The sequence below is a fragment of the Phoenix dactylifera genome, chromosome 15 (assembly GCF_009389715.1).
Source record: "Phoenix dactylifera cultivar Barhee BC4 chromosome 15, palm_55x_up_171113_PBpolish2nd_filt_p, whole genome shotgun sequence".
NCBI classification, from domain to species: domain Eukaryota; kingdom Viridiplantae; phylum Streptophyta; class Magnoliopsida; order Arecales; family Arecaceae; genus Phoenix; species Phoenix dactylifera.
In genome coordinates this window covers 843,154-915,242 of record NC_052406.1, presented here as the reverse complement: position 1 = coordinate 915,242, position 72,089 = coordinate 843,154, and the positions used below count along the sequence as shown (strand labels likewise).

General features: G+C 41.4%; 1 protein-coding gene and 2 pseudogenes across 1 annotated transcript; 2 read left to right on the top strand and 1 right to left on the bottom strand.

Moving 5' to 3' along the window:
* Window positions 1-33,048: 33,048 nt before the first annotated feature.
* LOC120113232 lies at window positions 33,049-48,083 on the top strand (annotated as a pseudogene).
* A 7,049-nt stretch (window positions 48,084-55,132) lies between these two features.
* On the top strand, window positions 55,133-57,324 carry LOC120113231 (probable indole-3-acetic acid-amido synthetase GH3.8). Its single transcript, XM_039134029.1, has 3 exons — window positions 55,133-55,527; window positions 55,656-55,757; window positions 55,868-57,324. Exons 1-3 carry the CDS (start codon window positions 55,196-55,198, stop codon window positions 57,243-57,245), a joined length of 1,812 nt encoding a protein of 603 aa, XP_038989957.1. The 5' UTR covers window positions 55,133-55,195; the 3' UTR covers window positions 57,246-57,324.
* A 7,144-nt stretch (window positions 57,325-64,468) lies between these two features.
* LOC120113230 lies at window positions 64,469-66,916 on the bottom strand (annotated as a pseudogene).
* Window positions 66,917-72,089: the final 5,173 nt, after the last annotated feature.

The window sequence follows — 72,089 nt, the reverse complement described above, 5'->3', positions numbered from 1 at the left end:
GACGCCTCGCCAGATGCCGGGGACGTCTCCAAACGTGCCAGTTCTTCCTGTTTGTGCCAGAGACGTCTCTGGAACAAACCGGAGATGTCTCGGCTGTCCCTGATCTGTTTTCTTCATCTCAAAAATTCTTCAATAAATTCATAAAAATTATGGGAACTTGCCTAGACATTTCTTAACAATATTCTTAATTAAACACATGAAATCCTCAAGTAAATTGTTAAGATAAATGGAATTATACTCTAGTGTTTTGTATTCATCAAAATCCATTAGGGGGTCAACAATCTCCCCCTTTTTGATGATGACAAAACACTGAGTATATGCAAAATTCGAAATTTAAACATATACACAGTATTTGATCAGATGTACAAGTATAATGTTTTGATTAGAGTTAGATACAGTGTGCATAATTCAAAATAGTCAATTTTCAGTTCTATCCTTATGCATAAGATTGATCTTAATAGCTCTTAAGCAATTTTAGCATATCAACTGAATTTGAATCAAGTTAAAATGAAATATTGATGCTAAAGATAATTGAAAGCTAAGTTCTTTTTGACTCCCCCTTTCTTTTCCAGAAGGGCAATTATCTTAAAGCCAATATTCTTCAATTTTATCTTTTCTAATTCAACTTTAAGTATGAGTGTAAAATTTTGCATTCCATATTCAGGTTCTACTCCATATATAAATTCTATATATCTACTCCCCCTTTTTGTCATCAACAATGAAGGGGACAAATTATACGTAGGTACTTAAAGCACAATTCCTAGGAGAATTCAGCATATTACAATGAACCACTCAAGGATATTCAAGTTTGCTCCCTCTGTCTATTGTTTTATTAATGAATTCAGATTGTGCTCCCCCTGTTTCATATGCATTGATAAGTTGTGTCAAATTTACATACACAAGGTTTCAAAAGGGATTGTATGTCATTCATTGTAAACATTTGAAGTCATTACAAGGTTAAAATGGAAATCATTACAAGTATTGATTCCTAATACAAAAAAAGTTTCAAAATGAGCCTAGGGTTTTACAAAAACAGATGAACTCTAGATGTCTACAAAATGTCCCTCATCGGCGACGTTGCTCATAAGCCCTAGCAGCTGCATCTATAAATGCATTAATTGAGTCCAGTAGAGTTTTGAACTGCTCTCCTTGAGATTGATGGAAGGCTGCCACTAGTGCTTTAAATTCAATGCTTGCCCTTTCAATTCTTCCTCTAAGTTGGGCAGCCACGGTGCCCACATTGCCTCCAGGGCTTGTCAACTCTCGAAGACCATCTGAAATGTTCCTCAAGCTGTCTTGTAGCTCAATTGATCTGAAGGTTTGGGTGGCACTCACACTAACTAGTTCTTGCGCTGTAGCTTCTATCTGAGTTCTGATTTCCTTCAACTCTTGTAGAAGCCCTTCATGTGAGGCCCTGATGGGGGCCAACTCAGTAGAGATCATCGATCTCATTTCCTCCCTCATTTGCTGGCATATCACAGATGCTAAAGTGCACATCTGTTCTTCTGATAGGGAGAAGGGCCCAGTGACTGTAGGAGGAGGTGGCATAGAGGTGGAAGGTCCAGCTGAGCTGGAGGGTATATCAGGAAAGTCCATGTGGCTGAGTGGAGGAGAGTGGTGGTCAGGCTCCTGATGTGGGATCTCAGGGTCTAAGGTTTGAGCTTTTCTTTCTGGTACCTTAACCCATGACCCATCTACCTTGTGAAACTCCATTCTACGCATTGTGCTCTCATTATAATAGTCGGTGTTTCTCAAGGGTTTTGCAGGTTCATTTTCTGGAATGTGAACCTTAAAATGTTTGAATACTAGGGTAAAGATCATCCCATAGGGTATGCTAAACCTAGAATACCTATGACATATAGCAATGTAGTTCAACATAAGTCTAGGGAGGTTTAGGGGAATCCCTAGTAGGATGTGGTGCATGATAACTAGGTCTCGCTCCGAAACAAAATCGAAGCGACCGGTTTTTGGAAACAAGACTCGGTTGACAATACTCAAAAGTAGTCTCATTTCGGCATTTAGGTCTTGTGAGTTCACTACATCAAGGAGGCCCGCAGTCCTCTCGTCCTAAAAGCAAGTTTAGGGCTATTTCCCTTTGGGGATGTGAGGTCGGAGCCTCACCATCTTTAGGGATTTGCAAGACGCTAGATAGGACATCCTCATTAATCTCTACCAACGTCCCCCGGACATGTGCAGTGTACCCTAAGTCCCCTAAGGCCATATTACTAAACATCTCTCTAACTAGGCCGGGGTAGGTCGATGTATTGAGGGTACAAAGGTATTCCCATCCTTGGGCACGGAGTTTCTCTCCAATAGAGAACTCCTCACTATCTAGAAAATGGAAATCTATGTACCTACCGGTGGTTACTGTGCGATTCACACAGGAAATGGTCGTGGTTGGCGGAGCAACCGGAGGGGACGGCGCGGATGGCTCTTCCCTCCGTTCCTCACCGTCGGTTGCTACCCTAGGACGCCTCCCACCGGTTCGTCTAGCCCTCTTAGGTGCCATGGATGCTAGGGTTTGTGATGGAGAGCAAATGGAGGCTAGGGTTTGTGGTGGAGAGCAAATGGAGGCTAGGGTTTTTGTTTTTGTCGGGGATGGAAGAGAATAGCTCGGGTCGGCTCGAGCTGTTTCACCTATTTAAAAATCCTCGTTCGGTCCCCGAGACGTCTCCGCGACTGATGCGAGACGTCTCGCCGGGGGGACGTCTCTGCGATTTGCCAGAGACGTCTCCGGCACTGAAAAATTTCAGACTAATTTCTATCTTTTCCCAATTTATTTTACTCAATCACACTAATCAACATGATTTCTTTTGGTGAATACAGAGTGAGTTTGTTTGTGATCCTCCCCCTTAATAATATATCCTATAAAAGTTTGATAATAATTTTTTTTTGAATTATTAACATTGAAATGAGGAATGTTTGACCAAATTTCGAATACCTATGAAATAGGCTCTGAAAATATCTCCATGAAGAGTCCAAGGGAGGGTAACCATCCTCCGGAAAGTCGAACAATTCGTCATTTAACTTAGATAGATTCATGCTTTCACTTATGTTGACCTTGAGGTGGATTACTAGTTTGAGTAGCAAAGCATTGCAATGCAAGTTCAATTTAATTGCTAGGATCATACAAGCTCAATGCATTCCTTAAGAAGTTGAACCTATCTTTACAAAGGGGCTTTATAAAGATATCGGCCAATTGATTTTCAGTACATACATACTCAATCATCATATCATTTTTCAGCACATGATCCCTAATAAAGTGATGCCTAATCTCTATATGTTTTGATTTTGAGTGTTGGACAGGATTTTTTGTTAAATTAATTGCACTTGTGTTATCACATTTAATTGGTATATTGTCCATTTTGATACCGAAGTCTTCAAGTTGTTGCTTAATCCATAGAACTTGGGCATAACAGCTTCCAGCTGCAATGTACTCAGCCTCAGCTGTGGATAAGGCAACTGAATTCTGTTTCTTGCTAAACCAAGAAACCAAATTAGCACCCAAGAATTGACATGTGCCACTTGTGCTTTTTCTGTCGAGTTTGCACCCGGCAAAATCAGCATCGGAATAAGCAATTAAATTTATGTCAGATTGTTTAGAATACCATAAGCCTACATTAGATGTCCCTACTAGATATCTAAAAATTCTTTTAACAGCTTGCAAGTGTGATTCCTTAGGACATGCTTGGTATCTAGCACATATACAAACACTGAATAATATATCTGGTCTACTAGCAGTAAGGTAAAGTAAAGAGCCTATCATATCTCTGTACAATTTGCAGTCTATACTTTTACCTTTTTCATCTTTGTCAAGCTTGCAACTTGAGCCCATGGGTGTGCTGATTTCCTTTGCATCCTTCATCTTGAATTTTTCCAACATCTCCTTGATATATTTGGACTGACTGATGAAGATGCCTTCCTCTGATTGTTTTATTTATAGCCCAAGGAAGAAGTTGAGCTCATCCATTATGCTCATTTCAAATTCTCCCTGCATAAGCTTGGCAAACTCTTGACAAGGACTATCATTAGTAGCACCAAAAATTATATCATCCACATAAATTTGCACAAGCAATAAGTCATTTCCTTTTCTTTTAATGAAGAGGGTTTTGTCCACATTTCTTCTTTTAAATTTATTTTTGTTGCCCAGTAGATACAACCCAAGAGGGGGGGTGAATTGGGTCTTTTAAAACTTTTATGCTACTTCTAAAACTTTTTGATTAACTATGCTAAGTTATATAGATGCACAGTGGAATTTAAACTTAGCAACAGTATGATTTATTAAATGGGACTTGATTAAGTAAATTGAGTATGCTTGCAACTAAGGGATGCGTAGATACGAGTTAAGCAAGCAATATATCTAAGTAAGCAAGTTAGACAATGACAAAAAGCATCACAAACACAATAAACATATAGTGGTTCGGTGCACCCCAGCACCTACATCCACTCCCCAAGACCTCTTGGGAATTTCACTATAATCCTACCGATTACAGCCGGTTGTTTTACAAGCTCACAACCCAACTTGTTGTTTTACGAGCGCACAACGAACTCGGTCGGTTTTCCCAGGCTCACCGACTAGAACCAACCCCGATTGTTTTCCCGGGCTCACAATCAAACCCTTACACGTTGGTTTTACCCTCGGCTCACCAACAAACCTAAACCCCGTTGGTTTTCCCTTTGGCTCACCAACAAACCTTAATCCCGTTGGTTTTCCCTTTGGCTCACCAACAAACCTTTACCCCTTGATTCAATCCCGTGATTGAATCAAGTTACAAGATATTATAACAAAGTTTAAGATAAATCAAAGCTTCTTAAACAAGCAAATATAACACTATAAGCAAATAGAGTAAAGTGAAGTCCTCAAACGAGTTTGGAAGATGAAGGAGCTCGACTTCTTCTTTACTTGACCCTCTTCTGATTTGGCACGAAGTGGAGGATCACTGAGGCAGCACACGGATGGAGAGGAAGCTTTGGGATTCACTTGGATGCTCTTCTTCCCTCTATTTCACTTTGAATGGCCCTTTTGTGCTTTTGGGAGATTTCCCTTGTAATCTGTTTGGAATCTCTTCCCTAAAAGTTCTCTCCCACTTCCATACCTTCTCCCCTAGCTCTTCTCTTGATTTTATAGCTTTAGATGGCGTGGAAACAAGAATATAGCCGTTAGAGACAAGAAAAAGAGCCGTTGGACACAGTCTGCATTTCCTGACAATGTTACCGTTGGGATCGGAGTCGACTCGCGCGATCAGGAGTCGACTCGCCTGTTGCAGGAGTCGGCTCGTGCTTTACTGGAGACGACTCGGCTACTGTTCCAAATTTGAATTAAAGTGCATGCCTTGACTGGGAGTCGACTCGACTTAACCCGGAGTCGACTCGCCAACATCTGGAGCTGACTTGGCATCTTCGGAGTCGGCTCATCCCATGAATCCAGAGGACATACTTTCTGATTTTCTTCCTCGAGTCGACTCGGATTCTCTTGGAGTCGACTCGGCTCTCAGAGCCCGAAAACTGATCCTCTGCATTTTTGGGGTCGCGCTGCCTTGGAGTCGACTCGAACTGTCTGGGAGTCGACTCGAATCTCAGAGGCAGTAACTTGGTTTTCTGTCTGTTGATGGTCGCGGAGTCTCGGAGTCGACTCGTGCAATGCGGGAGTCGACTCGAATCTCAGAGTCCCAAAAATGCTCTCTGACTTTTTCCTTGTGTTCCGCTGAGAGTCGACTCTTGCTTTCTTTGGAGTCGACCTACCAACCATCGGAGTCGACTCGCGTTCCACTGGAGTCGACTCGAATCTCAGACCCGAAAACTGCTCTCTGACTTTTCTGCCTGTGACTCCTAGGAGTCGACTCATACTTCTCCGGAGTCGACTCATACTTCTCCGGAGTCGACTCGAATTCCACTGGAGTCGACTCGAAGACTGTTCTTTTGAATTTTTCTTTTGATTTTACTCCTCCAATTTGAATCCTTTGAACTTTAAACTTTGGGCCAATAAATTGTAGCTTTCTTCCAACTTGAGAGCTTTGGAGGCCTTCTTGTGTTCTCCCAACTTGCTATGTTCCTTGCAAAATAAATATCTTTCTCCTTGCAACATAAGCATTAGTATCTATACTTCAAGGTTTTGTGATCATCAAAATCAATTTATGAATCAATCTTTGGGTCATCAATCTCCCCCTTTTTGATGATGACAAAACTTGGAGTATATGCAATATAAAAGATATTGATTTCTAGAAGTAATACATAGCTAAGTTGCATGAAGTAGAAAACATATATATTTAAAAACATACTTCATGATAATGCTTTAGATTTAATCAGCTTAACACAATCAACATATTTAAATTTTAAGCTGATTTGTATTCAATTCAAAGTAATAAAGCATTCTGAGTATATAGCATATACTTAGATATTTCTCCCCCTTTTTGACAACATCAAAAAGATAGTGAAACATTAAGTACACAGATCAGAGCAGAACACATCGAGTGTGAATTCAAGAGGTTTTTTAATTTGATACCACAGATAGTTTTCTAATCAAGTGTAGGTGGAATCTTCCTTAGGTTAATTCAAGAAGTACCACAAATGATAGTCAAGGAAAAATATGAGTGGAAATCTAACCTCTCTTCACTAAGTATGAAAGCTTGTTCATTTAAGACCTTTTGCCCAATCTATTAAGTATTTTATCAACATGAGAGCAATTTAATTAATTTTCAGAGTAAAAGATCAAAACTTATATATTTGGAAAAAACATATCATCATGTTGGATCATTAATTCTTAATGACTTCAAAGTTCTTTTATGATAATAAGAGCATTGGGGGCACAAACACCAAAATATGAAATCATGCAACATGATTTCTTTAGAGACTTTCTTTTATCTCTGTGGAAAGTAAGCACAATTTGATACATAACAATATGAATTGGCACACAATTTAAGTTCTAAAGTTCAAGTCAATTACACGTTATTCTCCCCCTTTTTCATTAAGTTAGAGGCTCTCAAGATTTGTAATTTGGTTCATGAGTGATGCATAAGATATACTAACCAAATAACACGCCTCAAGGTGTATCATAAAGATTTTCAGATTTAAATTTCAGATGATACATATTGGAGAGTATTAGGATCACTTTTCATTTAGTATTCTTTCCCTCTCCTATAGATTCATGTAATTAAGTTCCATAAGACCTCTCCTTCTGAAATTTTCTTTCTCCCCCTCAATTGATCATTCCATTTAAGAGTTTAGAATCCTAAGATAATGTTCAACAAAATTGTCAATCTCAAAAATATATTTTCTATAAGTTTCAGCTTATTTTCATAAGACTCAAGGTTTGAGATAAGACAACCTTTATAGAACTCATCTCAAGGTAATTAAAGCATGTCTTGCAATATAAGGAGGTTCATCAAAATCAATCCATAAAATTCAAGGTATGCATCAAATTAAAGTTTCTTTAGGATAAGATACTGAATATCTAAAGCTCCCCCTCAAAAGATGCATTCTTCTTTAATCATTCTTTTCTTTGGTTGAATTTCAGAATTTAATAATAAACGTGAATAAAACTGAAATTCTATGTTATCGAGAATGTAGAGTGATCTAGAATTATTCAAAATTTATAGTATTCACTCTATATATATATATTCTGATGATAGTTTCTAAGAATGTAGGAGAGAAAAACATATAGATGATCATTGAGGTATGTGTATTTATAGAACTCAATTTCTTAATCACAGTTCTTCAGCAATGTATACATGAAGCTCAAAAAATTTTTTAAATATTAAAATAAAGTCATATATTTTAAAAATATTTACTTGCAATCAAGATCATCGTAAGACACATCATTTGAATCAAAATTAGTATACTTTGAAGATAAGAAATGATATGTTTCGGATGCGTATCGGAGCAATCAAAATAAATTCTGTTTTTCTTACATTAACATTTTATTTAGTAATCATATGGAGTTTAAACTTTTATACAAAATCGGATTCTGAATTACATAGGATTTTCAATAGAAGCTTTCTAAGTCATAATATGAGATATGTATCTTTCACAATGTAGCTCATCTTAAATTGTTACGATTGAAAAATACATATTTCAATAACATTAAAGCACTTTCAGAATCTTTGTGTTTAATTTTGAGTTTCGATACAAAATAAAGGATATTTTAACAAGTATTAGGACATTATGTATCAAAGTTAGGCAAGTAGAAAGATAGATCAATATCAGTTTATTTTTCCTAAATAGAGATGTTCTTCTCTTCTCCTTTCTGCAATTTTATTTAGCTTTCAGATTTTAACAATGATTGTGAATGACAAATCTGAAATTTCTTTTCAATAAAACTAAACAAAAGATGTTATGTAGCAATTCAAACATTCAATCAAATTGTCCAAGTATGAAACATTACAAAATATTGAGAATCCATAAATCAAGACATCATACCATATGCAAAATATACCATGTGTTAAGTCATGCATTAAAATACTAAGTACAAGAATGTCAAGGATCAAAATCAATTCTTTTCAAATAAACTCCCCCTATTTAAATATAATCTTGCAATGATTTCATCCTTAAAGTGTGTTTTCAAGTGATTAAAAATTTGACTTAATTCTACTTTCATTTACTTTGTTTTTCATTTATAACTTTCTTATGCTCTATACTCTATTTGCTCCCTATCCGGTGGAGTTGGGAAGGGGCACGAGGTACTACCACTAGCCTCCCTCTTGTGCCGTCCCTAATATGCCCTACACCGAATAGTTGGGTCAAATAGTGCCGGGTACTACCACTAGCCTCCCCATTGGCACCATCCCTATGATAAGCAATATAGAAAGGTTAAAATGTTTACTTCAAAAACTCCCTGTTTAAGTGTAATTAATTATGGATTTTATTCCTTCCAAAAGAATGCTCACACAAGTCTCACAAATGTGTCGAATATATTAAGTTTGTTTTGCTTTTCCTTAAGGTTGAAGTGTTTGCCTCTACTTGGATTTTACTTCTCTTGAATAATATCCATTTTCTTTTCTTTATCTCTCTCTCTTTTTGTTATTCTCAAGTAATCTACATGAAAGAGCAGAATAAAGAAATAATGAAATGTATCGTATAGAGGTATATCATGCAAACACTATTTTCATTATGCCCAAGAATTCGTAGCTTCTCACAAGTCATTCTAAATCAGAGTTTTAATCATATACTTGTGTATTTCATGGTTATGATACAGCCATAGAAATATTTTAGATTGAGCAAACCATGAAACAATTTCTAAAAGTATAAGTCAGTCAATACACATATAGACATGATATCAAAAATTAATAATTAAAGAATTTAATCATGCCATAATAGGATTTAAGTTATTGACTTTGCTCAATTAATTTGTGAGAAAGGTATCTAAAATTACCTATTCATTATATGTTCTTCAAGCCAAATTAGATTTCTTATGTGTGAACTTTTGGCTGAAGAAGATCCTCTCTCTTGTTTGCATGTGAATGTTTAGTGTATCTTACATGAAGATATCCTTCAAGTTGAAATTTCTCATTTTTCTTTCTTGAAGGAAGGTCATTAGTTTCTTTAAGATACAAAGCATTCATCCAATATATATATATTTTTTAATTAGATGACTCAATATGAGATATGACAATAGTTGCATGTTGAGTCACTTTATTCAAGAGATTGCCTAAATATAAGCAAGCACATATCACTTGAACTAAAGAGATAGATTCATTAACCAAGATAGTTCAAGGACAAGCATGTGAGGCAATAGACAGATTTATCAAGGTCAAATCAATTTAGTTTAGATTCTATTTGCTTAAGATAATTATCAATAAGATGTGTTAACTAATTTTTAATCAACTTATCTTAAACGTTTGTTTCTATCAAAATTCAGATTATGACGTATTTGTTATCAATAAAATATGATTAATTAAAGTTAGATTGAAGTCTTGCACAAGGTCACATAATGAGCATACAATCTGGTCTACTAGCTGTATGATAAAATAATTATTCTATCATGCTTCAATACAGCTTTAAACAATAGATCTACTTTGCTCATCCTTTACAATTTCTACAAGATGGGGTCATAGATATACCTTCTTCACGCCAATCTTCTATAAGAGTTTTCTTATGGACTAACGTTGGTCAATGAAGATCCCCTTTCTTGTTTGTCTTAATTTGGAGTTTGAGAGAAGATGTTAATTCATTCATCATATTTCAAACTCACTTTGCAATATAACTCTTCATTAGTAGAACCAAAAATGATGTCATCAATGTGTGCTATGAGCAAGCAAGATATCATAGATTCTTCTTGTTGATGCATAGATTTATCACTATTACTTTCTATCAACAAGGTTACCTAAGCTTTTATATATCAAGCTTTTGATGCTTGTTTTAAATCACATATTGCTTTATCATATATGTAATGTGTAATTTTTAAATATGGTGGTTATTTAACATAGATCTACTTTTTAATGAAATAACCACATAGGAGTGAATTCTACACATTCATTTGACAGAATATAAAGCTCATGAGTCAAGCAAATGATAGTGGTGATCTTTACTTTTAATCATGCAAGAATCAAGATCTATTTCATCTTTTCTTGATTCAGTCTTTTAGTAGTTATCAATTTTTCTTCATTAAGTGCATTTCTGAAAAACTCAATTTTGTTATAATTATTAACAAGTTTTCAGATTGTTATATGTAAAAGATTAACCATATATAATTTGATCTTAGTATCTTGACAGTAAATCATTAGTCTCATAGAGAATAAGACGACTTGATATTTTTGCAACTAAAATCTTTTCATTGAATATTCTATATACATTGCTTGATGAATGATATCCAAGGATAGACATATCTCTATCAGATTTGGCATTATTTTTCATAAGAACATATCAAGCATAACATGTACGACTGAAAAATATGAAAGATATGCAATGGTTCATTTTCCATTTTTCAGAAGATCAAAAGGAGTTTTCATCAAAAATAGATCTAATAGAAATCATATATATGACAAGCAGTGATGATAGCTTTTTAAAAATCATTTAAGTAGATGACTATCATACACAGTTGTCTTTTTCATTTCTTCAAGAATTCTATTACCCCTATTTTACTTAAGATGTCCTTGGTGCTGAAATAGTTAATTTCTGCATAAACTTTATCAGGATTTTGGTTTTCAACACTGTGCCATGATACTCTTTATCTTCACAGTTAGGAAACCTTTATCATTTGAAACACTTTTACAAGATTCAGCAAATACAGAAATATTTTCAAGTTTATTTTCCAAGAACAAATCCAATGTAAGCTTTTGAAAACTTAGAGATGGAAACAACATCTTTAGATTTAGAAATGATTTTTGGTTGTTTCCTTAGTTAGCATACATAGCAAAACTTTGACCTTTAAGAAGATAATTTAAGTAAGCCAATGGCAAGGTCTTTTGAGATTAAGTATATACTAGCATGAGTTGATTTTGTATGCTAAAGATGGTTTCTTTAATCTTGGTATTCATAGTGCATATATTTAAAAACATACCAAGTACACATTATCATATCTATGATCAATAAACAATAATGCCATGGATAAAAACTCTCAATCAAGCATATAGAGAATTCATAGAATTATTCTTAATAAATTAATCATTTTGCAACTTATCCAATAGTGAGTAAAGTACACTATGAAGTGATTTGATCATATTTCCAAAAGTATTTTCTATATCACAAAATTGATCACTATTAGCAATTCATATCAAATACTAAGCAAAAATAATGATGAGATGCAAGGATTACTGATTTTTGTTAATAACTTTTCATAAGTATATTTTAAGTTTCTTTTGTTCCATGGGTATCTTGGTACACCTATGTGTACATCCTCATTTTCTCATTTTGGGTACCCAAGCTTGCTTGAGTCCTTGAGAGTTAGGACATATGGTTCCTTTTGGAACCCATATCTGTTTAATAGTAATAACTTTACCATTTGATTTAATTATACTAGAACGATAGGTAAAGTTGTTATTCCCATCCTTTTCATTTTTGAAATAACTTATCTTATTTAATGGTTTGCTTGATGAATTGATAACCTTTTTCTCTAGAGATTTATTGTTAAGTAAAGGAATCAAGCCAAGTTTTGATTTATCACAAGCAACATATTGGCTTTCAAACATCATTTTTAATCGTTCTGAACTTACGGTGAATTTGTTAATAAAAGATTTTAATTGATTAATTTCTTTACTTAAGTTTTGATTTTCTTTAATTAAGCTATGATTTTTCTGAATCAATTCTTCTGAAAATGACCTTAAACTTTTATTTTCAGAATTTAGTTTGTCTTGTATTTCAGTAATAGAATTTCTTTCTTTTGAAATTTCCAAATTTAGCTTTTTAAGATTTTATTTTTCCTAGCTAATTTTCTACATTCACTATACAAATCATGAAAAGCATTAAAAGTTCATCATAAGAATATTTTTCATGAAAGTCATTTGGTGTAAGATTAGATTCAGATTCTACTTTATCTTCTTGTACCATAAGACATAAGTTAGTTACCTCTTGTAGTTCATTGTTGCTCCTAACTTTCAATTCCTTGTCTGACTTTCTCTTGGTCAAGGCTTTCTTGCGCTTTACCTCTTTCTTCCTTTCTTCTTGCTTCCTCTTCTTCTTTGTCTTTAGGAAGCTGATTTGCCTCGGAGTCGACTCGGACCTTATTGGAGTCGACTCGACTAACTTGGGAGTCGACTCTGAGCTTCTTGGAGTCGACTCGACTGAGGGAGATTCATCACCCTTTTCTGCAGTCTCATTGTTAGTATATAATTGAAGCATATGAGAGCTAATCTGAGATTTATCATAAATATTTTCTAAAGTATCCCAGATCTCCTTAGCAGATAAGCATGCAGAAATTTCATTAAACTTTGTTTCTTGAATAGCACAATATAATATGTTCATAGCATTAGCATTTAATTGTGCTAAGTCCTTCTCATTAATATGAGAGAGTGTGTGAAGGTCATTTATTATGATTTTCCATAGATAATAGTTTTGTGATTGAATGAAAATGCGCATGCGTATTTTCCCAATGTGGGTAGTTTTATACCATTAAACAGTGGAGGTGTATCAATTGATTGTCCTTCTCCTAGAAAACTATCTATTTGAGTTGTCATGATCTTTGGCTCTAGTCGGTTAAGACTACAAATAATATTTGAGCACCTGCTCTGATACCACTTGTTGCCCCAGTAGATACAACCCAAGAGGGGGGTGAATTGGGTCTTTTAAAACTTTTATGCTACTTCTAAAACTTTTTGATTAACTATGCTAAGTTATATAGATGCACAGTGGAATTTAAACTTAGCAACAGTATGATTTATTAAATGGGACTTGATTAAGTAAATTGAGTATGCTTGCAACTAAGGGATGCGTAGATACGAGTTAAGCAAGCAATATATCTAAGTAAGCAAGTTAGACAATGACAAAAAGCATCACAAACACAATAAACATATAGTGGTTCGGTGCACCCCAGCACCTACATCCACTCCCCAAGACCTCTTGGGAATTTCACTATAATCCTACCGATTACAGCCGGTTGTTTTACAAGCTCACAACCCAACTTGTTGTTTTAACGAGCGCACAACGAACTCGGTCGGTTTTCCCAGGCTCACCGACTAGAACCAACCCCGATTGTTTTCCCGGGCTCACAATCAAACCCTTACACGTTGGTTTTACCCTCGGCTCACCAACAAACCTAACCCCGTTGGTTTTCCCTTTGGCTCACCAACAAACCTTAATCCCGTTGGTTTTCCCTTTGGCTCACCAACAAACCTTTACCCCTTGATTCAATCCCGTGATTGAATCAAGTTACAAGATATTATAACAAAGTTTAAGATAAATCAAAGCTCTTAAACAAGCAAATATAACACTATAAGCAAATAGAGTAAAGTGAAGTCCTCAAACGAGTTTGGAAGATGAAGGAGCTCGACTTCTTCTTTACTTGACCCTCTTCTGATTTGGCACGAAGTGGAGGATCACTGAGGCAGCACACGGATGGAGAGGAAGCTTTGGGATTCACTTGGATGCTCTTCTTCCCTCTATTTCACTTTGAATGGCCCTTTTGTGCTTTTGGGAGATTTCCCTTGTAATCTGTTTGGAATCTCTTCCCTAAAAGTTCTCTCCCACTTCCATACCTTCTCCCCTAGCTCTTCTCTTGATTTATAGCTTTAGATGGCGTGGAAACAAGAATATAGCCGTTAGAGACAAGAAAAAGAGCCGTTGGACACAGTCTGCATTTCCTGACAATGTTACCGTTGGGATCGGAGTCGACTCGCGCGATCAGGAGTCGACTCGCCTGTTGCAGGAGTCGGCTCGTGCTTTACTGGAGACGACTCGGCTACTGTTCCAAATTTGAATTAAAGTGCATGCCTTGACTGGGAGTCGACTCGACTTAACCCGGAGTCGACTCGCCAACATCTGGAGCTGACTTGGCATCTTCGGAGTCGGCTCATCCCATGAATCCAGAGGACATACTTTCTGATTTTCTTCCTCGAGTCGACTCGGATTCTCTTGGAGTCGACTCGGCTCTCAGAGCCCGAAAACTGATCCTCTGCATTTTTGGGGTCGCGCTGCCTTGGAGTCGACTCGAACTGTCTGGGAGTCGACTCGAATCTCAGAGGCAGTAACTTGGTTTTCTGTCTGTTGATGGTCGCGGAGTCTCGGAGTCGACTCGTGCAATGCGGGAGTCGACTCGAATCTCAGAGTCCCAAAAATGCTCTCTGACTTTTTCCTTGTGTTCCGCTGAGAGTCGACTCTTGCTTTCTTTGGAGTCGACCCTACCAACCATCGGAGTCGACTCGCGTTCCACTGGAGTCGACTCGAATCTCAGACCCGAAAACTGCTCTCTGACTTTTCTGCCTGTGACTCCTAGGAGTCGACTCATACTTCTCCGGAGTCGACTCATACTTCTCCGGAGTCGACTCGAATTCCACTGGAGTCGACTCGAAGACTGTTCTTTTGAATTTTTTCTTTTGATTTTACTCCTCCAATTTGAATCCTTTGAACTTTAAACTTTGGGCCAATAAATTGTAGCTTTCTTCCAACTTGAGAGCTTTGGAGGCCTTCTTGTGTTCTCCCAACTTGCTATGTTCCTTGCAAAATAAATATCTTTCTCCTTGCAACATAAGCATTAGTATCTATACTTCAAGGTTTTGTGATCATCAAAATCAATTTATGAATCAATCTTTGGGTCATCAATTTTCAATTAGGAAATTACTTAATCTTTCATACCATGCCCTAGGGGCTTGCTTAAGTCCATATAATGCTTTATGCAATTTAAAAACATAATCTGGATGTAAGTGGTTCTCAAAACCTGAAGGTTGTCCTACATAAACTTCCTCCATTATATAACCATTTAAAAAGGCGCTTTTTACATCCATTTGATAGAGTTTGAACTCCATAAAGCATGCATATGCCAAAAGTAGTCTAATAGCCTCTAATCTAGCAATAGGAGCAAAAGTTTCATCAAAGTCTATTCCTTCCTCCTGATTATATCCTTTGGCCACTAGCCTAGCTTTGTTTCTTATTACTATTCCATCTTCATCTAGTTTATTTCTATATACCCATTTGGTGCCTATAATTGAAACATTAGGGGGTCTTTTCATTAGAGTCCAAACTTCATTTCTTTCAAATTGGTTTAATTCCTCTTGCATAGCATTCATCCAATTTTCATCTTTTTCAGCTTCTTCTAGTGATTTAGGCTCGATTTGTGAAACGAATGCAAGATAATTACTAGTGTTTCTTAAAGAGGATCTAGTTCTTATTCCTTGTGAAGGATCACCAAGGATTAGATCCCTTGGATGACCATGTGCATACCTCCATTCCTTAGGAAGATCTTGATTTCTCGATGGAGGTTGATCTTCTTCATCTTGCTGAATTGTATCTTTTTTGATCTCATCCTCATGTTGTTTGTCTTGTATGGAGAATTCCTTCATTCGGTCTTCAAGTATACCTGCATCACCATCTTCTTCTTTTCTAGAAGAATCTCCATTAGCTTCATCAAAAACAACATGAATGGATTCTTCAACAACGAGAGTTCTCTTGTTGAAGACCCTGTATGCTCTACTAGATGAGGAATAACCTAAGAAGATCCCCTCATCTGATTTAGCACTAAATTTACTTAGATTGTCCTTTCCATTGTTTAAAATAAAGCATCGACAACCGAAAACATGAAAATAGCTTATATTTGGTTTCTTACTTTTTATCAACTCATAAGGTGTTTTCTTTAAAATGGATCTAACTAAAGCACGGTTTAAATATGATATGAAGTATTTATTGCTTCAGCCCAAAAGTACTTTGGTAAATCCGATTCACACAATATGGTACGAGCCATATCTGCTAGTGTGCGATTCTTCCTTTCTACCACCCCATTTTGTTGGGGTGTCCTAGGTGCCGAGAAATTGTGATTGATACCATTTTCTTCACAAAATTTTTCAAAATACTGATTTTCAAACTCGGTACCATGATCACTCCTAATTGCTTTTAGTTTAAGATTGAGTTCATTCGAAACCCTATTATGAAACTTGATAAAAGCGGAAAAGGACTCATCTTTGTGTGCAAGAAATGAAACCCATGTAAAACGTGAAAAATCATCAACGATTACAAGACCAAATTTCTTACCCCCTAGACTAGCAGTTCTAGTGGGTCCAAATAAATCCATGTGAATTAGTTCTAAGGGTTTTGATGTTGAGACTATGTTTTTAGACTTGAAAGAGCTTCTCGTTTGTTTCCCTAATTGACATGCAGCACAAATTTTGTTCTTTTCAAAATCTATTTTTGGTAGTCCTTTGACTAGATCTTTTGTAATCAATTTAGAGATTAAATCCATGCTAGCATGCCCTAATCTACGATGCCATAACCAACTAGTCTCATTGACTTTGGGATCCATGGCTACAAGACATTGGCCATCCTTCATGGTGAGATCATCAAGATCTACCATGTAAACATTTTCATGCCTATGTCCTGTAAGTATGATCTCATTGTCAACTGGACTACTAATTATGCAAAGTGAAGATTCAAATGACACTTTAAAGCCCTTGTCACAAAATTGACTTATACTTAATAAATTATGTTTGAGTCCATTAACTAACAATACATTGTCAATAAATGAGGAGGGTGATATGGAGATTTTACCAACACCAATGATTTGACCTTTAGCATTGTCTCCAAATGTGACTACTCCTTCTTTTGATTTTAAAGTGACGAAGAGACTCTTGTCACCGGTCATATGCCTTGAGCAACCACTATCAATATACCACATTCTCTTTTTATCCCCGGCTGCAAGGCATACCTGCAAAATGTTCATGTGAAGCTCTTAGGTACCCAAGTTTTCTTGGGTCCTTCATGGTTAGTGTAGTTGGTTCCCTTAGGCACCCATACTTTAGTTATGTTTTTAGCTTTTACAAATGTACTCTTATTAGTTTGGATCTTTCTTTGAATACAAGAGTAGGCTTTATGTCCACTTTTTCCACAATGAAAGCATGTAGGTTTTTCAGTTTTGACATCTTTTGCTTTCACAAAGAAATTCTTTAGATACTTTTGTTGCTTGTTAGTTTTATATCCTAATTCGGCTTTATTAAAAACAGCTTTTTGATTTGAAAGAATAAGATTTAATTTTTCAGAGCTTTGTGTAAATTTTTCAACAATTGGTTTGTACTTATGTACCTCATTCTTAAGATCCAAATTTTCTTTAACTAGTTCTTCCTTATCCTTTTAAGGGATTCAACATTTTGTGCAAGTGAGGTATTATTATTGAGTAGAGATTTAACTTTTAGATTCAATTCCTTAATTAGTGTTTTTGCCGTTTCATTTTCAATGCTAAGTTTTGAATTTTTATTTTTCTAGATCAATGGTATTAACATTTTCAACACTCTCTTTCTCATCAATAGTTTTTTAATATCATCCTTTAGTTTTTGATTGGAGGCCTTTAGTTCTTTATTCTTTGCTCCTAACATACTACAATCACTCATAAGTTCTTGAAAAGCTTCATATAATTCTTCTAAAGTAAAATTTATAGTTGAGCTTTGACATACCTCGTCGTTTTCAAATGCCATGAAGCACAAATTTGCGGTCTCTTCCTTCTCTTCCTCGGAGGAGGATGTGTCACTATCGTCCCACGTTGCCTTCAACGCCTTCTTCTTCTTCTTTCCAAAGTGCTTCTTTTGTTGAGGGCATTCGGACGAATGTGTCCCGGTCTCTTGCAATCATAGCATATGATTGGGTCTCTTTCTTTTTCCTTTTCTTTTTCCCAATCATTTCTCCCTCCAAATTTCTTTCTTGGGAAGGGTTTCTTTCTTCTCATGAATTTCTTAAACTTTCTTACTATTAAACCCAAGTCCTCATCTTCGCTTTCTTCTTCACTCTCACTACTTTCTTCTTCACACACACTCGAAGTAGCCTTAAGTGCAATTGTCTTCTTCTTTGGCAACTCTTCTTCATGTTGCTTCATTGTGAGCTCATGCGTCATCAATGAGCCCAATAGTTGTTCTAGTCCCAAAGTGTTGAGATCTTTGGCTTCTATGATCGCCGTGACCTTTGCTTCCCATGCTTTCGGCAAAGACCTGAGAATTTTACTCACAAGTTCCGGATTAGTATAGGATTTACCCAAACTCTTTAGACCATTAATTATATCGGTGAAGCGTGTAAACATGCATGTGATGGTTTCATTGGGTTCTGTTACGGGGGAACTTAGCCACCATGCCCCACGTGATCGGCACGCGCGCCCAGGGAGACTACGGCAGCCCCTTGATCCAGCAATCCGACCCCGAGTCGGACATCTTCGGCTCCGCAGCCCGACCCCAAGTCGGCAGCCCCTTGATCCAGCAATCCGACCCCAAGTCGGATATCTTCGGCTCCGCAGCCCGACCCCGAGTCGGCTGCCCCTTGATCCAGCAATCCGACCCCGAGTCGGACATCTTCGTCTCCGCAGCCCGACCCCGAGTCGGACATCTCTCGACAACGACAGGCTATTCCCCAGAGGCACGCCGCAGCCTCCTGCTCCACTACTCCCTGCAACGGTTGTATCTGGCGCTGCTCCACGATCCCCTGTAACAGCCGTACAAGGCGGGGCTCCACTACGCCCTGTCATGGCCGTACCCAGCGCTGCCCCACGACGCCCTGTAACGGCCGTGTCAGTGGCAGCTCCATCGTGCCCCACGATGACGAACCCTCCTGAAAGACCCCCCAGCCTGGTATATATGCGGCTGGGAGGAGGAGGGGGGGTAAGCGAGAACTTCCAGAGCATTCTCTTACTTGCTACTATTATCTCTCCTTCTCCTCCAATCTCCTCTGACTTGATCGTCGGAGGGCCCCCACTACCCCAGTGGTGGTGCGAGGCTTGCTTGCAGGTTTTCCGGTGGAAGGTGGAGCGCAATCAACACCAACCAAGGCAACTCAAACGGAACCCCGTTCACACCGCTGTGCCAATCGTTCTCGGTTTGGACCACCAGCAACAGTTGGCGCTAGAGGAAGGGTCAGGCTCCTCTCTCCATTGACTACCCTCCAGGACTGTGGGGGCCCGTTGGGGTAAAACCTGGCCGGAACCTTCCCGCTGGGGGGGCTATGTTGTGGGGGGGGAGGGGGCCTTGAATTTAGTCCCACATCGGCTAGAGCGGAAAGGTTCCGTGCCTTATAATGAGGAGGGCGAAGCCTTTTCCTCACGAGGGCCCTTTTGTGGGACAAAACCGTGAGGGCAATTCCCCCGTCAGCGCTGGACGCGCGGGCCGGAAACGTCTCCCTCCGTCAGCGCTGGACGCGCGGACCGGAGCGCCCAAAGCGGACAATACCTCGTGGGGGACGCGGTCTCTTTCTGCTCGGCTCGGTTGGGACTAAGGCTGTTGCCGGGGTGAAAATCCCGCAACAGGTTCCATCTTAAACAACTCATATTTGTGAACTAGAATATTCACTTTAGACTCTTTGACTTGATTCGTACCCTCGTGGGTAACTTCAAGCCTATCCCATATTTCCTTGGCGGAACTACAGGTGGAGACTCTATTGAACTCATTTACATCTAGAGCACAGAATAATGAGTTCATGGCTCTAGAATTGAGTTGAACCATCTTACTGTTATTCTCATCCCAATCCTCCTCAGGTTTGGGAACTTGAATGCCATTAACCATGTGAGATGGTTCGTGTGGTCCCTTGATTATGACCCTCCACAAGGCATAATCTTGTGCTTGAATAAAAATCCTCATTCTAGTCTTCCAATAGGTATAATTTGTCCCCATTGAAGAGTGGAGGTCTATTGGTTGCCTGCCCCTCAGCAGGAACATTGTTAAAGGGTGTTGCCATCTAGATCTTTGGCTAAGACGGTTAGGTCTTTCAAGAAATACACAGAGCACCTGTTCTGATACCACTTGTTGCCCAGAGATGGTCACCCAAGAGGGGGGTGAATTGGGTGTTTTAAAACTTTTTGCCTAATTAAAAATAAAACACACAAATGTATGAACTAAAGTAAAGATAGAGGTATGAGAACAATCAATCGCAAACACAAGGTTTTATAGTGGTTCGGAGCTTCCACTGCTCCTACATCCACTCCCCAAAGCACCTTTGGGAATTTCCACTATAATCCAAGATTACAGTCCGGTAGTTTTGCGAGTGCACTACCCAACTCGTTGTTTACACCGGGCCAACAACGAACCCTATAACCCCCAATTTCACCTAGGCTTGGGACGCCTTTTCCTTGTTCCAAGTCCCTTGACTGGAACAAGCACAATATTGAGAAAGTTTTACAAGGATTTAAAAGCTCTCAAGAAGCAAATAAAACAGTGAGAAATAATAGAACCCGGAAGAACCCTTTTAGCCGTTGGAAGCGTGGGAAATGGTGGTTCTTCCGATGTGGATCGCGTTGGCTTGAATGTGAGCTTTGAATGCCTAGCGGAAGAGAGTAGTTGAGCACGAAATCACTTGGGAAGCTTGAAGGCACTTGATTTCTTCACTTAAATGCACTAACTCCCTTGAACCTCTTTTTCTTTCTTCTCTCTTGAATGATTTTGTGTTGGGTTTGTAAGAAGTTGTTGGAAAGCACTTAAGAGCTCCCTTTTATAGCCCAAAAAGCAAATATAGCCGTTAGAGATAAAGTTAAGGGAGTTTGAAATTCAAACCAAACCTGAAAAAGTTGTCAGTCGCGTCCCAGGCGCTTCGGAGACGTCTCCGCTTCAACGCGAGACGTCTCGGCTGTAAGATTTTACTTTTGACGTTGTTTGGGGTCGACTCGGCGCTTTACGGGGACGACTCCGATGATGAACGGTTTGAATCCTTATTTTCCTGTTTTTCTGAGAGGGTCGCCTCGGCACTTTACGGGGACGTCTCGACTTGTTTGCGCTTTTTTGCATGGGGACGACTCCGCTGCCTTGGGGATGACTCCGCCATTATATCTCCGAAAAACAAGTCTTCTGGAATTCTCTGAGAGAGTCGACTCCACTCTTTCAGGAGACGTCTCCGCTGCCTTATCACCGAAAAAGACATCCTCTGGAATACCCAGAGAGAGTCGACTCCGCACTCTCTGGGGACGACTCGGAAACTCAGCTTTTACTTGCGGGGACGACTCCGCGTACTGTGGAGACGGCTCGCGCGCATCTCTTGAAATCGGCCTTTCTGCCGCCACTGAGAGAGTCGACTCCGCTTCTGAGAGAGTCGACTCCGACCCTGCGAGACGCCTCGCCAGGTGCCGGGGACGTCTCCAAACGTGCCAGCTCTTCCTGTTTGTGCCAGAGACGTCTCTGGAACAAACCGGAGACGTCTCGGCTGTCCCTGATCTGTTTTCTTCATCTCAAAAAATCTTCAATAAATTCATAAAAATTATGGGAACTTGCCTAGACATTTCTTAACAATATTCTTAATTAAACACATGAAATTCTCAAGTAAATTGTTAAGATAAATGAAATTATACTCTAGTGTTTTGTATTCATCAAAATCTATTAGGGGGTCAACACAATGACTGGAAATATTTAAGATTAGGATTTTAGGATTTTAAGTCTCACTAGTATGATCTCATCATAGTCTTAAAACCATTGCCCTAATCTAAGGAGTTTATCATAAATATAATCAACAGCATATGATAAAACATAATGCCTTTATTCATATTTAAATGTCATGTACATGATTTGGACAAATCAAAAGAAAAAAACTTTCGCAATACATATTGCGATTGGCTTGTAGGGCATCTACTCTTTCAGCAGCAGCTTTGGTAGGGACCGAGAAGGATTCTCCCCTCAACTTCTTTCTCTAAGAAGTTTCACCCTCCAACGCCGCAGCTGACCTATTACGCATCTTCTTCCAAATCAGTGTAAGGTCAATCTTCATAGTTGCAACAGCTGCAAGGCCAAAGATAAAGTTAGATATGAACATGATCCCAAAGAGAAAAGAAAGAAAAAAATTAGTGTCTCCTCATACAACAATTCTTGCGAAGTAGGAATCTTGGCTTTAAGAAGAGTGTCCAAGAATCTTTGATCATCACTAGACAATCTCGGGGTCGGTTCAAAGATCTCTGAGGTGTCCTCCATAGGGTTTCAAACCGCTATGGCTGCTTAAAGAAAATAAAAAAGAATCTCCCTTTCCATTCATGAATGGAAGAGGGAGTACTTCGGATCAACTAACGACCTTTCTGAGGATAAAAATACTATTTAGTGTAAAGCATCCTCGAAAAAGGAAAACCGAGGCCTAAATATTCAAAATAAAACAAAGAGAAAAAAAACCTATGATGACTTGCTAGAAGTTTGGAACCAATTGGGTCGGAATGAGGCTATAAACCTTCATCAATTGAACGAAGAAAGGGTAAAGAGGTAATCTCAGCTCGACCTTGATAGTTTCCTCATATTGGCCAAGCCGAGTTGGAGAAGAATTTATTACCTGATCATTGGGATCGGCGAGCTTAAAAGTGAACTCGGAAGGTATGAGGTGTTGAGTTCAAATGAAATCCATTTCTTCTTAAGTGAGGACGAACATTTCATAGTCCAGCCCGAAACGGACCTCAAGCTCATCCTCTCCTGGAGGTGAGGACTGCTGAGCTCGAGGAGATTGTCGAATGACCAACTCCCCATCAAGGTGTTGATTTTGACATCATTCAAGGTGGTAGAAAAAGTGAAGAAAAGAGGCGAAGGAGAAAGAAAAAAGAAAATCTAAGCAGCCAAGAGCAGACACCCACCAAAAAATAGAAGGAGGAGGATGCTTGAGCCGAAAAAAGGGAGCTTCGCCGGAGTACCACTCGAGAGAGTGCTTAAGCACTTGGAAAGATTTGCAGGAGAAGCAACAGTGCGAAATGAGGGAGGGGGTTACCTTTATATAGAGGTATGGACAACTTTGATCAAAGCAATGGTTCAACTACTCGAGCTGATTCATCTATGTGTCAGCTCGAGATATGGCATGAGTGATTCACCAAGATCACTGCAATAATAGTGCCTCGGAATAGCCTAGATATGGTGATGCTTCGAGAAGATCAACCGATGCATTAATGCTCCCTTCTAGAAGCCTTATCCTTAATCGAGATAATGATATGACTTCCATCACCCGAACTAAGATGCAGCTTGGCCTTGAAAGTGGGGGGCAAGTGATGGATGAATATTGGATATCTCAGCCTCGGATTAGACCAACCTCCTTCACCTTAGTATTAACCAAGGTGAACAACTTTGGCAAAAGCCGAGGAGCCAATTTGCATACCCTAATAAAGACTGGAAATTATGGCAACACTGCTATTAATGCACGATCAATGTGATTAGCGTCGTACGCTGCATACGCAGAACGTTTTCTATGTTGTAAATGTGGAGCTGGACATTGCTTGGCCATTAAAGATACGTTGCACTAAATCAGGTAACGGATCGATTGACTACCCTATATAAAGAGGTAGTCCGAGGGTCTTCAAGTAAGCTCATTCAGAGACTCTTTTTTGTAAAAATTCCTTTTTTTTCACATTGTTGCCTACTATTCTGACTTAGGCATCGGAGGGTCTCCTATCGAAAACTTTCCGACAAGCGGACTTTTTGCGGGTCATCTCCGAAGGAGACCGATTCTTCCACACCTCGGCTGGCCCGTGCAGTTCGGTTCTCACTGACCTTAGAGCTATCCGACCTGAGATCCGACCTCGATCTGAGATTCTGTGGCAACAGTTATGAACGGTGTGCTGATGAATACCATATTCTAAAGACTTTGTATTGATTTGCTTGGATGTATATATTAGGCTGCCGAATGACTAATTTCTCATGTACATATTAGGTGGCCATGGACTGTATAACCACATTTTAGAAATTATGTATCGATTGCTAAAAACTTTATATTGGATCAATTGATAATTTATTTTCCAAATGTATATCACGTAGCTATGGACAGAGAGAGACGTATAGTTTCACTAGGAAAAAGATTATGAGATGCTAGAGGAGTGGTGTAGAACCAAGTCCGGGAAGGCAGTCTTCAGTGGATACGATGTACTCACGTTGCAATTTTAAATCAGGAACAGAAGAAGAGGGAGAAGAAAAGGGGGAAGAGGAAGAAAAGAAGGAGAAGAGAAGGAGAAAGAGAGGAGGAGGAGACGTGGGGAAGAAAATTGTTAATCTTTTATTAACCCTAATCAACATAAAAGTTCCCTATAAATAGGGCCCAATAAGAACAATTAAAATAAAACCCCTTACACAAAAATAATGCCCAATAAACCCATAAATAAGTCCTAAAATGCAAATAAGCCCAGAAATAAAATAAACCACAAATAAACCCTAAAATGCAAATAAATCCAGAAATAAAAATAAACAAATATGCAAATAAAATGGAGACCTAGCTGATGTCCCCATCAACTCCTTCCGGGTGGGAAAAACTCGACCCAGTCGAGTGTAGATCTAGCCGGCTATCGTACTGCTCCAGAAGATCAGGGTCAAGGCGCTGCAACTCAGCTCGCGAAATCCACGTTACATCTGATTCGGGTCGACCTTTCCACCGAACAAGATAACGTTGGTAGCTTCCTCTCCTGGTAGATATAACCTGCTCATTTAATATATGTTCTATGTGTTCTCTGCGTGCATGAAATTGTGGAGGTGGAGGCTCAATAGCAGGTGCGGGATCAGGGTGATCAACAACAGTGGATGTATCAACAAAAGGGTCAGAAGGAATGAATGTTGATTTCTTGTATGGGACTAAATCTTCAATATTAAATGTCGCACTAATCCCATAATCTTCAGGAAGATCTACAATATAAACATTCGAACTGATTTTCTTTAGGACTTTAAACGGTCCCGCACTACGAGATTGCAACTTTTTGAACGTCCCCGAAGGAAGTCGTTCAGGTCTAATTCTTACCATGACAGAATCGCCTACATTCAATTCTTTATAACATCTGTGCAAATCAGCAAGGAATTTATATTTTAAGTGATTAGAGTGAATATGTTTGCTGATCTCCTGATGCAATGAATGCAGGTGTGAAGCAAATGATTGTGCAGACTCAGAGACTCTAATGTTGATGAGACATGGGAATCAAGTCTATGGGTTGCCTAGGTTTATATCCATTCACCACTTCGAAAGGACTCATGCCTAAGGTCCTATTGACCGAACTATTATATGCAAACTCGGCAGTTGGTAACACGAGATCCCAAGTCCTAGCATGCTCACCTACCAGACATCTTAAAAGATTCCCTAGACTTCGGTTGACAACTTTGGTCTGGCCATCAGTTTGGGGATGATAGGCAGAGAAAAATTTTAATTTGGTACCCATCATGTGCCAAAGAGTTTTTCAAAAATCATAAATTTAACATCCCTATCGGACACAATAGATTTTGAGAGGCCATGGAGTTTAACGACTTCGTCAAAATAGAGTTTTACAATCCTAGAAGCATCGGAAGTCTTAGAACATGGGAGAAAATGAGCTATTTTAGAGAACCGGTCCACCACTACAAAAATGGAATCGTGTTTGGTCGAGGTACGTGGAAGCCCTAACACAAAATCCATGCTAACATCTTGCCACGGACAATCAGGAACAGGTAGTGGAGTGTAAAGCCCAGTGTTCTGTTTACGTTGTTTGGCTAGTTGACATGTGCGACACTGAGCGATAATTTTGGCCACGTCTCTCTTGAGACTCGGCCAGAAGAAACGTCTTTCCACCATTTCAATGGTTTTGTCTCTCCCGAAATGCCCAGACAGTCCTCCAGCGTGTACTTCCCATACTAGAAAATCTCTCAATGAGGTTCGAGGAATACACAACGGTCGAAGCGAAAGAGATAATCATCTTGTAAAAAAAAATCATCTTGCTCTCTCTCTACTCCATCTCGTAAGGTCAGGTATACATCACTAAAATCGGGACAGGTGGTATATTGTTTCCTGATCCTTTCAAAACCAATTACTTCAGTGCTCATCATGGATAAGAGGAAGATCCGTCGACTGAGCGCATCAGCAGCCTTGTTCTCAACTCCAGCTTTATGTTTCAGCACAAAAGTATAGGCTTGCAGAAAACTCAATCCATCGGCCATGTCGAAGGTTTAGTTTTTTTTGAGAATTGAGATACTTTAAAGCCTCATGGTCTGAATACAGGACAAATTCTTGCGGTAGCAAATAGTGTCGCCAATGTCGCAAAGTTTGCACTACCGCATAGAATTCCTTATCATAGGTGGAATAACGCAACCTGCCGTCACTTAACTTTTCGCTAAAAAACGCGACAGGGTGACCTTCTTGGCTTAACACGCCACCTATGCCAACGCCAGAGGCATCACATGCGACCTCGAATACCTTAGTGAAATCGGGGAGGCGCAAGACAGGTGCTTCGGTCATCCTATGCTTAATATATTTAAATGCTTGGGATGCCGACTTAGTCCAGATAAAGTCTCCTTTCTTCATGCAATCTGTAATGGAAGACATTATCGAACTAAAATTTCTAATGAAGCGACGATAGAAAGTAGCCAAACCATAAAAACTACGTACTTCTGCTAGGGTCTTGGGCTCAGGCCAATCGACTATCGCGCTTACTTTTTCTGGATCAGCGGAGACACCCTTGGAAGACACTATGAACCCTAAGAAAGTGACGTGATCAGTCAGGAAGGCACACTTCTTAGGGTTTGCAAAGAAGCCTTCTTTCCGCAGGACATCACAAACTTGCCTTAAATGTGAGAGATGGAGCTCTTGAGTTTGACTATAGATGAGGATGTCATTAAAATATACAACGACAAATTTATTCAAGAAAGGTCGAAAGATCTGTGTCATCACCCTCATAAAAGTAGTTGGAGCATTTGTTAACCCGAAAGGCATTACTAACCATTCGTAGAGTCCATCTTTGGTTTTGAATGTGGTTTTCCATTCATCCCCAGGGCGAATCCGAATCGGGTGGTACCCACTCTTGAGGTCGATCTTGGAAAAAACTGTAGCACCAGACATATAGTCTAAAAGGTCGTCCAGCCTCGGAATGGGAAAACGATACTTAACCGTGATTTTATTGATAGCACGGCTATTGACGCACATCCTCCAAGAGCCATCTTTCTTGGGGAGTGAGGAGTGCAGGTACAGCACAGGGACTCAGACTCTCACGAATATACTCTCAAGTGAAGAGTTCGTCAACTTGACGTTTCAGTTCAGTGTGCTCGTTTGGGTTGAGTCTATGATGGGGAAGATTTGGCAATGACGCTCCAGGAATGAGATCAATTACGTGCTGGATATCACGCATCGGGGGGAGTGCAGCTGGAAGATCATTTGGGAAAACAGAGTGAAACTCCTCCAACAGGGGAACTACGACGGCCGGATGCTCGGCATTTTTCTCCCCATTGATAACTCTAGCCACAAGGGCGAACACAGGTGAGTGGCTTTCGATATCTTCATTACCTCTTTCGAAGTAATGATGTGAAGTGACTCGTCTTTTCGTGGTGTAGCACCCTTCTTCTCAGGGCCAAGCTCTTTAGGAGGCAATGAATTCAGTATAATTTTCCGACCCTGGAACATAAAGCTACACGAATTTGACCGACCATAAAGTATGACGTCCCTATCGTATAACCAAGGTCTTTCCTAAAATGACTTGACCTACGTTCATCGGAAGGCAGTCGCACCAAATCTCGTCTTTATAAGATAGAAATTGAATCGGGACAAGGCATCTTTCCGATACCGAAATGGACGTCTTATCTACCCAGGCTACTTTATATGGATTAAGATGAGGGGTAGATTTCAAGCCAAGGCGAGAAACAACTCCAAATGCAATGGCGTTGATGCAACTCCCACTATCAAATAAGCTTTTGCATGTTTTAGCATTGATCTTAATAAGCGTGTAAAATAGGGAGGTTCTACGCCAATCTTGTTCAGTTTTTGTTTGGGCTAGAGTACACCTAACTACATGAAGCCTAGGATTTTGTTCATTCCGATCAGTGGGCTCGTATTGGGGTGCAGGCTGGGCAAACTCTAACCCGGACTGTTCGTCTCCAAAGTCGTCTACAAAATCCTCGATGTTTGGTTCATAGACTTCTTCGACATATTCAGTCTCCTGGGTCCCTGCTTCCAGTTCAGTCATCAAATAAGTCTTGGCATTACATTGAGACGCGATATGGCCAAACTTTTGGCACCTGAAACACTGAGTTTGGCTTCTTGAGGGTGGGTTGGACCCTAATATGCCTTTTCCTTTATCAGTTGACGGACTTTGAGCAGGCATCGGGAACGGCCTAGTCGGTGTTTGGCTAGAGCCGGGCTGGGTAGGATGGTTGGAGAGTGGTCTGGATTGCGGGAGATAGCTTTGATTAGGTCGGGCTCCTGGGGGTAAAAACCGAGAGTCGGTACGTCTCACTACAGGGACTCGTAAAAAACTATCTACATCTTGAGCCAACTGGTATGCCTGGCCAAGGGTGGTAATCTCTCGGAGGATTAATTCTTTCTGGATTTCCTCGCGAAGTCCTGCCCGAAACCTAGAAAGAGTAACAGTCTCCTCTTCGATTACACCGCACCTCATGTGAAACTCCTCAAATCGTGCAATGCAATCGGCAACAGTTGAAGTTCCTTGAGTTAGTTTCTGCCACCTATCCATAAGGCGTTGTCGGTAAGAGAATAGCAGATACTTCTCATTCAGTTTTTCTTTTATATCCTCTCAGGTGGTGATACGTGAAAGCCTCTGGGTCTCACGCCTATGTTCTACGTTATGCCAGTACCAGTGAGCTTGTCCAATAAGCTTCATTTTAGCAAACCGTACTTTTCGATCATCAGTCATATCGTACCACTCAAAATAGTTATCCATGGCTGCTCTCCAATCAAGGTACACACTCGGCTCTAATTGACCAGCAAATGTGGGAGCATCTACTCGTACGGTACGAAGTAGTCGCTCGTCAAGATCACGCTGGTGATCAGAGGAAGTTGGTTCCTAGGGGAATGGGGAAAAGCTACAGGTGGTGTGGTCAACCCAAACTCGGGATAAGCTGCGATTGGGGTTGACGGTTCAGGAGTCCTAGGGTGTTGCACTAGAGCACGGATCTCTCTTTTGAATTCATCTTGATCAGCTCGTAATGCAGCTAACTGTTCCAAAATATCTTGTAGAACTCTGGGGTCCATGGTGGGTAAAGGGGTCTGAGAGTCAGTGAGGAGGTACTCTCTACCACTACGGGTTGGCATGCAGGAACTACTCTAGTTGGTGATATGATATGTAATGCTACTAATGAACCCTAACTGACCAAATGTGATGCAGGACAACCTACTAATGCAATCTACTATGAATTCGGAAATCAGCAAATTTTCACAAAAATAACTTAAAATTAAATATTACTAAATTGCACTTTGGTTATTTCGAAATTAAGGCAGGAAATTAGTCACTATAAAAAATTAGGTTGCAAACAAGTATTACAGTTATTCAAAGTCCAAAAGTAATCTGATCTATGGATGTTGAGGCTATCCTGTCGCTAAGGTGTGCTAATTTAATACTTAGATTTAAATGGTAGGTAGGACGGGTGTGGCGTTAAATGTTCTAGGTTTTGCAGTTTGACAAGAAAAGAAGTTTCAAAATAGGATTGTCATGCAAGAGAACTAGAACATAATTAGATAAACAAGCCCAAAAGGAGGAAGAACCTATTACCTGTGGTGAATGCAATCAATCAGAATCGTGTACTCGTGGGCTGGGGCGACGGTCGGGGCGCGGCGAGTCGGCTCGTCAGATGGCGTGAATCTGGTCGAATCACAGCAACTTGGAGGCCTGCTGAACCTGCTAACCATAGGCTGTACTGTGTAGTGTGGCTGGCGGGCCTGTAAATGAAGGAGGCCTGTGAGTTGACCTCTGAAGCAGTGGCGGGCCCTGCAGTCGGTTGGGCCGCAGATGATCGGGCTCAGAAATGGGCCGCAGGTGGATCGGGCGCAGAAATGGGGCGCGGCTCAGAAAGAGGTGGGGAGAGGGGCGTGATGGGGCTCGAGTGAAGGACTGTTAAGGGAGCCCAAAAATGGAAGGGAGATGGAGAGGAGAGGTGGCGGGTGGTGGCGTGTGGTGGAAAGGGGAAAAGGGGTCGGCAACCACAACTGGAAGAGGGAAAAACTCTGAATGGTGGCGGGCGGTGGAGGTATTTGAGGAAAGGAGAGATGGGATCTGGTGTCAAGAAGGGGGCACAGAAGGGAAGAAGATGAAGGAAGCGACGGTTGGGATGATGGCCGAAGTCGGGAGGTGCTGTGGTGGTGCTCGGGGTGGCGGTGGCGAAGATGGCGTGGGTCCGGCGAAGTGAAGGCAGAGACGGCGGAGGTGGTGCAGAAGAGATGGAGCGGCAGCAGCGGCGGCGACTTGAAAGAGAGGGCGGAGCTCGGCTTTGGTGACGACGCGGCGAGTCGTGCGCAGGCGGCGCAGTTCGGCAGTGGAGATGGCGAGGTGGCGACGGCGTAAGCGGTGGCGATTGGCGGCGGCGGAAACCCTCTAGGTTTCCTCTCGGCAGAACAGAGGTAAGTATTTTCCTTATTTTTTTAGGGACACGTGCAGGTCACGTGATCCAACAGTTTTTTTTTTTTTTTTTGAACCTTAACGGGTTCGGGTTATCGGGTCTGGGTTTCGGTTGGAACCCGTTCCGATAATCGTGAAACCCAGCACGTGCAATTCACGTGCAAAAGATTTTTTTTTTTTTAAAATGGATCGCTGAACCGGGTTACCGGGTTGTGGGTAACGGGTTTAGGACTTACCCGTTATCTGGCTTCTTCTTCAACCTCCCGATCGATTCGGGAGAGAGCTCCGGACGCTTCGGCAGTGGTTGCGGAATGGCCGAACGTCGTGGCGACGGTGTTCGCGGCCGCAGCTCCGTGGTCGGCGGCGACTGGATGCGGGGCGGGGGACGCGGCGGCGGTTGTAGCAGCGACTGCGTGCGGAACGGAGGGCGGACCGGCGGCTGCAGGCGGGGCGGCCGACGCAGTGGCGACTGCGGGTTCGAGGGACAAGGTTGCAAGGAGGGCGGTGACGCTCTTCTTCTTTCCGGCGGCGGGAACCGCTCTGGCCCTTCGACACGCTCCGGCATCCGTGGTCGAGGTACGACGTAGTACTCGTGCGGCCACAGAAATCTGGGAATCCGGCGACGCTCGGCCATACACCGGCTGACGGTGGTTGCAAGTGGTGGGGCAGCGGCGGCTCGGGCAGGGTACGTCGGACGAACCGCGACGATGGTAGCAGCGGACGGACGAACGGGGACGACAACCCTGTTCCTCGTGTTTTTTTTTTTTTTGTTGAAATCGAGGGATTGTTTCCCTCTGTCGTTCCTGTGAAAACCAAGAGAGCGAGGGAATATTTTCTTCTTTTTTTTTTTTTTTTTGCTCTCGGTTTGGATGAAATAGCCGGGAGATGGAAGTGCTAACACGACGTTCACCTGACGGCAGCCCACGGCAACTAAGGCCCTGATGGAACGGGGCTTTGGCTGCAGGGGCAAAACCCAACCTTGCTCTGATACCAAGTTGGTGTAGAACCAAGTCCGGGAAGGCAGTCTTCAGTGGATACGATGTACTCACGTTGCAATTTTAAATCAGGAACAGAAGAAGAGGGAGAAGAGAAGGGGGAAGAGGAAGAAAAGAAGGAGAAGAGAAGGAGAAGAGAGGAGGAGGAGACGTGGGAAAGAAAATTGTTAATCTTTCATTAACCCTAATCAACATAAAAGTTCCCTATAAATAGGGCCCAATAAGAACAATTAAAATAAAACCCCTTACACAAAAATAATGCCCAATAAACCCACAAATAAGCCCTAAAATGCAAATAAGCCCAGAAATAAAATAAACCACAAATAAACCCTAAAATGCAAATAAATCCAGAAATAAAAATAAACAAATATGCAAATAAAATGGGGACCTAGCTGATGTCCCCATCAAGGAGTGAGGAGTGAGGAGTTCCATCCTACATCCTTATAAATCTTTTTAATTACAATAGTTCAAGGATATGAAAGAAACTACACCCAACCCAAACTGGACTCGATTCTTGGCCTATGCGTGACTAAATTGTTTTTTTTTTGGCATAACAGCAGCTCACCTATGTCGGGCATGGGAGCAGCCAGCTAAATTAGAAGAAAAAAGATAACCCAAAGCATGAGGCACCACTGCATGAACATCCCAGATGAAGCCTCCAGCGTGGTAGGCGGCTCCATACAGACCACACTCGGCTAAAAGCCTGCGAATATCGTGAAGCAGCGGTTTGAAGCCGGCATCACGACCCTGCCCCCAGATTCACTCAACTACCGTGGCTGAGTCATTCTCGAGAAGGATGTAGTCCGTTCTTAGAACCCGCCTCGCGTAGATGACTCCCTTTCATGCTACTTTGATCTCGGCCCTCCAGAACCGAGGTATCAAATATCGTCCAACCCCCAACCGCTCTCATCCTAGCCTCATGGTCTCTAATGATGAAGCTCATGCCACCAATGCTTCCATCCTTACCCATACTATCGTCGAAATTCATATGGAGAAAACGTGATAGCACGGGTTGGGAAATTTTCGCAACTTGCTTATCTCCAAATGAGATGGGCTGGCATTCACTAGCCAGGGTCCAGGTCTGGACCGACCCAAATCACGGCAAGCTTGAGCCGAGCCGAGCCGGCGCACGCACTCTCTGCTGGCCCCTCTCCCATGTGTCCAAAACAGCCAATGCGGCACGTTCGAGTCCGCGTATGAATAAAACGGCAGGCGCACGTGCGATCCTCTGGCACCAGTTTTTCGAGCGAGGAGAGGCGAGAAAGAGTACGCGATCTAGGATTTTTTTGGAGGTCGAATCCCAAATATCTCCGTCCCGGATCCGGGGGCTTCCGACCTCCCTCGGTTTCAGGTCAGAAAAGATACGGTCCGAATCCTCGTAGATTTGTTCTTTCTTAATTATTTATTCACTCAATTCTCTTCTACTCTATTTGCTCTGCGGCTCGGAACTAGGGATTGAGGTTCTGCGGTTTTTGAAGGACGAGATTTAGGTTGACAAATTGTTTATGGGCGTCGATCGGCGATATTGTTTGCGAATTGACTATAGATATCGGAGGTATACATAAATCTGATGTAGTTTGCGGTCCGCAGTAGCAAAAAGTTTGAAGTAGATTATAATTAAAGTCGCTCTTCATCTCTTAATAGAAGCATTGGTATCATGTTGAGGAACTTTTTTCATGTTTTGATCATTTTGAAGGCTGTTACCTATTCTTGTTATTTTCTTTGGGGAGTCAGCATGTATTGGAAGGGTCATTTCTGCTAGATTTTAGTACATAAATGAAAATTGCATTTTTCCTTTAAATTCTCATCACAAAGCGCTCCCTTGTATCCATGAACAAGAAGAGTTTTTTTCCCCCACCAAAAAAGGTTTAGATATTCATGTTTTACAGATATGTCCTTTTCTGTGCAAAGGATTCCTATGTGATATGTTTTCCTACGTGTTCTGAGACTTGTCTTCGTTCCACTTTTCTGTTCCCTCTGAATTATCTGAATATTGATATTTATTCTTTATGATCTGTTGGAAGTTTGTTTGGTTTATCCCTCTTCATATGATTGTTGATATTGTTATGCACTTTCGGCAGGTTTAAGCTGGTTGGGTTTATACGCGTGATCCATCTCTGGATTGTTGAAGGCAATTGAGAATTTTGTCTCTGTCTTCAAGTCCTTCATAGATATCCAATTTTGCTGTTACTTTATTGTGTTCTTGCAAATTTCTTCTGTTTCTATCTAGTCTGCTGATATGAAGACTCATGAACGTGCTGCAAATCTTGCTCTTCTAGGTGCGTTTTATTTGTATTATCTAAAAAGCTTTTAGCTTGCATATTAGAAGGGAATTGCTAAGCAAAGAATGTAAATATGTTGAAGAGCTGTTTCTTATAGTTGAAAATGAGAAAGCAGTCTAGCAGTATTGGTGTATGTCAAAAAATCAATCCTCCTTCCAAGAAATGAAAATTTCTTGCAGCTAATTACATGATTCTTGTATATAGTGATAAGTAAATTTTGTTGGTGAGAACTGATTTGTTACCTCAGCCAAGGACATGTATGGTTGTTTATTTGTAGCTTAGCTGGTCCTTTAATGTTTAAAAGCAAAAACACACATATTTTATAGCATATTTCTTTCATTTATATTTCGTGTATATATGCCTTAGGTTTGTCATTTGTTCTGCAGGTATTTTGTGATTTGTTTATTTACTTTTGCTTTAGAGAAAATTATGAAATCAATTCATGACATAGTTGGTCTTGTTTCCTTTTATGGATAGAGTTTATTGAGTGACAGTCTATCACTCAGGTTCACTTTTTTGTAGGTTTAACGTTTGCACCACTTGTCCTGAGGGTAAATCCCAACTGGAATGTAATTTTGACTGCATGCCTAACTGTTTATGTGGGCTGCTTTCGGTCAGTCAAACCAACACCACCATCAGTAAGTGCTCTTAATTTTGTGAATTGCAATATCTCTTTTTTCTTGGTAGACCAACACCACTATCATTTTCCTTTGTACTTCATGCAGGAAACAATGTCAAATGAACATGCCATGCGCTTTCCTCTTGTTGGGAGTGCAATGCTCTTATCATTGTTTTTGCTTTTCAAATTTGTCTCAAAAGATTTGGTGAATGCTGTTCTTACATGTTACTTCTTTGTCCTTGGGATCATCGCTCTTTCGTATGTACTATTCCCCATGTCTATTGAAATGAAGTTTGCTCTTTTATATAAATTATTATAACTAATGCTATAATCAGTTGCTGCAGCATCTAATATGTTGTCGCGTTGTATGTGCAGGGCAACATTGTTACCTTCGATAAAGCATTTTCTTCCAAAACATTGGAATGAAGACCTCATTGTTTGGCGTGCTCCGTATTTCCATTGTATACATGCTATTCTTTAATCTATTTTACATTTTTTTGCACAAAATATTAAATTTTTTTTGTTCTGAATGTCTCGCGTTTCCTCAATCCTTATTCAGGGTCTTCTCCATTATCTAGTCAATGTTCTGTCAGCATCTTATATCTTGTACGTTTACTTTATTAGTCCCACATCTCATTCTAACTCATACATGGCTTTTGTGTTTTTAAATCAATTTTATGAAAATTAACCAAAAATTAACCACATCTCAACATCTAATAAAACTCTCATTTACTTCGACTTTGGCATCAACCATTTTAGTAAATTAGTGAAATATATCAAATTCTGCAATCAAATCTGTTGGATTTACGTCTAAATCTTTGGCACAAAACTAAATTTTGCCACCTATGGTTCCAATTTGGACCCATTTGCACCCTTCTCATAAACTAACAAACAACACCCCTTAATCTCTCACCTGATAATTATCTGCATTTTGTTTTCATATTAGATCGTATAATGCACCTTTCAATTACTTTCTCTCTCTCTCTCTCTCTCTCTCTCTCTCTCTCTCACTCTCTCTCTCACTTTCTCTCTCGAGAGTGCTTGTGATCAGCTAAGCAATGTGAGATATTTTGGCTTAGACTGCTTGGATACTAGTATAGCCAATAACAAGTCTTGAATCCTCTCACATCCAAATAATAGGTTTCAGCAACACATCTGTGTATAGACAGATATATGTATATATATACTTATGTGTGTATTCATATTTTGTGTTATATTAAAGATCAAATAAAGTCACATATTTTGTCAAAAACTCGAGGCACCAATCTTTGGTATATGTTCTAGAAAGTATTTTCGTTAGTTATGCTAGAAGATAATATTTGTCACTGCAAAAGACAATCATGTCTTATAGAGAAATGGTCCATCAAAATGTGAAAGCAAGATGCCTCTTAGGATGGGAATTTTAGATATGCTGGTAGACTTCATTGTGGGAATTGGTTCTTAAGGTTGGCAAGAACGAGAAAATCATATTTTGAAGGAATATATGGCTTGATCTAAAACAGCATATGCCTCCTTGGTATAGTTCTTTCTCCATTCCTTTCTCCATTCCTCTATGAAAGATGCATTGATAATGCAGAATTTGGCACTCAGTCTTGAAAAAACATGTTTGTAGGTTGAGGTTTTCATGGAGCTGCTTTCTCGAGATTTTTTGGGGCTACAGCCTACTCTCAGGCATTGCTGACAAGATATTTTGGACTTGGGAAGCTGATAGGGTTCTTTGTCATGTGCTTTTAATGACTTTCTAGAAGGTGAATTATGCTTTGATGTTTATAAGTTGGTTTGCATTTTGGGTGTTCGATGGAAATTTAGGTATCCATATGGTATGTTTTCTTTGATGAACATAATAATAATTTATCATAACTTGGCAAAAATGAGGAAAATAGGTGGAGAAAACTTGTGACTCTATGGTAGGTGGTTGAGAACATGTCCACCTTCTATTTCTTGTGACTTGCCTTTGACCCATATTCTTTATTCACGTGCTATATCCCTTGCCAACCTTGAGGGTGGTGGGATTAGGTCATTTGTTAGCACCACTTACAAATATAGTTGCCACTTACATCCATGGCATATGCTGGGAGATCTGCAGGAAGCACAATAGAAGGATCTTCAAAACAAAAGTGAAGAGTCAAACAAAAGTGAAGAGTCAGAGAGATCTTGTAGACACCATTGTACTTTGAGTTTTTGACGTGGGGGTAGGCTTGTTGGTGTGGGCCCATCTATTTTCTTAAATATCTCTTTGGTTCCATATCATACTGCCTTGGGATGGGGAAGAAATATGGAGTTGCGCATAGTGATTGAATTGTAATCCATGGTTGATTTAAGTTATTAATGTTTGTTGCTTTACTAATTCTGTTTTAATAGTTAATTTGTGTACAAAAACGGGATGTATGCAGTCATACATATCAGGTCCTGAACTCTAATTCGGACTAGTTGAGAAGACTGCTCTCTGAATGTCCTCTTTAGAGAAAGGCTCTACCAACATATAAATATCAGCATTAGTGTTTGAATACAATCTATCCCTGTCGACACTTACCCTACATTCTTTACGAGGGAAATCATCCTTCTAAAGTGTTCTGAGAAAGCATTTGATTTTCTAAGGTATTATCCTACTAGTCCGATGACTAGGCTATTTTGTGAAAAACAGAGTATTTTTATCCCCTTCAGCAATCCATTTAACTTTTGATCCTATTCTCCAGTAAGTCTCCTCTTTGCTGTAAATCTCATCCAATAGCCTTTTCAATTTTCTCCTGTCATTTCTTTCCCCTTCTGTAAGATCTTATTTTTCCTTTTTAATGTATAACATTTCAATGCTCAAGAGTTCCATCTTTAAGGTTAGCTTCTCCTGCTTCATTTTCCTTCTCCAGATCTTAAGATTGTTGCAAATTGCTTTAATTTTCTCCACCTAATTTCTGGTCACATTATCATGACTCGGTACATTCTGCCAAGACTCCCGAATTAAATCCACACAACCTTCTTCTCAACTACCATTTCTCACAACGGAAAATATAATTCTTATTGTTGTTCATAGCAGGTGCTTACCTAACTGAGGCATGATCTCAGCATGGATAAGGCAGTGCTTCTTGAAGAGGTAGAGGAAAGCAGTTATCCATTCCAAAATAAGAATATATAAGGCGAGCTGTAGAAGGAATGTCCCTGTTGTTAGACCAAGTAAAGTCTTTTCTCTTCATTATGTCCAACAAATCCAAATTTCTGATAAAATTGAACAAATTTGCCCTTGGTGGATTATTCTTCTTTGACTTGAAATCCTGGTAAGGTCAAAATCCCCTCTAATAAGCTAGGGTCCAATGAAGCCAGACCTTACATCCTTAAGCTCCCTCTTGTCTTTTGCTGTGATCGTTTGGGCTGTAAACACATATAAACATCCAAACCACCTTGTGTTTTTTTAAATCTTCTATCTCTATCAAAATCAAAAACATTTTTGTAATGGATCTTTTCAATTTCAACCAGCTAGATTCCCAGTGAATTAAGATACCACCAGCAGAACCCCCCTTCCCTGCAAAAAAAAAAAAAAAAAAGCATCGATCCAGTCCAATTAGTCCAGTTTGTTTGCACCAATGAAATTTAATTGTATCCATGGTTTCTTGTATCTCTGCTTATACAGGTGGGTCTAACTGCATCCAGATTTCAACTCTCTTTTTTTAGTCTGTGCAGTCCATGGATCAGCTTTTTCTTTCAAGTTTCTGTGATATTTATTGTTTGCATGAGCTCTTTGGTATCTTTTTCTGTGTATGCTTGAATGTTTTTGTTGCACCAAGCTCAGGTAAAATGTGGTGAAGTTTAGGATGGATAAAAATTTTGAAGGATCTAATACTGATATTTGCCCCCTGTTTCTAATTGGCAGGTTGAGCTGTTATGTTTTTTCCTTCTCCGTGTCAGTTTGATTTGGAATGATGCTTATTTTGTAATATTCCTTTCATGCAGCTGCTTCAGTGGAGTTCACCAGGTCTCAGATTGTTGCCTCAATTCCAGGAACATTTTCTGTGTGTGGTATGCTTCACAAAAGCATTGGCTTGCTAACAATATTTTGGGGATTTCATTCTGCATTCAGGTTAGCCTTAGCTTTCCAAATAATTGCATTTTGATGGTTTTGATTTATTCTGCTATTTTTTTTAAAAATCTTTTGCATTATCTTATGGAACTGGAAGTTATTGTTTTGTATTGTTTCTTTCCCAATGTTTCCTTTGAAATTTATATAGAATTTATTTGCAAAGTATTAACCCTTAGCCTGTATTCTTCTTTGTTTTGTTTTTGGTGGACAATTTTTTTTATCTGTTCCTCTGCACTTTAAAGAAATGTTAAAAGATGTAGAATTCATTATCTTGTCTAGAGTAGAAAATTTATTGCTATGTTTTCTTCCATACTTTCTTTTGTACTTTTATATAGGGATAGGTTTTCGAATCATCAATATCACCTGTAAGTTGTAGTACTATACTATTTGTGTTGTATATTTATTTTCCCAGTTGATATCTTGAATGCTACTCGCTGACGTTGAACCTTTGGTTTTAACTAAAGCAAGGTTTAGCTTTTAATCAACTAGATGCATTCTTAGTTAAATGATTATAGGACCCTATACAAGGTCCGACCGAATCAACACAGATGGCCAGAAAATGCTTATAGATGAGTAGGATTAGTCTTTGCAAGAAAAAAGATGACTAAGATTTTGTGCTTTTGGTTTTGCCATATTTGTTTTTGGGCTTTTTTGTGTCATCACTTAAGGACCAGGTCTAAGGGACTTCTGATTCCTTTTCCTTTAATTTTCATGCCCATTATTGCTTGCAAATGGAACTTTTGCCATGGACACATTGAATTGCCTTTTTATCCAGTCCTTGCATCTTCAGTGTGATGTCAAGCTAATATTTATGTTCAGACTTCAGAAGGTATGTGATTCATCTGCTATAACTTTCTAAACAATGTAGTAGCCACAGATTTTGCAGTGTATAATGGCCATCTGGGTTGTTCCATACCTTCCATCATTGTTTTTCTTATCTACTACAAGATGTTGTGATTTTTTTGCATTTTATTTCAAACTTTATGGGATGTTTTTTTTTGAAGCATCTACAGGGGTTTGTATAATACATTTATTTTTAACTTGTTGCATCCATGGCATTCATTTAACAAACCATTTTATATTTTGTAGGGAATTGAAATGCTATCATTGGGTTCTTTTAAAACTGGTGCAATTCTCTTGGTAAGAGATAATGAAGCTTTATCTTTTGTTGAAGAATACATCTCTTTCTCCCTACTATGTACCTGAAAGGCTTATTGCCACCTTATCTTGTTGTCATTGCAGTTATCTTGTAATGCTTGTGCATTGATGTTCAGTTGCTTTCTCCTATGCCTACCTGTGCATAATCATTGTTTATGTTTGATCTAGAACATTTATTAAATCAGTTTTCAAGCATTACCTTCTACCTTTCAGGCTTAGATGTACATCTTGATTCCCAGGCATTCTTGGAATCTAATGGACATACCTTACAACTTATGCTTGGTATTTAATCACTAATATAAAGATATAAATATATATTTTTCTTTTTTGAATATAAATATATTTTTTTCCAAATCTATACTAATAAAATCTGGGTGCATCTTTATGAGGTTTAATTTATGAGTATCTAGCATATATGATTTCTAATGTAATCAAAGGTTTAGAGCCTGGAGGGCTGGGAGAGTTATTGGGAAAAGCCGCTTGGTTGGAACTGACTGTTGTTTTTTTATTTATAATCTAGAAATGGAATATCTGCAGTAGTGATAGAGCATATGGCAAGTGTTCAGGCATATCAGTTGTCTGGGTCAGTCCATGAGGCCTTCAAAGTTAGACTCTGCTCAACAGTTGTCTGGATATGACATTGGCATTAGCATATGTTTGTTTGTTGGAACATTACGGTTTGTGTAAATATTGGGTCATCCCTTGATCTAAGCTGATGGATTATAATCTATTTTGATCTTTTATAAATTAAAATATTGTGGGTGTCCAGAGTTTTCCTCATACTATCTGGATGACCCTAGTAGTTGATAACGGTATATTTGTTATGTTCAGGCATATTTCAACCCAAGTATTGCCTGGCAGACCTGGCTGCTATGATTAATGTTGTGTCAATCTTTCTTCTGCCATCTCATTTCTTTAGTATACATTTCAAGTATGATTAACTGGGTTAGATCATTTAATTCATGTTTACTGCAGAGGGATGATATTCTGCATCTCCCATATTTGTAATCTGTGGTGGTGGCCATCTTGATCATCATCAACATTTTGTTCCCCTTTTCAGAATATTTTCTGTTATCACAATTATCTTGCATGTACACAAACTTTAGGGGGTTATTTCTTTTCTAATTTGTAGTTTGTTAATGAGGCTGTTTGACTATATAAGAATAGATGGTGGAAAATTAACATTAATTTGACCTATGCAAGCATGGTAAGATTTGTTGGTTTTGGTTGATGGTCCTAGTTAGTCTCAATTATGTTACTCAGTATTTGTTGTAGTAGTGATTGGTTCGATAACTAATTAATTACAGTAAGGGACTGTTTGATTCCTTGCAACTAGAGATACATTGTAATATGAATTTCATGCAAGAGAAATTGCAGCATTTGTAGTTGATTTTTTTGTTTGGAAAGTTGCAACTAGGAATTGCTAGTATAGAAAACTCTACATGATTGGTCAACTAGAAGAGATATCTTCACCTTATGACTAGGACTGCAATGTTACCTGCTATCCCTATGCTTATTTCCAATTTAAGATATTATTAGTACAATGATAAATAAATATTAAAATGAAAAAAAAATACTGATAATATTTTATATACCTCTATCATGGATTGATATCGTAGGTGTCCTCCATGGCTACATGATGAACATGATCTCATCTGATCTGATGCCATTATAATTGACCATTCGATCAAAGAACTCTGTTGCTTTATCATTAACCCATTAATCATGGTCATCCAAAGGATGAGATTCCAAGTGGGTCAACCTATTCCTGGCATAACTAGCATCGGCGCAATCGACCCAACCCAAGTTGAGTTGCTAAAGGCTTGAGCTCGACTCGATTTAAAATACTTGAGCTCGAAACTCGACTCGAGATCAATCGAGCCTTAATATCCAAACTCGAACTTAACTCGATAAAAAAAAGCAACACTCGAGATCGACTCGACTCAAATATCAATCGCGCCATACTCAAGCTCGAGTTCGAGCTCGAATTTGAGCCTTTGTCATAATTAAAAAATATGATTAAAACAAAATATAACATAATATTATATTTTAAAATATTAGATTAATAATATATATTATAAATAAATATAAGATTATTAAAAATATATATGCTTGAGCAGCTTGGCTTATTGGCGCCTCTAGACATAACCGTTAATCATTATGGTTGAAGTTATCATATCCTAAGGCATTTTATCGAACATTTCCCACACGGACGTTGTGGATGAGAATTTCGGAGTTGAGGCTAGATTCGAAGGCATTTCCCTGGATTTGTCAGCCTTTTGTAGGTCTGGATGCTGTTCCGACCATCCATCTCGTGCTTCTCCATGGAGGCATAGCGCACGTCCCAAGCTTACCCATGTCGGTGCAAAGAGAGTGAATGTCACCATTGCTACCTTATAACATAGGAGCTAGCAAACTGGAGATTGTGGAATAGGTCCATGCTTCATGGGCTAAATTGTAGAGGTCGAAGTATCATATTTATCTCAGGCATTCTATTGAACATTTCATCATGGGCATTGCATTCAAGAATGTTAAAGACATAATCTTTTAGGGTCTGGGCATGAGTCTGCCGGTCTTTTTGGAGGATAAGGAGGGAGGCAGGCTTCAGGAGTGTGGGGAAAGTGTTGGTGGTTGGGGATGGCCATGGAGAGGCAGAGTAGAAGTGGATGGCATGCATGGGATGAATGATACTTGTGAGAGGAGGATTAGAGAAGAGTGTTGTCTGCTGAGGGAGGGGGTGGGTTGGTGGGGTAGACTGCACCCTAGAGGGGCGGGGGGTGGAGGGGTGGGGATGGCGTAGTGGGAACACGAGAAAGATGGGATGCATGTTTGGGAGAGGCAACAGGGTAGGGATTTGAATAGGCTGAGAATTCTTGGAACCGGGCAACCATCCCTAAGCTCGTGGGACTCGAGTTGAAGCATTTTTTCCTGCAACCAATTTGGGTGCGGTACTTCTTTCTGCATATCAGCCCATTTGTTATCTAGAGTTGCTGCATCCCAATAAGCTGCAGCAATCCAACAGTTTAAAATACTTTAAGTTGCTGCAATTGGACTTGAAGACAGCCCAGAAACAACAAAACAAACAGGCCCTAAGATTTTGTCTTAGTTTCTATTATGTTTGTGTTGATCAAAGTGTAGAGGATATCACTTTCTAGTTTATATTGATGAGGCATGTTCATTGATCTTTGGATACTCGGCATTCTCTTTGCTTCTATCAATTATTTTGGTCATTCATTTATGAACTGGACATAATTTTTTATGCGTTAATTTGATCGCTATTTAGGAGATGTTTGTTTAATTTATATTGTCTTGTATTCTCTCCAATTATAGGCTGGACTGTTTGTGTATGATATCTTCTGGGTGTTCTTTACTCCCGTGATGGTTAGTGTTGCTAAATCTTTTGATGCTCCCATAAAGGTTAGTTTTTCTACTTATTTGATTGAACTAGTGGAGTTATTTACTGCTGATATGCTTATGTGGTTGCTTTAATATGAAATTTCTGATTTTATTTCATTCAAAATCAGCTTCTATTCCCAACTTCTGATTCAGCACGGCCTTTTTCAATGCTTGGCCTTGGTGATATTGTGATTCCTGGTGAGAGGTTTTATTTCTAAGATAATAGTCTTTTTTTTGTTCCTTAATAATTTATTGTTATTATCTTACCAATAAGACATTGTCTTCTTGTTTCTCTGTTTTATATATTGATGCCATCCTTATTGGAGTTGTGCTGTCTAGGTGATCAGTTAGAGAATTTAGGTGAAGGAGGGGAAACGATTAATTTGGAATCCACTAGGAAGTGGAAACTTGGAGTGTCTCCATTAAAATAATTAATTGTATTATGGTCAGATTCTTTTATTGGTATTTTGTCTCTAACACATAGGTCAGGCTTGTTCAGCCCTAAGAAAAAAATTTATATGGATCAATGATTTTAATCATGATATTTCTACGCTTTCTAAAAGGAAAGCCACCTAACTCCATTTTAAAGTGGATAAGGTGAGTTCATTTTCAGTAGTATGTAAATTACTATAAGACAACAAGTCTTTGAAACTCTCCAGTTGTGAGTAGATAACAATACATGCAGGATCAACCTGATTTGTAAGTTGTGATAGCACCAGATAAGCTGACCATAGCCCAAATGTTACCTTGATTGGGCTTGTTTGATTGGTGAGATTTCCCTTCAACAATTTACATGTTAGACTGTTCTTGAGTAAGAGTGAGTGCATTTGGCATCAAAGATTGGAAAAAGTAAACAGTGGCTCTATTTTATTTAAAAGGTTTAGGAAAGAACATACCTAAACAGCCTGCATGGAAGGTGAGGAAGGGTTTGGAAAGACTTGCATCAATAATGCATTTTTCCATGATAATAATAATGCTATCAGGAAGTTTACCTTCTTTCTGGACAGCATGGAAAAATAGAAGAGTTAAAAAGCCAGCTAGTACTGGCAGTTAGTTGAAACCGTGGAGAGAAAGGAATGCCAGTTTTCTTGAGGAAATCTTCTGCTCATCAGTCCACATTGAAGACAACCCTGCACTTGTTTAAGGAGTGGTCTGTGTTGGATAGCAGCAAACCCAAGCTGAGTTGTCAAAGTGCCCGGAAACTGTTCAGGAGCCTTTGTAGTTGATTTTCCCCCACTGTTCTATTTCTTACTTTTCTCCTCCTTTCTTTTTCTTTTTCTCTTTCCCTACTTTGTATTTTAAAACCTTCTAATATAATGGTGGGATAGTTATCCCTCCTTACACCTCAAAAAAAGAAAAAGCAAAAGAAAAATAAAGATAAAGGAGCTTTCATATAGCAGATTCCAGAAGTTGTGGTGAGGCTTGTTGATTTTACCGTGCAGCGAGGCTCATTGATTTATAAAGCTAACTAATTCCTCAACTGCGTCATTCTTTTTCTGCACATATTCCTTGTACCACTTTGAATTGTGACCAACTTAAAATATGCCCTTCGCACCAATTCTGGTCCCAGCCTTCAGCCTCCAGTGTTTTATCTGATTAAGGCAAACTGGACTGTTACCACTCAAATATATACATGGTTATCAAGGAATTTATTTCAGTTGAGCCCTTTCCTTTTGGAACATGTTCTCATAATGTATTAAGCTTTATTGTACTTATATATATATAAAACAACCACCTTTATTCCATCAACTGGTGGCGTTATATTGATACTACTACAATTTTTCGTACTTAGGGCAAGTCTTTCTAAAAAAGTTCTTCCAGTTCATTTCTCAGAAATTTCATCAAATATTTGGTCTCCCTTTGTCTTGGTTACATTATGATGCATCTCCAGAGCGGTATGAAACTCTCAAATATGAGTGGAGATGTTGCATATTAGGATATATAAAATGAAGAAATTTATACTTCATTGTTGCTTTTAACAACTATAAGGAATTAGGTAGTACCGAAACGCTCTCATTCTTCTTTTTTGGAGTGGATGAGAGTGTGACTATTGTAAGCTTGATTTACTGTCAATTTTCCTACTTTCTGTGTCAACCAGCTAACCATGGGCTTGAACCAAAAAACCATTAAAAGTTATTCGTGTTTAATTTTTAATTGCTCTGATCGTTTTAGCAAATGGATTAGAGAGTGGCTAACTATTTTTTTTCTAAATGTCATCTCTCATCTTAAGCTGAAAATTATGCCTTTTTCTTCTTCAGGGATTTTTGTAGCATTGGCATTGCGCTTTGACGTATCAAGAGGAGAACAAAAGCGCTATTTTAATAGTGCATTTTTTGGATACACCCTTGGTTTGGTCGTTACTATTGTTGTAATGAATTGGTTTCAAGCTGCACAGGTGAATTTATCATATCATCTTTCTCAATATCTCTTTCTATGCCTGTTTGTATTATTTTTTGTATTTTTGGGCTCAATATTCAACATTTGCTGTACCTTGTGGGCTCCATCACTTGCAGCCTGCTCTTCTTTATATAGTACCTGGTGTTATTGGATCTATGGCTGTTCACTGCCTGTGGAATGGAGAAGTAAAACCGGTTTGTTCTTTATCTTGTTTCTCTTAAATCAATCTCTCTCTCTCTCTCTCTCTCTCTCTCTCTCTCTCTCTCTCTCTCTCTCTCTGTGATTCACTTTACTGACTAACTAAAACTTTTTAACTCCTTTGAGTAGCAAATGGTATAGGGACTTAATTTTTGGAATGGTGAGACTGAATATGCCTGCCAGAAATGGAGTGTAGGCTCTGTCATATTAGCTTGTAGATTTGCTTAAATTTGTTTCTCTGACTAAAGATCTTTGTACTTAAATAGAAAAGAGATGTTGTTAATAGTTGATTTGCTTTTAAGTGGGTCTATTTATGCACTCAATCTTTTGAAGGTGTATAAATGAACATAGTAGTTTAATATGTTCATTGATTGGGGGACTACCATCTATCTCGATTTCTGTTTCTCAGTTTCGTCAATCCAGCAAGCTGAAAGCTGCAACTATGCCTTTTATCCTATGATTCATCTTACGTAAGTTCTATGCATGTACCACCAGATGACTGGAGTGGTGGTTATAGGTTACATGGATCACTTTTTCTTTCCCTCCTATGTTGCATCACTTACTGGAGTTAGAATTTTCACTATGACGAGATGAATTGCTCGGTTGTCTTATGCACAAGGTACCTGAATCAAAACCGATTAAAGGGATGTGATATGAAAATAATTGAACACCATTGTCCAAAATAAAATCATCTGACTTTTTGTCACTTTTGTGGACTCATATCTCATTTCTTTTTTCTTGGACATTTGTGTTCCATTTGTACTATCACTTATAACGTCTGCTGTGCCGATACCGGGCTCCGTACCGGTTGTCCGGCGGCATGGGTTGGTACGGCCCCATGCCGTGCCGTGCCGGCCTAGTACTGACGCAATAGAGGTGGGGGAGAGGGAGAATGAAAGAGAGGAAAAGAGAGAGTAGGGGAGGGAGGGAGAGGAAGGAAGAGAGAGGTCGGCCGAGGCTGGCCGGCGGAAGCCGGGGTCCCGCTGGGGAGCCTCCGTGCGGAGGGACGGTTCCTAGTTATATAACTTTTTGGTTTTTAATTGGTATATGGTCTCTGTCTTGTAAATCATGTGGTGAGAAGTTGTGACCTTTGTTATATTACTATAATTGAACCATCGAGGAGTGTATGTATGCTCATATGCTATTCATTTCTTTATAGGGCTACCTTCAATCTTGTCGTAATCTTTTGCAAATTGGTTCTTTTAAATTTTGTTCAGTTAACTCTAGGTATGACCATAATGAATCGGTGATGGGTCTTCCATGTCCACATTTTTAGGAAAAACTGACCCTTCCCTTTCTAAAACAGAGATGTGAGTACCTTTTCTAGCTAAAGCTTATGTAGATTTTCAGATTTAATTATACGTGGCTATACCATCACAATTGGCTCTCTATAACTTTATCCTTAATTAGAGTTACACCTATAGCTTCTGAAACATACCCGCGCCCCACTATGTTGTTCTTAACCTTATCACCTTCTCATCTTAATATTCTCATTTTTGTTACATCCAATTCATGTTCTTGGATCCTATTGTGACCTATACTGATAAAGAAAAAAAAATTCAGTTTGCCTTAGCGCATATCTTAGTTGAGTATTTGTTCTGAAATCATGGGAAACTCTGTACAGAATAGAAATGCTTGTAATCATGAATAACGAAAGCAAAAGGTACAAGTTAACTATTATGTCGTGATAGGAAATCCTAGGTACTTTGTGAGAAAAAGGGAAGGAGAATGTCAGAAATAGACTTGTATAGCATCTTTATCACTGAAGAGAAACAGACTTCCCAATTTGTTATTTCACTGCCTGCCATCTGTTGGGACTTTAGCAGGTCATCTAATGAAATATTTTTTGAACATCTTTGTAAATGAGTTGATCTCAAGTTTTTTGTATTTCTACAGCTGCTGGAGTATGATGAATCAAAGCCAGCGACGGTCAGCAGTTCTTCATCACAAGATGGAGATGCTAAACTCAACAAGAAAGTGGAGTAGCGGCTAATGCAGTGGACTGCAGAACTTTTCTGATATACGACTTGCCATTGCTAACTCTTTGGAACTATGGCTGGAAGAATAGCTCCCCATAGCTTTTGGAATCACAATGTTTTTGTACAATACAGAAATTTTATAGCTTAGAAACTTGGTGCCTCATTTTAGATGTTTATGTTTATCTTTTCCTTTGTCTTTGGATGATGTTTTCTTCCAGGTCTCTTTCTACATTCATTTTCCATTTTATATCCTGGAAAGCATGAGTTCTCACCTTGGCCCGTCAAGCTATCAGAGCTGGTGGGGAGGCTGTTCAGTGCCCACCAAGCGACTTGATTATTTGGTTCTGGGACGTTTGTTAACAGACCAAAACGGGCATAGGGCCACAACAATTTCAGGTTAGACCATTCTTGCTAGTTTAGAGCACAGTTGTGATACTTTATTGAAAAAGGTGATTTAACTAAGATCAGTGTTAAACTGAATTCATGTCTCGGTGAAAGCAGTAAGCGTGCAGCATGAGCTATGAAGAGCTTTTATTTGTTTGGACATTTTCGTTTGCCTGATCAGCTTTGCCAGTTTGATTGAGTCTTGCACTTTAGGCATAGCAATGCTTAACCTGCTTAACTAGTTTTTCTTGATTCAACCTATTGTAGGTTGGCTTGGATTATTTGCTTAATAAAATGGTCGGGTGCAAGTTTGGATTTTAATTCATTCAGTAAACAGCTGTGGTTCAGGTTGAAAGATTTTCCGTTCGTCTTGTATCTGATCTGACCTGGTTGTCATCTCTACTTCTGGTGGCGTATTTGAGTTTTTATGACTTGATGACAACCAACCATGTACTACGGTCCAAGGTTACGTTTCTGAGTAATAAAATTTGGGGAGACAACATCAATCATTAGGATATCCTGAGGACCATTGACTATGAGTATGCTTCATTCGATGAGGAGCCTGAAAGATTGAAGGCCATAATCATAAACTTGATTGAATTCGAGCACCAGATATGACTTCCATCCCACAAAGCTTTGAGAACCAGAGGCAGGATCATGATAATTCTGCCTATTGTTGATTTAAGGGAACTTTGGATTAGGCGACGTAGGATGTTGCTAGTAACCTCTCAAGAGGAATTAATGATGTTTGATTTCTTAGGATTTTGAGGTCTAGTCCATCTAGAGGTATCGTGCTGCAATTATTATCTTCATGTGACTTGGTTTTCCAATGGAAAATCTCTCCATTTTACTTCCACTTTCACTTCAAACTTCCAACTCACATCTTACTTTCTGTGTAAATCACGCGCCATACTGCCATCTCTCTCTTATTACATCTATCAAAGTTAGCTTTGCAGATGATTTTGTACTCTAATCCAATAAAAATGCTTCAGTTTGCCAAGTATGTACTCAAAGTTAGCAACGTCCTCAAAAAAACTGTTGACCGCAGCCTTCTTAGGAACCGTGGGAAGCAAAGTTGAAATCTTTTGTTCAATTGCGATTGAACTGAAAACTAGCTTTCATTTCTAGTTTTTGCCCCCTTAGAATCTATTTGGGTATTCCCGCAGGAGTATTTTATAAGAATTGGGAAGAGGTGAAAGATCGGCAACTAAGAGGAAAGAAGATACCAAAAATTATAGGAAGAAAAGAAAAAAAAAACTGATGGAGATCATATTCTTCCTCCCATAGAATTTGAGATGGAAAGTGCTGCTGCTAATAGCCATGCCCAAATATAGTGCCCAATCCATCTAACAATAGAAAATCTAGTGCAATCTTGCTGGATTACCCAAATAGGCTGTTATTAAAAAAGTTAGTATCGATACGTATTAGTAAGATGGAGCATACATACAACTAGAAGCCTATAGATTCACAGATCAATTACAATTAGTTGTTGTTTCTCAAAGTACTATGAGCATGTAACTCTGTTAGCATGTGCGCAACTTTCTTACCCCTCCATTTTTTTTGGTGAAAAATAGGAGGGGAGGGGGAGGGGCAGAACCCCACCCGTATAGCAGCCCCCATAGGGCCTCCCTTCCACCAAAGAATGTTCGATGCAGGTCGCGCATGCCCTCCTTAACCTATGGAAAACCTCACTGGGCCATCCACGTGTGAGTACGTCACCCCAGCGCCACCTCAATACTGATAGAAGGAAAGCATATCCATACAGAGCCATCCGGGTGTGGGGCATGCGGTCTTCTGATTTAATCGACGCCCACGCGTTTCAAACCTGGACAACTTGGGTGGAGTCCAAGCCCCCTTACCACCAGGCTACCACTTGGTGGCTACCTCTCCCTTTTCACTATCTTAGTCTACCCATCTGTCTGTGGATGGTAAGCACTGCTAAATGAAAGAATCATTCTCAACTTGGGGTTATTGTCTAAGGCATGAAATCGAAAGTCCATATAGCCATACCACCTCTTGAAAGAACAGTCCTGCAATAAAAGATGCATCTAGTGTCTTCCTACATGTAATGAACTAGACCATCTTAGAAAAATGATTCACCACCACCAAGACCGAATCAAAGCCACGTTTAGTCGTTGAGAGCTCCAATTCAAAGTCCATGCTGACGTGGTCTATGGTGCATTTGGCATTAGCAATGGTATGCATACTCCTGCATTCATTGCTATCCGTTTAGATACCCGATATGGATGGCATCGCCCGATATATCTCTCTACATCCCTCCTTAGCTTAGCTAATAATATTGCATGGACATAAGCTGAATATACCTTGTCATGACCAAAGGCAGCCTCTCCATGCAGCTCTTGTAGGATTTTAGGTGAGTCTCTTTCAAGAAGAAGCCATTTTGTAATTGAAAGTCATCATGTTGTTGAGTTTGCACCTCATTAAAAATACTAGCAAAGTATGGATCAGTAGCCAACGTATCTCTAAAAAAATCAAAACCTATTGTAGTAGCATGCATGGTGGTAAGCAAACAAGTATGATAGTTTAAAGCATCAGCTACCGAAGCAAGAATACAAACCTTTGCGGATAACTTGACCACTTAGAATGATGTGAAATGTGCTTATACATGCTATAGAGATATTTGAGAGCCTCATGGTCGGAATATAAAATAAACTCCCAGCATAAAAGATGCGGTAGCTAATACTTAAGTGTTTGCAACTAGAGCATAAAATTTGACAGCATATGTGGAATAGTTAAGCTTGGACCCACTCAACTTTTGGCTGAAGCAATTGGCCTCCTTTTTGGCTCAAGACTATCTTAATATCCATCTTGGTGCAAAGAGGCGAGTGAGCTGCCCGAAGGAGTGGATAGATCCGGGCCGAAGGGTCGCAAGGAACGCTTTGTAAAGCATGGCGTCAGTGGCTCCGTGTAGCATTATGAGAGTTGATCCCATGGTTGGAGTTTGACCTCTTTGAAGAAAGAGCGGACGTCACTCGTCTGTATCACATCGAGAAACATTGAAGCTTTCAAGATGGTCTAAAAAATCCGAGGTGCCGTCGTACGACTCTATTTGAGACATCTTGATCCGACATGGAATTGGTCCTCCATGATCTGCCAGGAGAAGGGGCTTCGAGGAAAAGTTAAAGTCGTTGCTCACCCTTCGGCGCCTGCCCTTTGAGGGTCTGAATCTGACAGTTCATTTCCTCTATTCTCCTATCGAGGTCGACAACCTGCTTAGGCGGGGGCTCCATGGGACGAACAGGCGCGAGACTCTGGACGAAGTTCCTACTAGAATGGGGGCTTGGAGTGCACCATCTCCCATTCTAAAGGGGACCTCCACCGACTGTGCCGACTCTGACGCGACCGCTTAGGATCTCGATCCTAAGAGCGGTGCATATTCTTGGGGCACGTGATGTACCGATGCTGAGAATGGGGGTTGTGCTGGCCAGTTTCTTGTTGGATCGGTTTCGGTCGCGTCATTGTCTGCTGTAGACTCTGAACCACCATGGTCAAGGCCTACACCTGTTGAGTGAGCAGGTTGAACTACTTATTGTCGACAAGCACAGCAGGTCGCTTCGATGAAGCAGGTTCGGAGCTCTTTAATGACCCTTGGGAGGTTGGTGTGCAGCGTTGCGAAGCATGCAATGCGCCATGGGTTCCTCACACTTCATGCTGGTTGTTTCTCCCTTCAGTTGATGTGGTTGGGGGATGAGCCCTCCTCACGCCAATTTGTTATCGCAGAATTTGGACCAAGGTGGAAATACAGCTTAGACGACCCTAAGGTCAGTAGGCTCTGATACTAGTCTCCTCCGCTATGTGGCTTGTAAGAAGTCTGCTTGCCGGAGAGTTTCCAACGGAGGATCCTTCAATGCTTAAGTTAGAACAATGGAGTAACAATATGGAAGGAAGTGAGTTTCAGCAGAGGGTCGCTCTATGAGTAGTGTTGCATGTATATTACATACCTGAGGTTCCCTGAGTTGCTCCTCTTATATAGAAAATCCAGTTTGTCGTTACCTGGGTCGACATGATAGTACGGTCGCGACGTGGGTGTTAGTCCACATGGGCGACAGTGTATGCTAGTGAGGCGCAGGATGTGATGCTGCTGTGACTGCGAACTGCCAGGATTGTCGGTTGTTCGGACTATCAGCCTTTGTCGACTAGTGCCAATTGTCATTTCCAGCTGATGACTTCTCGGTCAATCGATTTTTTCGGCTAGGGCTAGGGAGGCCGAGGTAGTTCTCTTCAGCTTATAGCTGAGATAAAGGGGGAGACCTAGTCTAAAATCGAGGTATCCAATATTTTCTTGATCATATCTCTAAAGTCTAAAGTATGGCCTGTGATTGTGACACAGCACAAATTAAAGCTGGTCTTTATCAAATAAGAAAGGAAAGAAACAAGAAATTTCTTACTCGTAAAGAGATGAAAAAAGAATGATTCAGTAAGACCGAGGTCAGTAGAAAGTGGCCGAACAAGAATGCCGGGTAATCAGCACGCGTGTCTTATCCCAACGTAGCATGAATGCAGACCGTAAGTGACTTGTGGCAGCTTGATTTCTGTCTCTAACTCTAAAGCAAGCTTCACATGCACATTTGTACAGTGCCAGAGGCCATGTCCTTCTCACCTCCATAATCTTTTTGGAGGAGAAAAAACTGACCCTGTTGGACTTTCTGGCTCCCACCTGCCCTACATGTACAAAGTTCGCCATCAGGAGATGGTCTAAAGTTTGGACCACCATGGTCCCTCTGTTGATGAACTAGTGTTCCCTAGGGTGTTGAATCCAAATATGTCTATGATCAATTTTGACTAGTTCACTAGATTCTTTCAGTAACATCAAGAAAACTAAATTACTAATGGGCCAATGAACTCATCGACTGGCGTTCACTTTATGATTAATTCAAAGCAGGTGATAAATGTTTTGCTCTTCCACTGAGAAAAGGAGGAGGATATTTCAGTAGCTAAGATGTGAGTTTTGGGACTCATACATTGAATACTAACACATGAAAGAGAACTTAATCAACGTTGCGGGTGTAGGTGATGCGTGGAACCCACAGCTTTTGCTTAATGACAAACCTTTCAAAGAAAAATTTTGTTTGCTTCCCTGCATGATAGAGAAGTCTATCTTACAAGAACGTGCATGGAAGCTCCGGAATTGGCATTGATTCTTCCATTTGCATTCGCATACATGCACATATAGCCATCCATTTCTATATATATTCACAATTAATACGCAAGGAAAGGATGTGATGCAGAAAGAAAGATGGCAGCAATATATAACATTATGGCATATTGAAAAGATAGGCCTATATTCTCATTGGCATCATGCTCGCACTTAGCACACCTAGCTCTCACCAAATACTATGGCTATCAAATAAATTTTTACATGCGATGGATAATTGATCAGTCTCAAAATGAAAGTTCTCTACTGTTGGGATCATAAAGTAAAAAAAATAATAATTCTCAGATGCAATTGGTTTTCACCGTTTTTGTACTCTCTTGGTGCCTTTTAACATCTTGAAGTCTATGAACATATGCACTCAATTATGGCCACGCTGTTCATATATTTGGCTAATCAAATGATTGATAATAACTTAAAGAAGAAACATGTTTGTATCATACAAATGTTATGCAAGAATCACATAACTGATGTATAACTTCCATGTTGCTGCTCTTGACAGGCTACACTTGATATCAAACAATATATGAAAGAGAGGCAACAGAATAGTCTTGAATGCATCACTTCTATTGCTTTTTTTTTTTTTTTAAAAAAAATTGTTTCCTTTTTTTGTGTGCACACTTGCAGAAGGCTTTCGCGTTAAAAATTTGCATTACTTGGAAAAACATATAACGTTCTTGAACACTAAAATATAGCATGAGCGTGAAACTTCCTGCATCTAGAATTGATGCATTTGAAGAGCTATTTTTGGCCTCGTTGATTCACTTGCTAGTTGAGAACTATGTGTGAACCATTTACAATTTGAATTAGATAAATTCGTTCCTATGAGCTATGCAATCACAAGGACAAGACTTTACCAGTACAGCCAATTAATAATCAAGCCTTTGCATGCCTAGCCATAAATTAAAGGTTGGTTAGGATCCGAATCAGCAACCAACCAATTGAAGCGCTCATCATCTAATATTACAAGATCGTAGGCCGGCTGCTACAAGCCTCCCATAAGATATGTACTATTGTGTTAGTACATAAACATATTCGCCTAAAATAAGGTCTACGTCATGAATCATTAGAAGAAGAAATTTTCCTATGGACAATTTATATCTATATTTAAAAAAAAAATAAAAGAAGAGGATACTATTTTATGCATCCAATATATTGTTTTCTAGCAATCATCGATCAGGCTGAGTTATCCGCTACACGCCGTCGTGCTATTCTGTCAGCTCGATCAGCAAAGAGACGTCCTCAAACACGCCCCATTCGAATAGTTCCAGTCCGGCGTTCATGCGGCTCTTGCCACGCCGTCCGAGGACATGAAACCCAGCGGCCACGGCCGCCGGCACCGCACCGCTGACGAGTCACTGAGTCGAGGTGGACGACAACAATTGCCGACCTGGCATGACCCTACATGGAGGAGAAGTGGGCCCCATTGTCGGATTGTGTCCGTCCTAGGACACGACAGCGGGCCCACAGTGTCCTGTCGCAGCACTACATGTCTGGCGATTTCCTTGGGCCCACCTCCTTCGTCGTTCGGTGGACCCCGCAACCGTTCGACAGTACGCGTGACATGGTCTCGACCTCTCCCCCATCTCCCACCTATAAATACTCCCCCAACCTCGCCAGAGCTCTCTCCATCTCCGTCGCGGCCTCTGATTCCGGCTCCTCTCTCTCTCCACCACAGCTGCTGCTCCTAATTCCAAGCAAAGATTAGTAGACCAAATGGCCGTGGAAACCACCATCCCCACGACGACCTCCACATCCCTCGGCCCGGCCGCGAACGAGAAAGATGCCGAGAAGCTCCGTTTTATCGATGAGATGACCGCCTACGCCGACGCGGTCCAGGAGAAGGTGCTGGCCGAGATCCTGAGCCGGAACGCCGAGACCGAGTACCTCCAGAGGTACAAGCTTGGCGGTGCCACCGACCGTGCCACCTTTAAGGCAAAGATCCCCATGGTCACCTATGAGGACCTCCAGCCGGAGATCCAGCGCATCGCCAACGGAGACCGCTCTCCCATTCTCTCAGCCCACCCTATCTCTGAATTCCTCACCAGGTGTGTCTTCGTTAATTATCTAGTTAATTACAAGTATTACTACTAATTTTGGTGTAGACATTTTTTGGCTGCCGAAAAGTAGTGACCTGCGCTTCGAACGTGCTAATTAATATTATTTTGTCTTGTAGCTCGGGGACGTCGGCCGGTGAACGGAAGCTGATGCCGACCATCAAAGAAGAGCTGGACCGCCGGCAGCTCCTCTACAGCCTTCTCACTCCTGTCATGAACCTGTTAGTAAAATCTTTCCGTCTTATCTTACCAATCAATTAATTTAATTACGAGAACAATAAGGGTCATTAGACTGAGTATTGTTTGTTACGTTCGGCGCTCTATATACCAGTTACGTGCCGGGGCTGGACAAGGGGAAGGCCCTCTACTTTTACTTCGTGAAGTCGGAGACCAGGACTCCCGGCGGGCTATTGGCGCGGCCGGTGCTGACGAGCTACTACAAGAGCGAGCACTTCAAGAGCCGCCCCTACGATCCCTACAACGTGATCACCAGCCCTACCCCCGCCATCCTCTGCGCCGACTCCTTCCAGAGCATGTACGTGCAGATGCTCTGCGGCCTCCTCCACCGCCTCCAAGTCCTCCGCGTCGGCGCCGTCTTCGCATCCGGCCTCCTCCGCGCCATCCGCTTCCTCCAGCTCCACTGGGAGGAGCTCGCCCGCGACATCGCCGCCGGCTCGCTCAGCCCCAAGATCACCGACCTTTCGGTCCGGGACTCGGTCGCCGACATCCTGAAGCCCGACCCAGAGCTGGCCGAGTTCGTCAGAGCCGAGTGCTCGACGGGGGAGTGGGCCGGGATCATAACCCGGATCTGGCCTAGCACCAAATATCTGGACGTGATCGTGACGGGGGCCATGGCGCAGTACATCCCGACCTTGGAGCACTACAGCGGTGGTCTCCCGATGGCGTGCACCATGTACGCCTCCTCCGAGTGCTACTTCGGGCTCAACCTGCGGCCCATGTGCAAGCCCTCCGATGTCTCCTATACCATCATGCCCAACATGGCCTACTTCGAGTTCCTCCCACTGGAGCTGGCCGCCACGCGCAAGGGCGACGGCGACGTCCAGCTCGTGGACCTGGCCCGCGTGGAAGTCGGCAAGGAGTACGAGCTTGTGATCACCACCTACTCGGGGCTCTGCCGGTACCGGGTCGGCGACATCCTCCGGGTGACCGGCTTCCACAACGCGGCCCCGCAGTTCCGCTTCGTGCGGCGGAAGAACGTGCTGCTCAGCATCGAGTCGGACAAGACCGACGAGGCGGAGCTCCAGAAAGCGGTGGAGAGCGCGTCGGAGCTCCTCAAGCCATACAACGCCACCGTGGTGGAGTACACGAGCCACGCCTTCACCAAGACCATCCCGGGGCACTACATCATCTATTGGGAGCTCCTGGTCAAGGACTGCTCTCAAGGGAGGACGCCTGGTGGGGAGGTGATGGAGCGTTGCTGCCTGGCGATGGAGGAGGCGCTGAACTCGGTGTACCGGCAGAGCCGGGTGGCGGACGGGTCGATCGGGCCGCTGGAGATCAGGGTGGTGAGGGGAGGAACCTTCGAAGAGCTCATGGACTACGCCATCTCGAGGGGGGCGTCCATCAACCAGTACAAGGTCCCTCGCTGCGTCAACTTCCCGCCGATCCTGGAGCTTCTCGACTCCCGGGTGGTCTCGGCCCACTTCAGCCCGGCCCTGCCCAACCGGTCCCCACAGCGGTCAGGCTAGAATATGGGAATCCCGTCAGAAACTCTCAACGAAATTAAATAAAACTATTAGTTGGAAGGAAATAAAGAAACGGTTTGGAGAATCCACAAATACTTTCACTGTAGAGAGCACACCCCCTCGAGGTGCATGCGAGCTTCCATCAAACAAACCATTCCGGTGTGGAAGTCGATTCAGACGATAAGTATTTAGAAAACTAGGAAATCGCTTTCTAATTGGTGAGCCCTCTCTTCATTTTGATACTCGTTTCGAAGGGGAGAGTTGAAATAAATATGGACTCATTGGATTAGAAGGTTCGTACAAGCGCGTTAGATTAACAATTAATTTATCTCGACGGAATAAAGACCGAGCCAAGATAAGTCAACATGATAAACTAAAGAATAAAAATAAAAATTAGAATAATTAAAATTTGTTTTAAAGGTAACAAGTTTTTAATAATTCCTACCTTGTTTTAAAATTGTGGTTAGAAAAAATAATATTGTTTGGTTCGCTGAAATTTTTTTTTTCTTATTGAAATATTTTTTCCTAGAAAGCTGATTTCTAGGGTTATGTCTAAAAAAATAATTTTGGTATGTTTAGTTGATTATGGAAAAGTATCACATTAGAGAGTAGCTTATTTTTGGTTGAGTATCTAAAGTTATGAAATATCTATTATACCCTTAATAAAGAGAAATACCTTATTGATTAATTTTGATTGCTTAAAGAAAGTTTTGGAAAAAAAAAGATCCTAATTCTTAATAAATGGAGAAGTAGCTTTTCTATGTCCCTCATGAATTTTTTTTTTCTATGAAACATTGAAATCTTATTTTTATAGGATTAGTATTTTTTCATCTCTCTTTTTTGAAAACTCTAACCAAACAAGAGGTCTTTTTTCGTTTTTACGTCGTGAGCCAAACAAGTCATATGTATCATGTTTCTGATGAGAGGTATCTTCGGTATTTGAATTTGCATCCAGCATCAACAAGCATAACCATACAGGATCCAAGCAACTTCTGACTTGAACTTGAACCTCCAAGCGCAAGATTTACATATCAAGTGAAGTGCATGGAACAAGTCTCCAGGGATTATTCAATTTTGATTTTAACGCTCAGGCACATTATTGTGGTAATTAATAACCGGCATGATGTGGTGCATAAGGATTAGTTAAGCTCACAGTCCATACGGCGATCCTGGTGCATCCGAGTTTCCTCCAAGGAACCTTGCCTGCTGGAGGTATGATTCCGATCTTTGTGAATCGAATTTGAACTCAGCCCAGCCTCCCCGAGTAAGTGCGAAAAGCTGGTTGAGTATAATAGAACCATCCAACCTTTGAGGCCGGTACTTTCTAGCTCGACTTAGCAACCTCAGCCCTTGAGGCATGATGAACAGGGCTCCTCCACAGGGAAAGCAGCTTGGCCTCTTACCGTCTCAAGAGCATGCCCAACTATGCCACGTGTTAGGTTGTTACGGTATGTCCTCAAAGTTGTTACATCGGCATTTCTTTGTGACATGATTCTGAGTTTATTAGAATACGATCCTAGAAGATTGGGACTCTAGTTATAAATAGGTCGAAATGCCCATGTCAAAAGGGAGGTAACAAACTTAATATGGGGGAGATCCTGTTTCTCTATTCTTATTTTTTTTCTATATTTTTTTTATTTTTCATCAATTTTTTTTATTATTTTTTATTACGGACTTAAGCATCAGAGAACCAGATAGAAGCTAATCCAGCAAGTCTTTACCTTAGTCGGTTGTTTTGCAGGCCCATATAAGCGATCTGCATCAGCATTTTGGGATTCGGCGGCAACACATATGTGCCTTGGTTCTCATGGGTGCTCCAAGAATTTGCCCTGACACCTAGGTTGTGACCTCACAACCACAGTTGTATAGCTTAGCTCTCCAAGCATATCCTGCAACATACATTATATGTTAAAATTATTGGATTTAAGCTCATTTAGAACCTACGTTCTTCCTCTATCTATTGCAGTCGAGCACTGGCATCACAGGCATGGCTACATAGAGTGGAACTCCAACTTGGTACTCCTGCCAGCCCCTCAGAATGTTTTTACCCATTTAACCTCATTCTAGGGATTTTCTGTCTATTGGTTAGGTTGCTACTGTTGGTGACTAGGTTTGGGCTTGAATCCCATCATCCTCCCGCCTGTTGTCTTTTTGTTTTGTCTTTGAGGCATTCTCTGTGGTGGGTCTTCTTTAGGCCAAGGCCTTAGGTCGCCTAAGGTTTGGGCCGGCTCTGGCCATCCCGAATCTTGGGTTAGCCTTCCCGCTAACCCTTTTCTGAGAGGATTTGTAATAGCTTTAATATAAAATTCAATGCAACATCCTATTTTCTTTAGATTTTAACACAAACATGCATAATTCCACAAGGCTTGTTACTCTTTTAATTTTGTTTATCCCCATAAACCTTAGCTATAGTTGCTCGGTTATCATAGTGCATCGAGATACCTGGAATTGGCTTGGCCAGTAAGGGAAGATCTATCAATATATCCTTAAGTCATTTCGCCTCACTAGTGGTTGTATTAAGAGCTACTAACTCTGTTTCCTCAGTGGAATATTTTGCTTAGCTAATTATCTCCAAGAGACAGCAGCAACATCCAAAATGAACACATGCCCACTTATAGATTTACTATTATCTAAGTTTAAGACTCTGTTAGCATCGGTACACCATTCAAGAACTAGTAAAGTGGACACCATCATTTATGTCTCCCCTAAGATACCTTAATAGGCTATCCCTCTGAGTAATCCATCTTCTTCTCCAACTCTTAGTGAAGGATGTGCTAACATCCATTTGATGGACTTTGAGTTACAAATGGCAGCTGGCATATGAATAGTGGTGGTTTTGGTCACAAGAGAGTAGGTTTCAAGGCTATATATACCTATTAGAAATAAACCTTGCCTTAAACCTTGCTATTGTTCCATCAGGTCGCAATTTCTCCTAAATAGCCAGCTGTGCCCTATAGGTTTGTAACCAGCAGACAATTAACACAATCCCTAAGCTGAGAAAGGATAAAATACACAATGAAATTTTTATCGCCTGCTAAGGCCACTCTTGGAGCAATATATGCCGCATATTTAGCTTCGCTACTGGAGCAGTTGAAATACTTGTTTCTATGGTTGAAAGTCAATACGTCAAGCCCTAGTATTTTTAGGTGAACCCTATGGTGGAGACAGCTAAGCCTGCTCTTGCGATGGATAAATTGGCTTATCAACCAGTTATGGAAGTATTGGATCTTCGAAGAATACATATTAGAAGCTTTGATTCATCAAGAGATAGATGCTAATGACTATTCAATAAAGCCCTCGGAATCTACAGGCTGAGGTAAGGAGATCTTGCAAGCAAATGCAGGAGTAGATCAGACTGAACAAACAATCAATAAGACTTCGGTCAATATTAGATCAATATTTGAGCTCGAGATAAGCTTCGACCATCCTAATTTGCAAATAGCTATTATGGGAGATGTCGGTGGAATCACGTTGGCACTAGTCCCTTTTGGCAGAGTCGGATGTTCCCAAGTACCGGTAGATGTAGAACAATAGTTCAACCAACCTGTAGTACTACTTGCTCCTGTTCTAAGTGCTAGGAGGCAAAGAAAGACCTCCAAGGCTACCACTATCTCCTCTTTACCGGCAGTCATGAATGCTAAATCTATATAGCAGTGAGCAAGTCGTTCAGGCGTATCCACCATACCAATGGACTAGAGGGCAAGCATGGGGATCGATCTTGCTTTTGAATGATATCCAAATCTAAGATTACGTTGATGAATGTGGTGTCTGGTACATCCCACCACCCTTCTCATCTCATCACCTTCTTGACCATTGACTGATGGGATGTCGGAGGCATTATTTACACCACATCCAGATTAGTTATGATTAAAAATGTTGATACACTAAGAGATGCACAAGCCGAAACACTGATGGTGCAAGCCGAGTGAATATAGTGTCCACCTAAGGGAGCGAGAGTTCTCGGTCTAGTACGAAGTCTTAATGGAGCGGAGTTTAGGATAGTGGTTGGCCAGCGGTTACAACTACTCATACATTGGAGGAGTGGTCAAAATTCCTACCATACATAAAAATAGTGGCTCATGTAGCACACAACAGAAAGGATAAATATATATTCATAATGAGCAATGATACCCAACTCCCGCTATCCATAATGCGAGAGGTGGAGTACCACTATGTATCATCTATCACAATAGTGGAGCATGTGGTATATAATAGCGATGACAAGTATCCAAGATGAGTAGTGGCACCCATCTTACCAGTTGTGAAGGCCATTTATAAATATCATATTGTAATCTAAAAAAAGGGTATTCGACAATCCAAATTAGTGCATCTTATTCTATGTTAGTTTAACTTACTAGTAGCTTTCTTAGGGGCAGTGTTAACTTAGATTTCTACTATCATAGCCTAGGCTATATACTTATTTCTATCCATCTCCTTCGAACGATGGTGTGAGAGTTGTGAAAGTATTTAAAAGTCAAGGCACCTAGACTCATGCTACTCTCTTATTCCTCTTTCAATCACCATCTTTTTGCTACTATAACACCGACGGCAATTGTTTTGGCTACTATAACACTGGTGGTAGACTGGTGGTAGACTTGTGCATACATTTATCCCTTGCTATCTGACTTGTCATTCTTTTCGTCTTCCAATGAGCCTATTGGCACACTTGGAAGGGTGGACACTAGGAAAAAGGCCAAACAAGTTCAAATACAATTTATTAATTTAATATGTAACTGGATTACTAGAGCAAAATCCAATAGTCACAACGTTTTCATAACTTAAAACTTTGCAAAACAAGTTTATGAAAGAAATAAAGTGGATCCATTATAATAATAAAAATAGGAACCATTAAACTTTATGATCCATTATAATAAAAATAACTCGCTAGCCCTTTTGCTTGCCCTTCCGTCCTATTTGTAAAAGGTACGAGAAAATGGCATGAATACTAAAATGTGCTTCATATTTATTTTGTAAAATTGAATAGGGTCCGAACCCGACCTGAAATGAAACATAATTTTTTGGATTGAGATCAGGTTATACATGGACACAACCCGACACGAATGATCGATTAGGTCAAAAATTGTAGTCTTGGACTCGACCCGACCCAAATGGCCGGTTAGGTCAAAAATTGTAGCCTTGGATCCGGCTCGATCCTATCCGATCTTCTAATGAGTTGAGTCTAGGTCCAAAATTAGGATCCGAACAAGAAACTGAGTTGGGTCGGAGTTATTAATGACCCAGTGCGATTCAACCCATATGTATCCTTATCTCCAACCTAGCTGAACTTGACTTGTGTTCATCGGTCGTGGCTGCTAGCAACCACCCGATAGTTGATCGGGCATCAAGGTCGGTTGCTGCCAAAGGCTAGCTGGCACTGCCAGCACATGATCGAGCAGGAGGGTGAGTGCGGAAATAAGAAGCTTTTATTTTTATTTTAGTTTTAATAAGTTACTACAGTACTCGACTCTCTTCCGCACTCGAAGAGCCAACAATCTTTCCGATCCTACTCAAAATTGGGATACAAAGAAAGTGAGCTAGAAAGACATGGACTTAGGGAAAAAGATGTAGCAGGATGAGAAAATAAAAGAAAAATAGTGAAATTAAGGTTCAGGACTGACGGCTCTAACACATTCAAAAGGAGTGATTCATAGGAAGATAAAAGCCATGATTTCTTGATACGAGGACCTTCTTGTAACATGAAAAAGGAGCTAGATGTGCTCCGTGAGGACCAAGTCCATACGGTAACCTTTTATAACATGCCTCATGCACCAGAGCTAGCCATGGAGTATCAAAATTGGTTTTATCTCTAATTAAGTTAAGATAAGAAAAGAATTTATCCCTCATCATAATAACCACATTCAAATTCGGTTTGTTGGAGGCTTTTATCTTAAATGCAGAATCATATCAAAGTGTGCTACATCTGGATGAAGGGTTCTGAACAGATCAGATCCAACATCAACTTCACATTTCATCGCCAAGTTGCATTGTTAGAAGGGTTCATATGAGCTTGAAATTACATCTTTTGTTTTTTTTTTTGTTATTCTTAGACAAAATAAGTCTAAATTATCTTAGTGTTTTATAAATATATTTATATTGATCGTACTTTCTATTTTAGAGGGTTTCCTTATGTTCCATATTTCGACTATTGCTCCTCTATACAATGCAGCCAAAGATTACTTAGTGTAAACCTAAATTTTGACTAACAAACTTCTCATGGAGTTGGTTCTTCCACTTTAATCCTTTTGTTCCTTCTTCTCCACACTTGCAGCCTGCAAATCAAGCTTGCACCCGCAGTGGCGGAATGGCAATGACAGAATGGTACACATTCCTCGCTCGTTCTTGCCATCTAAACATTAGAAGAAGAAGTGAAAATAGGCTCTGAAAGGAAAGAAATTAGAGATCACCACAAACTTTACCCTTCTCTGTACCATTATTTCTTCTGTCAAAAAATTCCATATCATTATGTCACTTCATCTTTGGTCCATGGTCGATGAAGAATTATTGCTCTGAGAAAGAAACGAAGTTGCATGCCATCATACCGGCTTCCACGTTGTCTCTCGACCAATTCAAAAGATTCCATCAAGGAATGAAACCTATAGACAGGACGAAGCATGCTGCCGAGTTCAGAAGCCCCACGTTTCCCAGCTCCTACCATATACGTGACAAAACTTTGCAGTTCTCTTTGTTCCCATATTTTGAACAGATACCTCAGAATCACGCGGCTTTTATCATTCTCTGGCAAGTAGCTTCATCTAATCAGGAATCCAATCCATTCTGTATTATAAGAACAAACGCGATTCCCCTCGCTCTTGTTTCTCACCCGTGAGCACTACGCGTCAAAAAGATTCTCAACACCAGACGCAACGGGCGCAGATAAATGTCTCTCGGTCCTCCTCCCCATCATGGCAGCCCGTGGAAGCAAGTCACGCAACCCACTGACCTAACTTTCCCCGAAAACACAAACACGGAGCCCCAGCAACGAAACCAGGTTCGGTGTCTCGCACAGGTTCCTCCGGAATTCAAACGCCTCTCTTTGACCAGGCTTCGAGTTCTGATGGAAACCTAACTCTCTTCCACCAACCTGGCTCACAGGGCCCAATGACATTCCTTAACAAAGAGCTTCATTAATTGCACGGTCAACTATTAATTCTTCTCCCCGTGCCTCACGTGGAGTCATTCTTCAGGTATTCCTTTTATCTTAAGCACAAAACTCTTGACTCACTACATTGAAACTATCATTGTGAGAAGAACATTACATTACCGTTAAATCGGGGAATAGACTAGAAGGAAAGAAGTCGTCCACTAGCCACAGCTAATACATTTTTTAAAGCACGTTAGTCCATTTGGCAGAAGAAAATAGAGGATGGCTCTTTTTAAAACAAAGATACAGAGAAGAAAAGAAGTAAAGAAAGCAAGTCGTCGTCCACAATATGGAAACAAATTGCAACTCCGTCCCCGGCACGCCCGTTGACGAGGAACCGAGAAGGTAGGTCGGTCGGCCGGTCGGTGTTGGATTTGGTGCCACACAAACACATGGGCCCCACGTTCTAGCCTGACCGCTGTGGGGACCAGTTGGGCAGGGCCGGGCTGAAGTGGGCCGAGACCACCCGGGAGTCGAGAAGCTCCAGGATCGGCGGGAAGTTGACGCAGCGAGGGACCTTGTACTGGTTGATGGACGCCCCCTCGAGATGGCGTAGTCCATGAGCTCTTCGAAGGTTCCTCCCCTCACCACCCTGATCTCCAGCGGCCCGATCGACCCGTCCGCCACCCGGCTCTGCCGGTACACCGAGTTCAGCGCCTCCTCCATCGCCAGGCAGCAACGCTCCATCACCTCCCCACCAGGCGTCCTCCCTTGAGAGCAGTCCTTGACCAGGAGCTCCCAATAGATGATGTAGTGCCCCGGGATGGTCTTGGTGAAGGCGTGGCTCGTGTACTCCACCACGGTGGCGTTGTATGGCTTGAGGAGCTCCGACGCGCTCTCCACCGCTTTCTGGAGCTCCGCCTCGTCGGTCTTGTCCGACTCGATGCTGAGCAGCACGTTCTTCCGCCGCACGAAGCGGAACTGCGGGGCCGCGTTGTGGAAGCCGGTCACCCGGAGGATGTCGCCGACCCGGTACCGGCAGAGCCCCGAGTAGGTGGTGATCACAAGCTCGTACTCTTTGCCGACTTCCACGCGGGCCAGGTCCACGAGCTGGACGTCGCCGTCGCCCTTGCGCGTGGCGGCCAGCTCCAGTGGGAGGAACTCGAAGTAGGCCATGTTGGGCATGATGGTATAGGAGACATCGGAGGGCTTGCACATGGGCCGCAGGTTGAGCCCGAAGTAGCACTCGGAGGAGGCGTACATGGTGCACGCCATCGGGAGACCACCGCTGTAGTGCTCCAAGGTCGGGATGTACTGCGCCATGGCCCCCGTCACGATCACGTCCAGATATTTGGTACTAGGCCAGATCCGGGTTATGATCCCGGCCCACTCCCCCGTCGAGCACTCGGCTCTGACGAACTCGGCCAGCTCTGGGTCGGGCTTCAGGATGTCGGCGACCGAGTCCCGGACCGAAAGGTCGGTGATCTTGGGGCTGAGCGAGCCGGCGGCGATGTCGCGGGCGAGCTCCTCCCAGTGGAGCTGGAGGAAGCGGATGGCGCGGAGGAGGCCGGATGCGAAGACGGCGCCGACGCGGAGGACTTGGAGGCGGTGGAGGAGGCCGCAGAGCATCTGCACGTACATGCTCTGGAAGGAGTCGGCGCAGAGGATGGCGGGGGTAGGGCTGGTGATCACGTTGTAGGGATCGTAGGGGCGGCTCTTGAAGTGCTCGCTCTTGTAGTAGCTCGTCAGCACCGGCCGCGCCAATAGCCCGCCGGGAGTCCTGGTCTCCGACTTCACGAAGTAAAAGTAGAGGGCCTTCCCCTTGTCCAGCCCCGGCACGTAACTGGTATATAGAGTGCCGAACGTAACAAACAATAGTCAGTCTAATGACCCTTATTGTTCTCGTAATTAAATTAATTGATTGGTAAGATAAGACGGAAAGATTTTACTAACAGGTTCATGACAGGAGTGAGAAGGCTGTAGAGGAGCTGCCGGCGGTCCAGCTCTTCTTTGATGGTCGGCATCAGCTTCCGTTCACCGGCCGACGTCCCCGAGCTACAAGACAAAATAATATTAATTAGCACGTTCGAAGCGCAGGTCACTACTTTTCGGCAGCCAAAAAATCTCTACACCAAAATTAGTAGCAATACTTGTAATTAACTAGATAATTAACGAAGACACACCTGGTAAGGAATTCAGAGATAGGGTGGGCTGAGAGAATGGGAGAGCGGTCTCCGTTGGCGATGCGCTGGATCTCCGGCTGGAGGTCCTCATAGGTGACCATGGGGATCTTTGCCTTAAAGGTGGCTCGGTCGGTGGCACCGCCAAGCTTGTACCTCTGGAGGTACTCGGTCTCGGCGTTCCGGCTCAGGATCTCGGCCAGCACCTTCTCCTGGACCGCGTCGGCGTAGGCGGTCATCTCATCGATAAAACGGAGCTTCTCGGCATCTTTCTCGTTCGCGGCCGGGCCGAGGGATGTGGAGGTCGTCGTGGGGATGGTGGTTTCCACGGCCATTTGGTCTACTAATCTTTGCTTGGAATTAGGAGCAGCAGCTGTGATGGAGAGAGAGGGTGCGAATCAGAGGCCGCAACGGGGATGAGAGGGCTCTGGCGAGGATGGAGGGGTATTTATAGGCGGGGGGGGATGGAGAGGTTCGAGATCATGTCACGCGTACCGTCGGATGGTTGCGGGGTCCACCGAACGGACTAACTAGAATGGGCCCATGGACATCGTCAGACGTGTAGTGCTGAGACCAGACACCGTGGGCTCCGCTGTCGCGTCCCTGTCCGGACATAACCGACATCAGGGCCCACCTCTCCTCCACGTAGGCTCCTGCCAGGTCGGCATTTGTTGTCGTCCACCTTGACTCAGTGACATGTGGCGAGCATTGGGCGTCTGGGTTGGTGGACCACGATAGCGATGCGCTTCTGGCGGGCGAGGCAGCTGCGAATCTCAATGGTTGATTACGTAGCCGGGGTTGGACGGACGCCGGAGGTGGAAATATTCGTGCCGGACGTGGCTGGGGACGTCTCTCTTTCTTGCCGGGCGAGAAGTGGAAACCGGCACAACAAAGTCGTGGATGGCTTGTTCTTATCCTTGAACCGTAGCTCGAGATGTATTGGAATTTAAGGCAGGAGAATGGATATAATAGTGTTTATAGCCAAATCAAAGTCGTTCTCTATCCTTGTCAAGATCCGCGGGGGTGTCGATCCAATTGCATTATTTTAAGCATAGTGGCATTTGTTGCTCTAATTAAAGGGATGATACATCATAAGAGGGAATTGGAGTAGCCCGCCTCTAATTTTTGTAATATTATGTGGAAAGGTCTTCAATTGGTGGTTGGAAGTTCGGATCTTAACTAGACACTATTTTAAGGCCGGGCATGTGAGGCATTGATCATTGTATTAGTAAAGCATTTGGATTGTTATTGCATGGCTCATGTGCTGCAGTTTTAAATTAATTGATGCAATGATGGATATTCTATGCTTTTGCGTGTATACATACAATAGATTCTGCCAAAAGCGAAAAGATTTTTCTATGGTTCGCATAGGTCACGATTAAGATTGAAGGAAGCTCATTTTACTCATCAATTGAACAAAAAATAGCTTGTATATATCAACCATCATACTATTAGATGATACCCGATATGCAATAACATCTTTTGTGTTACTTATTGTTGTATTATAAAATTGTATGCATTATTTTACATAATATATGGGAAGAATTATTATGTCCCTGTTTTATAGTGTCTATGCAGCATCATAGGCTTGAAACAAATGAAAGTTATAAATGAATGCATTGATTATCTAATTAAGAGTGATGGAATGAAAACATAGATAACACAAATCAGCAAGTAACACATAGATAACACGAATCAAGGTAGGCCGTCAAAATTAGATACAATAGAGACAATTATCATAAGAGATACATCAATGTAGATAACATTGAAATATCTCAGAGCTGATCACAGCTGATATGGCAGATTGACCAATTAGAGCTAATCACAAAGCTCTCAATTAACCAGTCAAAGCCAGCCACATCGTCAGTCCAGAGGCGTGTGGAGAAGCCTTCAAATTTCAAATTCGTTTTTCAGCTGGCGACACCTCGATCACGATCGCGAGCGATTGTTTTAATCGCATAGACGACATACGTAGAGCGTGATGCTCGACAGTCTGCGCGTGACCTTTGGGATGCGTGATGGGCTACCAAATATGACTGATTTGCATACCCAAATCTCTCGGCGACGGGCACTAACTCTCGCCTATACAAACCAATCTCAAAGGCCCCTTTAGGTAAGTGCTCTTAAGTACTCTTACATCCCTTGTGCTATTGCTCTGCTGCTCTCACAACACCACTATTCCCTGAGAGACTGTTTAACTTAGGCACTGGAGGATCTCTTGCCGAGCACTCTCCGATAAAATTAAGGACTTCTTTGTCTTTACTATTTTAGGTCGGATCCGATGTGGGAGCAAAGGTCCATGCATGATATCCTTTTTCTAGCACCACCTTGGGGGCAACTGTCATTGGAGCCCCCTCAACCCAAACACTTTGACCACCACATCGCCACCTCAGAGGCATATCGTGATATTCGACCAACCTCTACGGTCTGAACAGTCAATCATTCGAGCCCTCTGGCAACTCAGCCAGCTCAGTGTGTTGGTTGAATCAATTCCTAGTGGCAACATATTGGTGCTAGAGGAAAAATCTTGTTCCCACTATCGGAGGTTCTATCAGATGATAGACGACTTACAGTCATGAAGAGCACAGATAGCACCTCGACTGCCCAGCCAAATATGCCAGTAGAATTCGATGATGCTCTATAGAGCCATCAAAGGGCTCCACCTCTACTGGAGCCGCAGCAGGCGCTAGCAGTTACTATCGAAAAGTTTCAACTGCTTGTACAGCGGATTCAGTTGCTGACTATAGTCATCCAGAATCTACAGTAGATGAGCACCAACCTACACCAACAGTAACAACAATAGCCAGCTCACGAGCCATGCAACCATGGAGTTTCGGCGCAGCTGAGCCACCACTCACCTCCTCGTAGTCCAAGGTGGACTCAACAAAGTCATCACTCTCATCCTTGGAGCCCAAGAAGCACCCCTTGTAGCCACCATTCTCATCTGCAAGGCTCTAGAAGAGACCGAAAGCGTCGATCCCTGAGCTTACCATCTTGAAAGGGATCAATGTCTAGTCACTCCTTGCCCTACTAATCTGAGAGGGCCTCCAAGAGGGAGGCCGACCTTGACTGCAAACTTGAGGAGATGGACCTCCGCCTCGAAGCTTAGGAGTTAGGTGGAGCTCACCACCATGCCCTCATTCTTGACGAAGATCATGGAGGAACCTGTTCCTCCCAGGTTCAAGATGCCATAGCTCGAGATGTGCGACAAGACTACTAGCCCCTTGGACTATTTGGAAGGCTTCAAAGCTCTCTTGATACTCCAGGGGGCTACTGACTCCATACTGTGCAAAGCCTTTCCGGCCACACTTCAGTCGAACTCTATCCATTCTTTTGAGTAGTTCGGCTGGATATTCGTTGCCCATTTCATGACAACCAAAGGTAGGGAAAGGGTTTTGACACCCTTTTCTCCATCAAGTAGAGAGATAATGAGTCCCTGCAGGATATGTCTACAATTTTAATGCGACCAGCCTGAAGATCTGCGACTAGAACCATTCGGTCGCCATATCCGCTATGAGGAGAAAACTAAAGATGTCTTAGTTTCTTCTCCTAGGAGAAGAGGTTCTCGAGAGAAGAGGTTGCTGTATCTTGCCAAGTTGTTGGACCGAGCTGATAAATACATCAATGTGGAGGCAGCCATAGTAGCTTGGTGGGGTTCGGCTGGGTAGATTTGGCAAGAAGAAAAAAAGTAAGCAAGCTCAGGAGGACCTAGAAGACCCCAACAAAAAGACAAAGAGGAATGAGGAGGAGTTCTTGCTGGCTGAGGAGTTATTCTCATATGTTTGAGCGGTACACGCTTCTCAATATCCCTCAAGGATAGATCTTCATCGAGATTTTGAACCGGAGCGACGTAAAATTACACTAGAAGATGAAGCCATCCACGTGCAAGGACATGACTAAATTTTGCAAGTTCCATTGAGATTACGGATATGACATCGAGGACTGTATCCAGCTAAAAAATGAAATTAAGGCCCTTATCTAGTGGGGTTATCTTGGTGCATACATCAAGGCTCTCATCTAGATAGGCTACCACGATGCATATGTAAATAACCCGCGAGACCGAGCCAACACCAATTGAAAATAGCCTACTCTCTCAAGCTACAGATTGACAACCAGCTGACCATGGGGGTTATCAACACCATCTTGGGTGAACTGATAACTGGCAGCATGAGCTCATTCGCATGAAGAACCTATGCCCGGGCAGCCCAGACTGGGAGCCCGACGCTAAACATGTAGAGGACAAACGAGGTTATCTCCTATCACTAATTTTGATCCTAAGGCCCGCCTCCTTTGCCCGGATTTCGACCACCATTAGCTCCGCCTCCATCTCCATCACCCTTTGGCGGATGATTGTTGCCTTTTCCGCAGCCAACTTGCAGTGTAGAAGCTCAAGCTCACCTTCGACTTCCGCCAAGCTCTCCATGGCTCTTGGGCAGCCAATTTAAAAGTCTCGAGGTGATTTAGTAGTCGATGTGGCAGACTGACTAATCAGAGCTCGCCACGAAGCTTCCAATCAACCAGTCAGAGCCCACCACGTGGTTCAGATGTGCATGGAGAGTCCTTTGAATTTTAATTCTCTTTCAAGCCGAAGATACCTCGGCCATAATCGTGAGCAGTTTTCTTAACCGCATAGATGAGATATATGGAGCATGATGCACAAGCAAAACGCTAACCTATGAGATGTGTAATGGGCTACCAAAGACGGCCGATTTGCACACCTAAATCCTTTGGCGATGGTCATTGACCCTCGCTTATACAAACCAATCCTAAAGGACCCTCTAGATAAGTACTCTCGAGCCCTCTTACATCCTTAAACTATCGCTTTACCTTTCTCACAACACCTTTATTGTTCTCTAAGAGTCGGTCTGACTTAGGCAACGGAGAGTTCTCTGGCGGACATTCTTTGACAAGAGGACTTCTTCGTCTTGGTCATTTCAAGTTAGATCCGGCATCAAAGTGAAAGTCATGGTCTCCTCTTCCTAGCACCATATCAGGAGCGATTGCATTGGAACTTTTACGACCTGAGCACTCTGACCATCATCTTGCCACCTCAGAGGCACATTGTGATCTCTGACCGCCTCTACAGTTTGAACAGCCAATCATCTGAGCCCTCTAGCAACTCATCTAGCTCGACACCTTGGTCGAATCAATTTCCATCGGCATCAAACACAAATCAAGATAAGCTGTGGTTGAGCATTTTTATGTTGAGAGACAATTAGGAGTAGAATCCTCATTTTCGATAATACATTTGTTACAAATTAAGTTAATATATAATGAAAAAAAAGTCATGTGGTAGCAACTATAAAATCTTATAGTCATATTAGAGGCAACCTTTCAGTCATCCTAAGCAATGGTTGGTAGAAAAGGGGTTATAAGCTAAACCCAAACATAAGGCTGATGATTCTAGCTATTTCATGTATAATCATAATCGACTTCCTTAGCTATAACATGTGAAAATTAGATCCTTTTTTTAATGATCTTTGAAGGCCTAAAAGAAAAAACCTATTACAATTGACCACTCTTATCATCTTGCTTCTTGAATATCTATCCTTATCAAGACATTTGCTAGTCCGAAAGCTTGCAGAA

Bases quoted from the DNA above. Each gene is read 5' to 3' on its own strand.
- LOC120113231 (XM_039134029.1), top strand. From the start codon at position 55,196: ATGGCCGTGGAAACCACCATCCCCACGACGACCTCCACATCCCTCGGC. The intron at 55,528-55,655 runs GTGTGTCTTCGT...TTTGTCTTGTAG, and splicing joins ATCTCTGAATTCCTCACCAG to CTCGGGGACGTCGGCCGGTG. The intron at 55,758-55,867 runs GTTAGTAAAATC...TCTATATACCAG, and splicing joins CTCACTCCTGTCATGAACCT to TTACGTGCCGGGGCTGGACA.